Source organism: Marmota monax, unplaced genomic scaffold (genome assembly GCF_021218885.2).
Source record: "Marmota monax isolate L192 unplaced genomic scaffold, Marmota_monax_Labrador192_F-V1.1 WCK01_AAM20220418_F8-fsc00205, whole genome shotgun sequence".
Taxonomy (NCBI): Eukaryota; Metazoa; Chordata; class Mammalia; order Rodentia; family Sciuridae; genus Marmota; species Marmota monax.
The window spans coordinates 491,049-563,137 of record NW_026692417.1 but is presented as its reverse complement, the minus strand read 5'-3'; the positions used below and the strand labels follow the sequence as shown (position 1 = coordinate 563,137).

Genomic DNA, 72,089 nt, shown 5'->3' with positions numbered 1-72,089 from the left:
TTACCAGGATCAGGCCTCTTAATTAGTCTGTATCTTGGAACTGGCAGGGAAGGCAGTTAGGGCAGTTCATTAATAAAACTTCCTGCCAAATCCCCAAGACTCAATTCTCTCTCTGAGAGCAGTTTGTCTACACATCAAGCACTCCAACTTTTATAGCTCCCATCAAACGGACTGACTCTTAAATTAACCCAGCTTTGGGAGCTGATGGGGCTCTCCATTTGCCATTCCAGAGTTCCAGGGACCACAGAGATCAAAGAGGTGATTTTAAACAGGAGTGGCTATTTCCTCTAGCTCAAAGCAGAGCTAGCAGACAGCAGGTTCTGAGCCTTTCCAAGGATTTAAGGCAAATCAACTCCACATTCCATGATATTCTGTCCATATGCAATCATGTTGTAGCCCCTTTTGCTACGTTAAGTTAGCTGCTGCTGCTGCTGCTGCTATCTCCAAAAATTTGTTGCCATTTCATATTTTCTATTTTCTCCTGCCTCAGTGAAATAGAATTAGTGTTTCTGTTTGTTCATTTTCCTTTGTTGGTTTATAATGATGGATTAAAAGAGGAACAGGAGGCATTAATCATTTATTTTCTGATATCTGAAAAACCTACTATTTCTAAACTTTAAAAATTAACCTTAGCATTTTATAAGTGTACCCCACTTACAGCATTCTAGGCCCCACATGTTGGTGAGACTTTTCTTTCTCTGTGTTTCCATAGGATCTTAGATGAGCTCAAATTTTATTTTTAAATATTTTATTTACATCTAAGGCATTGGGGGTGGGAAAGATTGTGTCTAATAATTTTAAATCCAGATAAACTAGAAGTCGTTTATGAGAGCAATGAAAGATTTTCTCATAGGTTCAATTGACTCATGATCTCCCTCTAAAATTGTTTTAGTGCCCCCAACAACTAAAAAAAAAAAGTCATAATTTAAAATCCCATTACAGTGTAGACAAAGCATACAAAAAAGTGATTCCAGGAGATGAAACTGGTTTGAAGAGATTCAAATGTTTCTAAAGTTGGTAGAGAATAAGAAATAACAAAGAAAACCCAAGCATAAACATGAGAAAAGTCCATAAATGGTAGGCCAATGCAAAAACAAAAAAAATAGAATAACAATATCTATATTTTTGGTGATAGAGGAAAAATCCAAAAGTTAATGTAATGTATTTACAAATGTTTATGTGCCTTGTAAAAGAGAATAAAAATGAACAAAACATATTACTTTTTCAATATTCAGAGATGGCACAGCAGGCATAATAGTTTGAGCCTCTCACACATTTCCCCTGCCTGGTCCCTCAAGGAATGCTCTCGTGGGAAACATCTTGGAAAGAGCAGGTACAGTCTTGGAATAATAAGAGTGACTCCTAAGCCCAAGGACATGTTCTTGCATTGCGTCACCATATTAATACGATATGTTTTAGTTTGGAGCTGACTTTGTTTTCTTTTTTGTTTTTCTTTCCAAATAAACCATTTGCCCAGAGCTAAAATGTTCAGCTCTTCTATTGATAACAATACTCTCAATTTAGAAGGCAATTTCTGCTGCAGTCTGGCTGGGCACAAAATAACCAAGCTGCCACGAGGGACTTACAGGTTCAAACAGGAACTCCTTTATTGCCGGAACTCCACCAACACTCCACGCGCACTCCCCGGCAACTCTCTCAGCTCTCCATCAGGCTCCCCCGGGAACCCTGCAAGAACTCAACGGGAACTCAACGGGAAACTCGGGAGAACTCAAAAGTAGCAGGAGCAGACCTATTGCTGGTCAGCAGGGGTTCATATACCCAGCCTGCCCCAATCCAGCATCATCCAGTCACAGCAATTATACACAGCTTAACTTAATTATCATCATCTTAATGGCTCGCTGGCATCACCTCTCAACTACTCCTTCTGGCAATGCCAGGTGCCATCCCGACTTGGCTGTGGCTCTCAACAAATTTCAACATAGAGAGGAAACACAGGTAGCTGGGTAACTTCATCCAGGTCATATTGGGCGAGTAGAACAACTTAGCATGTGTCATAGACATGCATACAAACCCTGCAATTGGAGCCTTAATGGATCATGTATGGATGAATGTCATTAATGTGTCAATAAACCATGCAAAAATAGCAGCTCCGGCAACCTTCCATTGCTTTCTTTCCTATAAACCGTATGTTTCATCCATCATGCTCCCTGACCTTCCCACAGCATGAAGTCCCTGGCTCTTTTCTTCCCAGAGGACTCGCCATTATCAGTTGACTTCATAAATTAATCTTGACATATGTCTTCGAAAAGGACTGTACTGTCATAGGAATATAAACATTCAGCAGTCAATCAATGCTCTTTCACTTTGTCTTGGCTTATGTATTTGTTAAGTTGTGCATATGCCCCTGTATTTTAAACTTGACATATTTTACCTCTGTAAGTTAAACATTATATATTACTTTTCTCTCGTAGAATGCATTTCTCTCTCTCACCAATATTACTAACATTTCCTACCTGGCATACATCTTCCTATTGAATCCAAGATTGATTGCACAGTAAATGCCCTGAGGGATAGAAACTGGATCTCATTTAACTTAGGTGCCTCTCTGAGGCCAGTAGCTTGCTGGGTATTCCAAGCCACACTGGCTGACAACTTGGTGAGAAAAGCCAAGAGGTCACATTAACAAATCCAGCCCTTGATCCAAGTGGTACATGACCCAAAACAAAATGCAAAGAATGGCATAAACAATGAACATCCATCCTTGCCAACAGTTTGGACCATTGAAACAGAAACAAAACTTATTACTTTTTCAATATTCATTAATATTTTAATATTAATATTCATTAATATTTCATTATTTTTTTCCTTTTGTAAAAAATTATTTCTTTTACTTTTTCCATTTTTTTCTTTTGTTCCTACTTTTGTTTTTGTTTCTTCTTTGTTTCTTCCCCCTCTAATAACCAAATTCGGTTTGTGTCTCTTTCTCTCTTTATTATTTTTAGTTATTTTTTTAATTCCTTCTCTAGCCATCACCTGCTACCTCTCTCCTGTGTCCCCTCTGTTCACTTTCTAAACATTGCAAACATAAAATCTTGTCTTCCTGCCTCATTTTTTCTTTGTTTAAAGAAATGAAATTTTACTGTTAGAACTATTTAGCTTATATAATTCCTACTCTCCACCACCACATTGCTGTGGTGGTTAATACGGTAGATGATGAGGTTAACACCTGCTGTTATATCTAGTTCAACAGCTATTTGTTGGTGGTGCACATGTTAAAGGCTGACCCCTCCATTCCTCTTTAGGTGGCATTTAGTGTAATAGATGCCATAGTAGGCACCCGGCGTTTATTTTAAGGCTGTACATTGGTTACTCCCGTTATTGCTGTTTCTTGCTCCCCCTTTTTCTGAGAGGGGCTGGGAAGTGATTGGAACACGACAGGTTCACAGAATAGAAATCCTTCTGCTGAGCAACACTAACAGCAAACCTCACTCTATACACAAACTAGCCGCACCCAAGTTCCAGCAGTATTTGAACACAGAAGAGGGGAAACAAAACCCAAACCAACAAAGAGGCCCCAAGTAGGAACAGCAGGAGGGGGATCTCAGATCCCCCTTCTGGACATCTACTCAAACAGCAAAAACAGAGATGAGTCTCTAGAACAGAAAAGATACCTACATGCCAAAGGACCCATGAATAAAAGAGGAAAAGGAATCCATCTCAACAGATGCCCAAGATCAAGATCACTGAAAATATGAGAAAACAGATGTATTCCCTCTAAAATTTATAATCTCTCAATGAAGAAACCCACAGATATGGAAGTGGATGAAATTCCAGAGAAAGGCTATAAAACACTGATTATTAAAATGTTCAGTGAGCTAAAAGAATATCTAAGGAATTAATTAGGAGAGCAAATATAGGTGAGGAAAGATCATTTTAACTAAAAACAGGAGGAAGATCAGTAAAATAGAGAAAGGAGAAAGAAGGAGGAAGAAGGGGAGGAAAGAAGAACTGGGGACGGAAATGGAGCAAATGATATTCCATGCATGTATGCTTATGTTAAAATCAACCCCACTACTGTTTATAACTATCGTGCACTAATAAAATATTTCTCAAAAGATATTGATAGTTCAGGCCTACAGAAATATGCCCAACTGATAGTTTTAGCTTTTATTTTTATTTTTGATTAACATGCATTAATTATACATATTAACAAAGTTCAGTGGGCTATTTCCATTCATATATGTAGCTTGCACTGATCAAAACCAACCTCACTTTATCCACCCTTTCCCTGCCCACACACCATTCTCAACCTCTTTCAACGGGTGAATGGTTAAGCAAACTGGGTTATATTCATACCATAACCTCAACCTCTACTAATCACTACTCTACTGGGAGGTCAACTTACTTTTAGTTTTCACATATGAGAGAGAACAGGTGGCCTTTGCCTTTCTGTGTCTGGCCTATTGCACTTAACACAATGTCTTCTAGTTGCACCCATTTTGCTCCAAATGATGGGATTTCATTCTTCTTTATAGCTGAATAATATTCTGTTGTGTACACATACCACATTCTCTTTATTCATTCACTTGTCCATGGGCTCCAACTAATTTTTTTGCAAGAGTAAAAAGCATTTTGATAGAGGAATGCAGCCTTTTAAACATGGTGCTGGAGCAATCGAACATCTGTACACTAAAGTAAAGTGCGGAGGGAGATCTTTACCTAAGTCTCATACCTTATCTAAAATATAGCTAAATATACCATGGGCTTAAATATAAGATGTAAAACTATAAAACTTTCAGAAGTAAACGTGTAGGAGAAAGCCTTGTGGAACTAGAGCTAGGAAAAGTTCTTACTCTTCACAAAGTAAAATTCATAGGAGAAAATTTGATAAATTGGGCTTCATCAGAATTCAATTTTTTTCTCTATAAAAGATGCTGTTGAGACAATAATAACAAGCCATAGAGTCAGAGAAAATATGTATAATTTATACATCTGTCAAAGGACTAGTTTCTAGAATACATAAAAACTCCCAGCCTCAACAAGAAAAAAGCAAATGGTCCAATTAGAGCATGAACCATCCTACTGAGCTTGCTTTGACTGATTTCACAATCCTTGTCTCTTAAACAGACAGCAAATGCATTTATTTCCATGTGTACTGAGAGAAATGTTGCAGTGAAATATTTTTTTCAGAATCTGTCATAATATCACCTCCTGTTATTTACATGTTTACTGATTTGATTTGATTTTTTTTAATCTTAAATGAGACAGAACTTGTTTCTTCATATATATGACCTAATAATAAAATATTGATACACTTAGTTGAAGAAAATGTACAAATGGCAAACATGAAAGATTTTCCTAAAAGATTAGGGAAATGCAAATTAAAACCATGATGAGTTGTCACTAAACACCTATGGTAAAATGAAAGAAAAAAAAAAAAGCTGAAAAGAAAAAACACCAAATTCTGGCAAGGATGCAACAAAAATGCATTACTAAGATATTGCTGATGGGAATGAGAAATGGTACAGCCATGCTGGAAAACAGGCTGACAGGTTCTTTAAAATTGTGCAACTACCATAAAACCCAATGGTTGCACTCCTCAGTATTTATACCACTGAAATGAAGACTTATGTTCAAACAATAACCTGTGCATGAATGTTTATAAAAATTTGGTTCATCACAGCCAAAGGATGGGAACAAATGAGACGTCTTTCAGTGGGTGAATGGTTAAGCAAATTGGGTTACATTCATACCATAGAATACCTCTGAGCAATAAAAGGACTACTGATGCACTCAACAGGCTGGATGAATCAACAGAGAATTATGTTGTATAGAAAAAGGCAATCTGAAAACCCTGTATACAGTATGTCTCCATGCGTATGCAATTCTGGAAATGGCTTAAGTGTAGAAATGACAAGGAGATCAGTGGTTGGTGGGAGTTAATAAGAAGTTAAGTGTAGGAGGGAAGTGGTGTGGTTATAAAAGACAACACAAGAGAATCTCACGATGATGGAAATGTTCTGTTTTGATGGATGCAATTGGCATAAGGAGTAATAGAACTAAAATAAAGATTAAACAGGGGCTGGGGATGTGGCTCAAGCGGTAGCGCGCTCGCCTGGCATGCGTGCGGCCCGGGTTCAATCCTCAGCACCACATACAAACAAAGATGTGTGTCTGCCGAAAACTAAAAAATAAATATTAAAAATTCTCTCTCTCTCTCTAAAAAAAGATTAAACAAAATAATGGATTATTACAAAACTGTTAGCAATAATACCGTTTGCTTTGACAGATTCCTCAACCCTTGCCTCAGACAGCAATGTGTATGTGCCTTTGGACTAGTGAGAGAAATGTTGCAATAAGATATCAAAGAGATGGATCTTGTTTCTTAATCTTATGGGAGGGGAGGGGAGGGGAAGGAGGGATAGGAAGGACAGCAGAATAAAATAGACACTATTATTGCTGTATGTATATACATGACTGTATGACCAATGTGATTCTGCAACATGTACACTCAGAAAAATGAGCAATTATACCCCATTTGATTCAAATGTGTGATATGTCAAGATCATTGTACTGTCATGTGTAACTAATTAAATAAAAATAAAAAATAAAAAAATGACTGATAATAAAATGTTGAGTTTAAAGGTGTGATGTTTTCATTATATTCATGCCATATTGTTTTATTGATGTCTGATAGTGTTCATTTTCACTGTTTCTTTTTATTTTTATTTTTCAACTAAATTTTTTTTTCCATTCAAGAGAATTAAATAGTTTATTGATTACACATGATAATGGATGATACACAAGCTTCATTCCCATCTATTATTTATCTGGTACCATTATTCAATTTAGATATTGCATAGGATATGCCAACAATCATTTTTTTAACCAAATAATTCCATGACTGCTTGGGTGACCCTTTCAATGGTGAACTTCAGAAGGTCACAACTACACCAAGGTTTCTGAACCTGGCATCATCCTGAATGAATTCTAACTTCACACTGTTGGGGAAGTTTTACCAAGATGGCTTCAGAGTAGACTAACTTTACACAGCACATTTAAAAAAAGACATATTTATTCAGCGTCATGATCAGACTATTACATTTAGCAATCAACAGCATGGGTGCAAAAAAAAAAAAAAAGTCTACATTAAAACCCTTTGTTGGAATGCTTTACACTTTCCACAGAACAGAAACTAAAATATCCTGTTATACAATTAGTCACAAATACAGTCCTCGAGTTTTTTTTTTTTTTTGCCCATACACATGAGTATTGTCTAAACCATGTCTTCTTTGTAGCAGCTAGGCCCTGCCACCACTGTGCTTGGCTGAGTTCACAAATCTGTTGTAACCTGTAGCTTCCCTGTCACTTCTCTGGCTCTCCTCTCCTGCTAAGCTTTGTTTCCTGGCAGTATTAAAACCTTCTGCCACTGCCATAGCTACTGCTGCTGCTGGAACCGCCATAGCCACCTTGGTTTCATGGTTTGGCAAAATATTGGCCTCCACCACCGTAAGGTCCAGAGCTTCTGCCTCCAAAGTTTCCACCCTTCATGGGTCCAAAATTTGATGACTGATTGTTGTAACTGCCAAAATCATTGTAGCTTCCACCACCTCCAAAATTGCTTCCATCATTACCAAATCCATTGTAGCCATCCCCGCTGCCACCATATCCACCACCACCACGACTGCCACCAAAGCCACCACGACCACTGAAGTTCCCTCCACGACCGAAATTGTCATTTCCACCAAAACCACCTCCACGACCACCACCGAAGTTTCCAGAACCACTTCGACCTCTTTGGCTAGATGAGGCACTAGCCATCTCTTGCTTTGACAGGGCTTTCCTCACTTCACAGTTGTGGCCATTCACAGTATGGTATTTCTGAATGACAATCTTATCCACAGAGTCATGGTCATCAAAAGTTACAAAAGCAAAGCCCCTTTTCTTTCCACTGCCTCGGTCATTCATGATTTCAATAACTTCTATTTTCCCATACTGTTCAAAATAATCTCGTAGGTGATGTTCTTCAGTGTCTTCTTTAATGCCACCAACAAAGATCTTTTTCACAGTTAAGTGGGCCCCTGGTCTTTGAGAATCTTCTCGTGAGACAGCTCTCTTTGGTTCCACAACTCTACCATCCACTTTGTGTGGTCTTGCATTCATGGCTGCATCCACTTCCTCCACAGTGGCATAAGTGACAAACCCAAAGCCTCTGGAGCTCTTGGTGTTTGGATCTCTCATTACCACACAATCCGTGAGTGTTCCCCATTGCTCAAAATGGCTTCTCAGACTCTCATCAGTTGTTTCAAAGCTCAGCCCTCCGATGAATAGCTTCCGCAGCTGTTCGGGCTCTTTAGGGGACTCTGATTTAGACATGACGGCAGCAGGAAGACAGACTTTAACGATGCTTTCTCGGCGGCATCCACGGGCAGAAAGGAGTAAGCTAACGAACGTATCCTCAACTAAATTTTGTTTCTAACTAAAGTTCTTTTCTTGGCCATATTGATATTATTTGATTATGGAATGGAAAATCTTTCAAAGACATGGGAAGCTATGAATCATCAGTATTCCCAAAAGAAATTTGTTAAAGAATAGGAATGGAAGACCCCAGGCTCCTCCATACACTTCACAGAAGAAGAAATACAATTGATCAACAAATATGTGAAAAAAGTGTTCAACATCTCTAGCAATTAGAGAAAGGCAAATCAAAACTACTCTAAGATTTCATCTCACTCCTGTCAGAAAGACAATCATCAAGGATACAGGTAACAATAAATGTTGGTCAGGATGTGGGGAAAATGGTACACTCATACACTGCTGGTGGGACTGCAAATTGGTACAACCACTATGGAAAGCAGTATGGAGATTCCTCAGAAAACGAGGAATGGACCCAGCTATCCCACTCTTTGGTTTATACCAAAGGACTTAAAATCAGCATACAATAGTGACACAGCCACATCAATGTTTATAGCAGCTCAATTCACAATAGCTAGACTATGGAACAAACCCAGGTGTCACTTAATAGATGAAAGGATAAAGAAGATGTGATATATGTACTCGATGGACTATTATTCAGCTTTAAAGAACAGTGAAATTATGACATTTGCCAGTAAATGGTTGGAGTTGGAGAATATCATGCTAAGTGAGATAAGCCAATCCCACAAAACCAAAGGCCAAATGTTTTCTTTAAAATGTGGATGTTAATTCACAATAAGACAGAAGGCACTAGGGAAGAATAGCATCACCTTATATTAGATAGAGGGAAGTAACGGGAGGAGAGAGGAGGGGATGTGGAGGTAGGAAAGATAGTAAAAGGAAACAGACATTATTACTGTTTGTATATATGTGACTGCATGACCAATATGATTCTGCAACATACACTCAGAAAAATGAGAAAACATATAACATTTATGTATGATATATCAAGGTGCATAAATGCATTCTACTGTCATGTATAATTAAAATAAATAATAAAATTTTTTAAAAAAGAACAGGAATGGTACAGTCAGAAAACTGCCTTGGTGCCAAGCTTCACTGGGTGAGATCATGAATCTGAAATTCATTTGTCATGGTGAGAGGCCCATCTAAACACCACAGTACGAGTGCAGTATAGCTACTGGTACTTCTAGACTTCCTACTGCCCTTCTGGGGTGTGGCCCTGCACTCATTCTCAGTGGTTTTCCATTGCATCTGAACTTCAACTTGAAATGCCTGGTATCACTGACTTAATGCGTTCTTATCCATATCTTTTTTTTTTTTAACCAGGCATGATGCTTTAATTTTTCAGAAAAGCTATTCAATCACATAAGGGCAGTCCACATCTCATCCACAATTTACATTACTTCATAAGTATTATCATTACCTAAAAGGCTATGATTTCCCCAGATTATAATGTTTATAATATTTTCTTGGTCTTTCCCTTGGGATGATTTTCTTGTTCTGTTGATTATTTTGTTGAAGTACCTTTTCTTTTCCTTGTTGAAAAGAAGTGGCATGAAGAGGACAAGTGAAGCAATGTGGTCGCAGGAGACATTTGATTTGCTTATCTGAATATGACCAAATTGGCCTGAGATGCAACATGTCTGCAGGATCTAAGACTGTGCCAAGAGTGCAGGCTTGGGGTACAGGTCTCAAGCTAGTCCAAGTCCTCCCCACTTGCAACCTCATCCTTTCCTGCCATTCTCACCCTTCCCTACTCCTCCAGGCTTTCTCCAAAGGGAGTGTTTACTTGTAACTCCACCTCTGACTAGGAGCTTCCTCATTTGCTTATGATATATTTTTTAAGTGCAGTATCATTAACATGAAGGGAACTGGGGTGAGGCTAGCAGAGTTTAGTCTCTGCCATGTCTGGTCAACAGCAACTGATTTCACAGCCAATCTCCCTCTTGACATTATAAGAATGTAAACATTTCCCTGTCTCCTCCTCTGCCTTCTCTTTATCTCATGAATTTGTGATCTGCACATTTTCACTGAATTTACTGATTTTATGTGTGTGTGTGTGTTTGTACCTTCCACACCCACATTACTATTCTCCGAGACTGAAAGTTCCCCTTCTGATCAATACTACCCAAGATAGTAGTATTGGGCCTCCTTGGGTCCTTCCTCTTATTTCCAACTTTAGGTTGTGAGCTCTTTGTAGGAAGTTCCTGCGTCACACGTATCTTGATATGATCCTCAGAGCCCAACAGTGGGGATCACTCATATCATTGTTATCAAATTGTTATCTTCTTGTAATTGAATTATTGTTGGTTAAATGAGGTAGATTATCTTATTTTGAAAAATAGGTAAAGTCCTTTCTATAAATATAGGCATTATATTTTATTTACAAAATCAGTGCTCTTTTATTTTTGAATTGACATGTAAAAGTTGTATGTATTTATGGGGCATCATGTGACATTTCTTGATATTTGTATATATTTCTGTAACATTCAAATCAGGGTAAGCATATCTATCTCCTCAAATATTTATCATTTCTTTGCAGTAAATACACTCAATATCCTTTCTTCTAGCTTTGTTATTTTAAATATACAGTATATTGTTGTTCCCTGTACTGACCTTATGATGCAATTGGATATCAGCACATCTTTCTCTTATCTAACTAACCTTGGCACTTGATGACCAACCTTTTCCCTATTTCTCACCTCCTTGTTTTCTCCAGTCCCTGGTAACCACTTTTCTATTCCCAACTCCTATTAGATCAACAATTTTAGATTGCACATTTGAGTGATAGGGTATGGTATTTTTCTATCTGTGCCTGGCTGATCTCACAACATAATGTCTTCCAGTTGCATCTATGTTGTCACAAATGACTGGATTTCATCCTTTATATAGATAAATAGTATTCCAAATCTTATATATGCCACATTTTGTTTGTCCAGTCATCAGTTGATGGACAATTAGGTTGATTCTGTTTCCTGACTACTGTGAATGTTTCTTCTGGCCACAGAAACCCAAACTTTTCTTCTCCTTGAGAGAAATAATACCAGAAAATAAACTGAAAATCATGGAAGGAAGGCACAAGACTTTATGATCTTGAAGTTATTTTTATTGAAGAATAGTTAACACATGATTATGAATGCCAAGAATAACTGGGGCTTCATCTAATTGCATCATATATCTGAGGTTGGGATATAGTGAAGGGATCTATGGGAGATATTAGTGGTTTTTAATGTAGAAGGATGTCCTTATGCCAGTTTCTTACTGGACAGAGAGATGATAAAGCTGGTGGCCAGGCTCTGTGATGATGGCTAGCTCATGGCTGGTAGTCAGATACAAGGTTCAACAAGAGGATCCACAGCAGCTGGGGCGGCAACAGGTAGTCCTGCAGCAGGTGGTCTGGCAACACTGGGGTCTGCAGCAGTGGGGGCGGCAGCAGCTGGACACACAGCAGGTGGGGCGGCAGCAGGTGGTCTGGCAACACTGGGGCCTGCAGCAGCTGGACCCACAGCTGCTGGGGCGGCAGCAAGTGGTCCTACAGCAGGTGGTCTGAGAACACTGGGGCCTGCAGCAGCTGGACCCACAGCTGCTGGGGAGGCAGCAAGTGGTCCTACAGCAGGTGGTCTGGCAACACTGGGGCCTGCAGCAGCTGGATCCACAGCTGCTGGGGCGGCAGCAAGTGGTCCTACAGCAGGTGGTCTGAGAACACTGGGGCCTGCAGCAGCTGGACACACAGCAGCTGGGGCGGCAGCAAGTGGTCCTACAGCAGGTGGTCTGGCAACACTGGGGCCTGCAGCAGCTGGACCCACAGCAGCTGGGGCGGCAGCAAGTGGTCCTACAGCAGGTGGTCTGGCAACACTGGGGCCTGCAGCAGCTGGATCCACAGCTGCTGGGGCGGCAGCAACTGGACACACAGCAGCTGGGGCGGCAACAGGTGGTCTGGCAACACTGGGGCCTGCAGCAGGTGGTCTGGCAGCAGCTGGGCTGGCAGCAGGTCTCCTGGCAGAGGCCTTCGCCACAGCCCTGATCAGAGCAGAGGGAGCCAGAACAGGAGTTGACCATGGTGTAAGAGGGTGGAGGTTCTGGGTGGGTTTCTAAGAGAATGAGTTTCCCAAAAGTGTTAGTCTCCTAATTCCATGTCCACTTTTATACCCACCTGCTGACACCATGTTAAAGATTATTTCCTTGTTATTGTTTATGTTCATAGAGAAGTGATTACAAGATTAGCTAATTGTGGGAGAATCTACATAAAAGTTAGATAGAGTGCATGTTTTCCTTTCTCTGACTATGTATGGTTTATCCAGTATCTTCCCGAGTCACCTCTTGTCTCTTGCCTACTTCCTTATGTGTATCATCTACTTTCAAAGACCCTTGATCTTACTCATCAGATTGGTTGTCACGTGACAGATTCCATGAAATCCAGCATTCTGTGTGTCATCCTGAAGTCTGTGTCTCATACCAATCCTCTAGTGGAAGAGTTTCTCATTTTCTAAAGGTTCTTTTAAGAAAATAAAATAAACTATGAAAGTACTAGAAGAAAAATTGGGGAAAAATTAAGATGTTTAAAATAGAATGGCTTTTCTACTACAGGAAAAAAAAGTTAATAGCAATGAAGAAAAATATTGGAAAATTTTAAAACAGAAAAGTTTTAAATACCTGTTTTTACAAAGTAAACAAAATGTAAAACATCTAAAACATAAACAGGGAATAAATAACAAGTACAGTAACTATTTTAACAGAAAATGTGTGAATGCCTGGTATAACCCAATATGGAAAAAAACAAATAAAAACCCAAATAGAAAATTGAATAAAGAACATTCAGTCATTTCATTAAAGAGAGAGAGAGAGAGAGAGAGAGAGAGAGATTTAAATGTCTTTTGAACTTTTGAAAGCTATCCAGTCTATCACAATGTTTAAAATGTTTAATTGAACACTTTATTCATTATAAACCATCTTCTGCCTACATACAGTTTGCGCAGGTCCTGCCTTAAGCTCTGGAGATACCTCAGTGAATTGCTGTTATTTGTAATGAAAAATATAAAATATTTAAGTTTTAAAACTTGAATGAATTCATGATGTTATAAGGAAATACATTTTCACTGAGATGGCAAGGGTCTAAACAGGGGCAACTTCTTCAGATGATAATTTAGCTTAAATTCCATAGCATCTGAAGAGTATCTTATATTAAATTCAATGATATCTTGATTTATTAGAGTTTCAAATGTGCATAAGTTTGATTGAGCAACTTCCCTTCTAGAAATGTGTTGAACAGCATACATGTGTACTAATCCATGAGTTCTCGTAGCATTGTTTATGAGAGCAAAAGCTTGATTTTAAGTTCTACTTTGCTTATGGAAGAGACTGTTCTTAATGAAAGAAATACAGTGTGTGGAAGTTACGGAGCATCATTTTTTTCAAAGAAAACAAAAGCTCTTTGAACTAGTCTTGAAATTTTTTAAAAAGTTAAAATTAATTTAATTTTTTTTAAAAAATGAAGCGACCTTACTTTATATCCTTCCTATTCCCAGGCAGGCACCAACTTTCCATTTAGATTATTGGAATACCTGAGTGTTTTTAAAAACCTGACTGTTTTTACATGGATTATTTATGGGAGAGGGGAGAAGGGAAATAAAGAAAATATTCAATTGTGCTGTTTTCTTGTTATTCACATTTGATTTCATTGCATTTTGGTAACAGAAAAAGCCTTTCATTATTCCTGCTGTTGTGATTTTCTCTGTAGCCTGATATATTTTGTAAATATTCTGAGGGTCTATGATAATTATGGAAACTCAATTTGTTAGGCATAAGGTGGTATATAAATATCCACTGCATCGATATTGATAATATCCTTGTTTATTTTTCTTCTTAACATGACCAGTTTTTTGCAATAGTGTGTTAGGGTTTCTGCTATGATTGTGGTTTTCCCATTTTTTCCTGTGTTGAAAAGTCCGGGTGGGGGGCATTACAGGTGTGTGTTTGATTTATCACATTTAGTTTGAATATAGTTCAAGTGCTTATAACAGGAAAGTTCCTAGGCAGACATGGTGAAGATTTAGGCCTACTGTTTCTTCTATTAGGTGCAGGGTCCACAAACTTATTTCTTTCTACAAAGCTTTTTTCAAATACTCTTCACACCTCTGGCCAATAAGGACCTCTTTCAAGGGTTTATCAATGAAAGGAAACTAACGTCTTCTCTTTTCTGATCAAATCAACCACAATTAGTCACCAGCAAATAATATGAACACTGTTCATGTTTCTTTTTTTTTTAATTTTTATTGTTGGCTGTTCAAAACATTACATAGTTCTTGATATATCATATTTCACACTTTGATTCAAGTGGGTTATGAGCTCCCATTTTTACCCCATATACAGATTGCAGAATCACATCAGTTACACATCCATTGATTTACATATTGCCATACTAGTGTCTGTTGTGTTCTGCTGCCTTTCCTATCCTCTACTATCCCCCCTCCCCTTCCCTCCCCTCTTCTCTCTCTGACCCCTCTACTGACATTCATTTGTCCCCCTTGTATTATTTTTCCCTTTCCCCTCACTTCCTCTTGTATGTACTTTTGTATAACTCTGAGGGTCTCCTTCCATTTCCATGCAATTTCCCTTCTCTCTCCCTTTCCCTCCCACCTCTCATCCCTGTTTAATGTTAATCTTCTTCTCATGCTCTTCGGGTTTCTGGCACGGCCCTTCCCTAGAGGAATCTGTTCTTTGATGTCATGGAATTGGCCTCTCGGTACAATTTCATTCATTTTAGCAGAATTGGGGATTAAGAATCACCCTTGTAAAACACATCAGGTTAAGCCATATTTCCTGGGCTCCCCATCTATTATGGTTTAGACATGACGTATCAGCTAAAAAATACTGTGTGAGACAATATAGGACAGTTTGGAGGTGATATGGTTAGGTTATGAGAGTCTTGATCTAACCAGTGCATGAATCCCGATAGGATGAACAGGTGGTAACAGTAGACAGATAGAGAGTGAATGGAGGAGGAAGTTCCCAGGGATGTGCCCTTGGTGCATTCATTTTGTCCTTGTTAAGCAGAGCGCCTCCCACCCGTGTCCCCTTCCTGCTGCCATGTTCCCAGTTGGTTTCCCCCACCATGCACTTCTGCCATGATGCTCTGCCTCATCTCAGGCATGGAAGAATGGAGCTAGCTGTCTATGCACTGACCCCTCTGAAACCGTGAGCCCCAAATAAACTTTTCCTCCTCTGAAAATCCATGTCAGGTTTTTTGGTCATAGCAGCACAAACGCTAACTAAAACACGATCTTTGAGGCAATTTAGTTTCCTGACATGAATATTGTAAGAGTAAGATAAATTTGTACACTGTCTTGAGAATTAAGTCAACCTTGCAATGGGCATATACTTTTTGGATCCCATCATATTCTCTGGGTCAAAAGGAAATAAAACAAATCTTGGTGTCCTGTGAGATTAAGACAAACAAGCTAAAGGAAAATCAAACACAGAGTTTACATGGAAAGGAGGGAAATGGCAGGAAGAAGAAAATGAGGAGGAAGGACACACTATTCAAAGGGAACCTGGATGTTAGGTTGGTTCCCAGGTAGAAGAACCTAGATCTTCTGATGAAAAGCTGAATCATGAAGAGACCCAGTGCCAGGGCTCATATAGCTGTAGGGGAAAATTAAGGGGTTCTGACTGTGGTCACCTCCTGCCTGCACGGGCCGTGGGAATTGGGTTCTCATGGTGGAATGGGCTGACTGAGAAATAAAAGCTGGGAAAAATAGAACGGTGGAGAAAAAACCACAGAACACAGTAGTTTCAAAATAAGGGGCAGGACGGGCAAGCTGATCAGACAGATCAAGCTTCCAGACAAAATGGCCCTGTGCCTGCTTTATTTATATTGGGAAACATCAAAGAGATTCTATAGAATGTTCTTCCCCAAAAGGTTAAAGGTGGGCTGCTCAGTTCCTAATGGTTTACGCCCGTCTCTGGAGCTACTACGAGGAACCTTCCTAGTAGAGCCAAAGAAAAGGTCACGTGCATTGGGCAATCTATTTCCGTGGGAGACTCACAGAAAGTTCCCAATGCCAGGCCTATTTCTCCCTGGCCATGCTGAGAAGATCCTCATGTATTTCACAGATGGTTTCCCACAGTTACCTTCTTAAGAGATGCACAGGTGTTTTGCATGAGTTAACCACTCAACGTTTCCTACAGGAAGTGTTTGGAATTTTAAACTTTTCCATAAGGGAATGGATGGGTGAATTACTAGTTAGGTCTTACTTCATGTAGTTATGTGCTTCAAGGGTCACAGCATAAAGCTGATTACTGTTCAAAACCTGCTAACATTCATTTTATATACTTACCCAGGTTACATTATCATTTAGAGCAAGAGGATAAATCTTTTATACTAGTTTCTACATTACAGATAGTATCTGCAGTCTCCCTAAACTTGGTTTTTACTCATCTCTGTGACTCATCAACACCACCTTCTCTACAGAACTGCTTCTCAAAGTTGCACCCAGGGAAAACAGATGGAGAATGGAAATGGTTCTGACCTCTCACCAAGCTAAGCTGGAACTGTTAGGTGACCAAATACTACATTTGGTTTTAAAACTTAGGCTTAGGGCTGGGAGTGTAGCTTCGTGGTACAGTGCTTACCTAGCACATGTGATTCCCAGCACTGCAAAATCATTTATTAATTAAAATATATAAATAAATAAAGTGAGAATTAGTGTTTAACTGATGCAGAAAATGATGACCAATTTCTCATTTCAGGAAAATAGTTTTTACTGGCTATTTACCCATTAGAAAAGCAAACATCACTTACTCAAACAAAATTCATTATACTTAAGGAACACCTTCCTCTTTGGAGCATTTCCCAATAGATTAGTATAATTGGCATAAACAATAACAAAGACAAGTTCTGCTCATTGGTTCCAAGTTTGGGGTACCATGTATAAAAGGTGCAAAAGCAAAGGAAACATCAGATTCTAGGAAACTCTCCTGTGAACAGGATCCACCCTCCACACCTGCCACCATGAGTGACTGCTGCTGCTCCCCTTGCTGCCAGCCCACCTGCTGCCAGCCCACCTGCTGCCAGCCCACCGGCTACAGGACCACCTGCTGCAGGACCACCTGCTGGAAACCAGCCTGTGTGACCTGCTCCTGCACACCCTGCTGCCAGCCCAGCTGCTGTGGCTCCAGCTGTGGCTCCAGCTGCTGCCAGCCCTGCTGCCAAACCACCTGCTGCAGGACCACCTTCAAGCCCACCTGTGTGACCAGCTGCTGCCGCACACCCTGCTGCCAGCCCTGCTGCTGTGTGTCCAGCTGCTGCCAGCCCAGCTGCTGTGGGTCCAGTGGCTGTGGGTCCAGCTGCTGCCAGCCAGTTTGCTCTGGACCCGTGTACTGCACAAGGAGATGCTACCACCCCACCTGTGTCTGCCTGCCTGGTCGCCTAGGCCAGGGCTATGGATCCAGCTGCTGCCAGTCTTGCAGTTGTTGATCAATTTATCACAGACCCTGCTTGCCTGCCCCACTTTGCATTATCAGATCTGCCATATACCCTAATATGGCAAACCCACTCCCCTTTCTCTACTAGTAATGCCCATACTGTCATCAAACCGTCATCATCTTGCTAACAGATTCTGAGCTTCCTCAGCAAGTACAGTCTTATCTACTTTTGATATTCTCTTCATTTAGTTTGCTGCTTGTCAATGTCATCTCTTCTTGATCTGGATCCATGGTCTCAGTCTTTACAAAGTGATTATTGACTTTTTAAGCTAAGAAAAAATTTTAAATTATAAAGAAAACACTCAGAACTAACTTTCTCATTAGGTCTTTGTGATGATACATACCAATCATTTTGTTTTGATGACTCATTTTGCAGTGCTTTCATGACAACTCTGTTTTGTCATGTTAGTTGACAATTGGCTTCTTAATAAAATCTTCATTGTTTTACTTCCTATATTTTGTTTTGTTTCTGTGATTGTTTTGCATTTCACGTGTGTTACCTTATCTAAGTCACACAATGGTCCCAAACTTGGGCAGAACCAAGATGAGTAAAATGACTTGGCAAAATGTCATATACCTAAAGCTGGACAGAATCAGGTCCAGGATCCGGGCTTTCTGATTCCAGTTCTGGTGCAGTCATATGTACAGCTTAGTATAAGCAGAAATGACACTGGGGACTGAGCACTAGGAAGATGTGAAATTTAAGTTGTTCCCTGACAATGAAAACACAATTTTCTTGCATTTGCAGATCACTTTCTATTAACTAATCTCTTCTCAAATTCATTCCCTACAGTATGGCAACCAGTATCCACATCTTACAAGCAATAGCTGGTTTTAAGTACCCTAGTAAATCTAGTAAATGATGTGAATCTTTTATTGCTTTGGCCTCTGTGCAGCCTCTGGTGAGCCTCTGATAATTTTGATTACATACTGTGTTCCTGTCACTGTCCTGGGACTCTGATGTGAGAAGCTCACTTAGAATTAGTTTACTGATGTCATGAAAATGGAATTCCTATAAGTCCTCATAAGTAATGGGGACAAATCTGGGGACTCAAGGTAAAAGTGTAATAGGCATATCAGCCTTTGAGTTTTCACAAAAAAAAGCTCCCTGAGCTTGGGGAGGGAAGGACCAATCAACGGAGGGAAATGAAAGCCTGAGTTTCAGGGGTAAGAAAGATTGTGAGGAGAGAGAGAAAGGAAAAGGTACTATTAGGAGCCTCATAGGTTTGAGAGCCCTGATAAAAGAGGAAACACCAGACTTTCTAAGAGAGAAAATGAAAAACAGGAAACTGAAGCATTTAGTGATGTGAAGGCTAATACTCCTACAGGAAAGGAAAAATAAGAAAAAGATAGAAACAAGTAAATGACTAGGGCCACATCTTTGAGAAGAGCAGAGTTTCTTCCACACACCCAACAGATCAGGGTACAGCAGTTCTGTGGATTTCTCAGATAGTGCTCTAGGGGGTTCCTGTAGGCAGTGTCCAAACATCTAACCATTAACAGACCTGCAGAGAGGGACACATCACAACCCAGAAGTTTGTTCTGTGTGGTTTCTGTTAAAGGAGGCTGATCAGGGAATTTAAAGGACTGAATATAGAAGAGTTTCAGTCACAGACATCTTGCAATCTATCTCATCTGTGGGAAGAGAAGACACAGAGTGCAGCACATCATCCCAGGAAGTTCTGCTCAACACTATCGGCATTTATTTTGGTGCTTTTCCTTATACCAAGTTCACAAACTTGACCTTTCTATGGTGTTCCTTCCCATTAAAAACCTACATGTGCTTAAACAATATCTGCAATAAAGTTTTAGTAAATTACATAACCTTTGAATGTGGTTTTGCATTCATTGTTTCTGATTCCTTCAATCTCATTTTATTTTATTTTATTTTTATTGTTGGTTGTTCAAAACATTACATAGTTCTTGATATATCATATTTCACACTTTGATTCAAGTGGGTTATGAACTCCCATTTTTACCCCGTATACAGATTGCAGAATCACATCAGTTACACAACCATTGATTTACATATTGCCATACTAGTGTCTGTTGTGTTCTGCTGCCTTTCCTATCCTCTACTCAATCTCATTTTAAAAAGGCAAATATTATTGACTTTACCTTCAGTCTTGTGAAAAACACCAGACACAGACCCCAACTTGTAACCCACCTCACTTATGCCATTGCTTCGTGAGGACCCAGAAGCAAATTTTATATTTTACTTTGGCTAATTTATGTCAAAAATATCTATTGAGTTTATGATGTTTTAAATTATATTTTGAATAACTCAGTTGTCCTATCTCCTACATGTCTTGTGTCCAGAAACTAACTATAAAATTCAGTGACAGATTTCTCCAGAAAGTTGCACTGATCATTATTACTTTTGTTCACCAGATGACAATCTTGACATTACCAGCTTGTCAAGTATTCCCCCACTTTCTTTTTCTTTTCTATATATTTTTTAGTTGTAGATGGACATGATAATTTTATTTTATTTATATATTTTTATGTGGTGCTGAGGATCAAACCAGGTGCCTCACACATGCAAGACAAGTGCTCTACTGTTATGCTCGAATTCGGGACCCCCAAAAGACCACCAGAGACCCAAGATCGATGTAAGCAGCAAAGAGGTGTTTATTGCGAGCTAGCTCGGTCCTCCGCACACATACACAGCAACTGGTGACGCTGAGAGGCCCCGAGCCCAGGGTTTGCAGCAGTTTTATACATTTTTTGGAGAAGGCAGGGACTTCACATACATCATAGCATCTCTTAGCAAATCATCACACACCGCAGGAAAATAAAATAACAACTCTAAAACATGATTAGCACATTCACTGGCGGGAACAAGTTGGCTAGGGGTGATTGGTCAGTACAAAAGGGGTATTCATTTGAACTGATTGGTTTAAGCCAAGAGGGGTGTACGTGCTGAACTACATGGTTTCCCAACATGTTATCAACCACCACAAACTACTGGGAGGGTAATCTGGCATCCCAGGTATTTCCCTGTCTCATGCTGATTGGTGGCTTCTAGGGGGTTGCTATGGATCCCCTCCTAGCCTGACTGAGTCTGGGACACCTGGCGCAGCAGATCTCTCCTGTTATTTGTAGATAAACAACTTAGCAGGGTGGGAACGTGCCTAGGAGTACTCTGTGGGTTTTTCGAAGGACAAAGGTGATGTCCCTTCCTTGGACAGGCTTTGCTCTGAGGTAGAGGCTGGTTTTTCACTACCACTGAGCCACAACCCCAGCCCTACTACTCTCTTTTTCACAATTCTCCCTCAGAGAGTTGAGCAGTTAAATTTTTTCCTGCGATTTGAACTGAATGTAAAGCAAAACCTAAAATATACTGTGGGAAATACCTGGGTTGATTGCAGATAATTTTCCTTATTTTTTCAACTCTTTTCAAAGTAGAGAAAATACAGGGTTTTTTGTTTTTGTTTTTGTTTAAATCAGGAGAATTGGTCCTTGGAATTCTCCCCTCAACATGGATTCTGAAAAGAGCCCTTTGGGATTTGGTTATACATTTTCAGAGGGTAGGTATATTTGACTCCAAACTCAAACTCTGTAACTGCCTAGATAGTTTAACTTCTGGAAACATAAGAGAGCCCTTAGAAAGGCATGATGGAAAGTCACATCAAGGTCAAGTTCAGGCATACGATTAAAAAAAGGGTATTTGTTTCCTATTACTGCTGTAACAAATGACCACAGTAAAATTTGGCATCCTAAACAACATAAATTTATTATCTTAAAGTCCTGGAAGTCAAAATCCAACATGAGTCTCACTTGGCTCAAATTCAAGTGTGGGCAGGAATGTATGTCTTCTCTAGGTACACGGGGAAAATTCATGCCCTTGCCACTTCTAACTTAGAAACTGAACTGCTCCCATTCCTTGGCAAATGACCCTGTATTATTTTGATTTCTGTTTCCATCACCATATCACTCACTCTTCCTATTTCCCTCTTTTCCTAATAAGGACTCTTACATTTACATTGGGTGTGCCCATACAGTTCATAACAACCATTCCCTTTAAGATACTTACTCTCCTTTGGGTATAAACCGAGGAGTGGGATAACTGGGTCAAATAGTGGTTCCATTTCTATTTTTTTTTTTGGTAATTTTATTTATTTATTGGTATGTGGTGCTGAGGATCGAACCCAGTACCTCACAAGTGTCAGGCAAGCACCCTACCACTGAGCCACAACCCAGCCCCTATTTCTATTTTTTTTTTTTCAGGAAACTCTATACTGCTTTCCAGAGTGGTTGCAGCAATTTGCAGTCCTAGCAACAATGTGTGAGTGTACTATTTTCCCTACATCCTCGCCAACATTTATTGTTACTTGTATTCTTGATAAATGCCATTCTGACTGGAGATAAAATCTCAGTGTAGTTTTCATTTTCATTTGCTAATGGCTAGACATGTTGAACATTTTTTCATGTATTTGTTGTCTGTTCTATTTCTTTTTTTGAAAAGTATCCGTTTAGTTCCTTTTCCCATTTATTGATTGGGTTATTTGAGGGGAGGGTTGGTGTTAAGTTTTTTGAGTTCTTTGTCTATCCTGAATATTAATGCCCTATTACACAATGGGCATTACTCAGTCATAAAGAAGATGACTTCATGACATTTGCTGGTAAATGGCTGGATCTGGAGATTATCATGCTATGTGAAATAAGCCAATCCCCCAAAACCAAAGATTGAATGTTTTCTCTGATATGTGAAAGTTAACCCGCAATAAGGCGGGGAGAGGGGAATAAAAAAAATGATACTTAATCTCATCTGCAAAGCCCCCAGACTTTCAGAGGACACATTCACAGGAGATGAGGACCTGCACATCATAGAGGGATCATTATTCTGCTTACAAGAACTTTGACATATTCAGAACTAACCTATTTGGAAATTTCAAGAGGAAATTCATAAATGGAAAGTATGCTTAGTTCTACAAAATGAACATTTTTATAAAGATTCCCAGACATGAAGAACATTCTGAAATTAAAGAAATTAAAACATTTAAGGGTTCTAAGACTATTTATGGAGGTTCATTTTCTTTGTTTTCTGGTTCAGTATCTTCTCATAGCTCAGCTCAGGCTATTGGAGTGTTTTACGTGTAGATTTCCAGCTTTGACTAACCTCATCACTTCCTGATATAACTTCTCTGAAGGCTTAAAAATCAAAATCCCTCCAACATGCACCACAGAAAACTGGGTCCATCTGGAAGCTGTTTTTTGTTGTTGTTGTTTGTTGTTTTTTCATTTGAGAGACACTTTTTATTTCCTTCCAACGCTTAAACTTCCTCGATGTAGAGGCAGTGGCTGGCTGGCTTGATTTCCACATTTCATATTTCTTTCACATCATAAAATAGCTGTTATTCAATTCTTTCTTAAAAAGATTTAAAAAATCATAAAAACAACCAAATGGAGTGTTTGGTGTAAATAAAAAAGTAAATCATAGCCAGGTGCAGTGGTGCATGCCTGTAATCCCAGCAGCTAGGGAGGCTGAGGCAAGAGGATTGTGAGTTCAAAGCCAGCCTCAGCAAAAGCAAGGCACTAAGCAACTCAGTGAGACCGTGAATTGCTTAAATACAATACAAAATAGAGCTGAGGATGTGGCTCAGTAGTCAAGAGTCCCTGAGTTCAATCCTCTGTGCCCTCCCCACAAAAACAAAAAGTAAATCAGAAGCTAGATAGAGTTAAGGAAAGAACTACTGACTTGGAATACCAAAATTAAGGATTTTACAATGAAAATAAAAACACCTGAGAAAATGAATGGTAATGAAAGCACTGTGCATCAAAATGTAAAGGATACCGCAAACATGGCATGTTGAGGGAACCCTATAGCCTCTAAATATTTGCATTAGAAAAAAATTAAATGAAAATTAATTAACATAGCATTTCCTCTTATAAAGCTAGGGGAAAAAAAAGAGTAACAAAGAAAAAATAAAAGCCCTAAACACAAAGAGTAAAGAGAGGTATAAATGAGAATGGAAATAAATGAACTAGAAAATATAAAGTGAAAAAAAGTCACAAAATCAAAAGTTGGCACCTCGAAAAGTCTTTATCAAAAATATAAATTTCTGATAACACTGATCAGGAAAAAAAACTAGTTTAAATATTATTGTGAATTTATGATTTTCCAGAAAATGTTCAATAAACACAGCTCTAAACATGAAATTGGGTCACCGTTACACATGTATTAAAATATAGTCCAGATGGATTAAAGTCTTGAAACTGACTCAAAAACTTCAAAATTCTTAGGGAAAAAAAAAGTATAGATAAATAACTTTTAAACCTTGAGATAGAAACAACTTCATCACCAAGAAAATAAAGTCAGTTATCTCTAGTAGAAATTATTGCTAAACTTGATTATGTTAACATATAAAATTTAGGTTAATTAAAAGACACTAATAAAAATAAAAACAAATTACAAATTGTGGAATAGTTTTAGTAATACACATATCAGCACAGGATTGCTATTAAGGGGGAAAAAAAAAGTCCTACAAATCAGTTTCTTAGAAAATACATAAAACCCAATAGAAAAATAGCAAGTGAAAACCCCAACCATTAGAAATTCCATATTGAGATAAGTATATATGGCAAATAAACCAATGAAGACATATACAACGTGGTTAGTATACAGGAAAATGCAAATCAAGAGTTGTTAAAGCTATAAGTTTAATAAGGGATAAAATAAGATATGCATCTGTCAGCTTCCCTGCAGTCTGAGCTCTGCATTGCTATAATATACCTTTGAAGGAAAATCACTAATTCCTGTTTAACATATTAGGTCTTGTGTTTCACTATTCATCCTCTTATTGGCACAAAATGATCACCTGATAAATATAGTTGGTTCTCCACATCTGTCTTCAGTTGCCATCCATGGATTCAAAAATGCTCAGAAAAGAATGCAACTCTACTGAACACATCTTTTTCTTGTGATTATTCCCTAAATAATATAGTAGAACAACTATTTACACAGTATTTACATTCTGTTAGATACTGGGGATGCTGAGGGTAGCTCAGCATTAGAACACTTGCCTAACATGTGTGAGGCCTGGGTTCTATGCCCAACATTGCAAAAACAAAACAAAAATACATTCTATCAGATATTCTATCTAAAGATGACTTAAAATATATGGGAGGATATGCATAGGCAATATGCAATTATGCTAGTTTTTTATAAAGGAACTGAGCATCCAAAGACTTTGGTATCCTTGAGGGGCTTTGGAACCAATCCTTCACAGATACAGAGGGATGAATGCATTTGCAAAAATGAATGAATGAATAATTAACCTGTGAGAAGTCATACAGCAAGAAACTCCAAGCTTATGCTATCTATCCCAGGGTATACTTCAGTTTGTGTGAAGGATTGCAAATGAGTTAGGGTTCATAATTGGGACAGAGGTATTTTCCTAAAAGGGTTGGCTTTGTCCTGGGTTGTTCTTAAGATGTTCTCCTTTCAGTTCTCTGTTCCCTTCCTTTTCACTTGCCTAATTTCCTGTCTGCTCAAAAAGAGCAGTAGTTAAATTCTAGAGGAGATACTATTAGGTGGTTCACTACAGAGATTCAATTGATAACTGTGGGAAGTCATTCTCGCACACGATTGGGCACCTCCCTGATTGGGTGTGAGGCGTTCTGGCTTAACTGTATCAGAACTAATCCCCACCCTTTCTAGGTGCGAGAGCCCATCTGTGTGGGGGTGTGAGGGACCATTGACCCTGAGACCAATCACTGACCCTGACCTTGGAATGCTGTCCCCCTCAAACTTCATTGGATGGAATTTTCCCCTGAATTTCTTGTTCCCCAATAAAAGGCCACTCTCTGGCGTGCCCTGCCTCTCTCTCTCCTGTTAGTCTTGTGTAACCTCGCTGCCCCACAGGGTGGCTCGAGGCAGGAGCCAGAGGGGAGGGCCGTCTCAGACCTGGTCAAAGAAAAAGGGAAATTGAGTTTTGTGTGTTTATTTAGATCTCACTAGTTAACTTCTATGCTTTGAACCTCTAGTATGAAGCTAGCGTGCTGGTCGCGCGGTTGAGATAACAACCCTAAAATCTTTGAAATTTTAATTTTTTAAATCAATTAATTGGAAAGCTACAAAGACTATATGAAATTGTGATGAAAGATCTGAGAAAGAAAGGATGTTAAAGGAGGTGAGTTTGGCTTTTGGTGCCTTTTTTCTCCCTAGTTTTAGTTTACCTACAATAGTGAGGTCAGAAAGGGAGTTACTCATGTGAAAAGAGTTGTTGGCAGCAAAGTTAGAGGCTGGTCTTTTCAATTGGTGCCAGAACAATAGGAAATCCATCTGGGTCAGTGGATAAAAGTTAACCCTTATCTCATATTAGCTGCAAACCAATGCCAGGGATACTGTACATGAAAATGTAAGTGGTGTAACAATAGCATTTTTAGGATGTGTTATAGGCAATACCTATATCATCTTAGGCTAGCCATCAGTGCATTTAACAAGAAACAGCACCATTAATGTCAGGGAAAAATGTAGGAGGCTCAGGGTAGATGAAATTTAAGTAAGAAAATAATCTTTAATATACCAAAATATAATAGGTTACTCTGAGGTTATAGATTAATACCTGAAGGAAGCGAGACACTCACCTGGCACTCAGGAGACACTCACCTAACTCTAGCTGAGTGATCTTTATTATTGGATGTGTAGGGTCTCTTCTGGTGGAGACAATTGTCCTTGAGTATCTCATGTTTCTGCAGTTCTTTAGAATAGTGTTGGTTCCATGAAAAAATTTTTTAAAAAAATCAGTAAGCCATGGCAATGCTATTCTAGAAAAATGGAGAGTAGAATTTGTAACTGATATCACAAATAATAATGGGACATAGTCTTATATTCCACAATAGTAAAGAACCCAAGATTCCAAGAGATAAAGTGTAAAAAGCTGAGATGTTTCCTTAATAAAGCTATAAGCTTTTTTTTTTTAAAAAAAGTACATTTAAGGAGTCCACTCACCTCTCCCTACCATGCGGACTGGAATAGCGGTGACGGGAAGGGGTGTGGTTGCCCCTCGCGGAAGGCCACTGTCCTGTGCGCCTGCGACGTTTTGATGAGGGAAGAGAGTACTCCCGGCGACTTATGTCCTGGAGGGCCCAGCCAGAGAAAGGAAGCTGCCCTGAAGCGGCAGCCGCTTTTGCCGGCGGCGTCTGGGGAATCCGGGCTGACGGTGCGTGGAGCGAAGCGCCGCTGCGGACCGTGCGCGTGCCGTGACAGCCGCAGTTCCTCCGCCAGTCGTCCCCGCCCGAACTCGGTGACATTGAGGTTCCCTACGGCCGCCGCGGGCCTTGCCCAGACAGGCTGAGGTCGCTGACAACTAGGGCTACCTTTTCTTTAAGATTGACTTTCCAACTAAGATTAATGCTTGCCTGCTTTTCTCCTGAAATTTTTCGTCAAAAGAAGCAGAGCTTCCAATCACTCCTGCAAGGTAGGCGGGCCTGCGACCCACCGGCAGAAGAGGAGCAGCGACCTGCTGAGAGGCAGAGCCGCCCCCTCCCCCTGCACCGGCAAGGTAGAGGGAACTGTGACCACGCACAGAGCAGGCCCAGCAGCCTGCTGAGGGGCAGAGCCACCCCCCACCCCCCGCGCCTGCCTGGTGACCACCGACAGAAAAGGCCCAGGGGCCCGCGGTGGGACAGAGCTTCCAATCACTCCTGCAAGGTAGGCGGGCCTGCGACCCACCGCAGAAGAGGAGCAGCAGCCTGCTGAGAGGCTGAGCCGCCCCCTCCCCCTGCACCGGCAAGGTAGAGGGAACTGTGACCACGCACAGAGCAGGCCCAGCGGCCTGCTGAGGGGCAGAGCCACCCCCCACCCCCCGCGCCTGCCAGGTGACCACTGACAGAAAAGGCCCAGGGGCCCGCGGTGGGACAGAGCTTCCAATCACTCCTGCAAGGTAGGCGGGCCTGCGACCCACCGGCAGAAGAGGAGCAGCGTCCTGCTGAGAGGCTGAGCAGCCCCCTCCCCCTGCGCCGGCAAAGTAGAGGGAACTGTGACCACGCACAGAGAAGGCCCAGCGGCCTGCTGAGGGGCAGAGCTGCCCCCCACCCCCCGCGCCTGCCAGGTAGGTGGAACTGTGACCACGGACAGAAAAGGCCCAGGGGCCCGCGGCGGGACAGAGCTTCCAATCACTCCTGCAAGGTAGGCGGGCCTGCGACCCACCTGCAGAAGAGGAGCAGCGACCTGCTGAGAGGCAGAGCCGCCCCCTCCTCCTGCACTGGCAAGGTAGAGGGAACTGTGACCACGCACAGAGCAGGCCCAGCAGCCTGCTGAGGGGCAGAGCCACCCCCCACCCCCCGCGCCTGCCTGGTGACCACCGACAGAAAAGGCCCAGGGGCCCGCGGTGGGACAGAGCTTCCAATCACTCCTGCAAGGTAGGCGGGCCTGCGACCCACCGGCAGAAGAGGAGCAGCAGCCTGCTGAGAGGCTGAGCCGCCCCCTCTCCCTGCACCGGCAAAGTAGAGGGAACTGTGACCACGCACAGAGCAGGCCCAGCGGCCTGCTGAGGGGCAGAGCTGCCCCCCACCCCCTGCGCCTGCCAGGTAGGTGGAACTGTGACCACGGACAGAAAAGGCCCAGGGGCCCGCGGCGGGACAGAGCTTCCAATCACTCCTGCAAGGTAGGCGGGCCTGCGACCCACCGGCAGAAGAGGAGCAGCGACCTGCTGAGAGGCAGAGCCGCCCCCTCCCCCCAGCGCCTGCAAGGTAGACGGAACTGTGACCACCATCAGAACAGGCCAGACCTGCAACCGAGAGACAGAATAGGCCCAGTGGCCTGAGGAAGGGTAGAGCCGCCCCCCCCCCCCGCGCCTGCAAGGTAGGCACACCTGCGACCCACTGGCAGTACAGCCCCAGAGGCCTGCAGAGGGGCAGTGCCGCTACCTGCGCCTGCAAAGTAGACAGAACTGTGACCACCGACAGAACAAGCCTAGCGGCCCACAGAGGGACAGAGCCGCCACCCACGCCTGCGAGGGAGACTTTGCAACTATACAAGACCAATATAAATCTATAGGGGGAAAATTCAATAGCACAACAGTTTCACCAAGTAGAAAGGAACGCGAACAGTATGAAGAGACAAGGAAAGAAAGGACCACAAGCATTGCAGGTCAACTCAACGTTAGAAGAGGTAATAGCTGCAGCAGATGGAATGTCAGATAAAGAATTCAGGATATACATGCTTCAGATGATCTGGAGTCTCAAGGAAGACATCAGACAGCAAAATCAGACAATGAAAGATCACTTCAACAATGAATTACATAAACAAATCCAAGAAGCAAAAGATCAACTATACAAGGAAATAGAGGTTATAAAAAACAAACAAACAGAAATCCTAGAAATGCAGGAAGCAATAAGCCAACTTAAAAACTCAATTGAGAATACTACCAGCAGAGTAGAACACTTAGAAGACAGAACATCAGACAATGAAGATAAAGTATTTCAACTTGAAAAGAACATAGACAGCTCAGCAAGACTGTTAAGAAACCATGAGCAGAACATCCAAGAAATATGGGATAACATCAAGAGACCAAATTTAAGAGTCATTGGGATACAGGAAGGGACAGAATTTCAAACCAAAGGAATGAGCAATCTATTCAATGAAATAATACGAGAAAACTTCCCAGACTTGAAGAATGAGACAGAACCCCAAATCCTAGAAGCCTACAGGACGCCGAATGTGCAAAATCATAAGAGACCCACACCTAGACACATTATAATGAAGATGCCCAACATACAGAATAAGGAGAGAATTTTAAAAGCTACAAGAGAAAGGAAGCAGATCACATTTAGGGGTAAGCCAATCAGGATAACAGCTGATCTTTCAACACAGACTCTGAAAGCTAGAAGATCCTGGAATAACATATTTCAAACACTGAAAGAAAATGGGTTCCAACCAAGAATTGTGTTTCCAGCGAAATTAAGCTTCAGGATGGAAGATGAAATTAAAACCTTCCACGATAAACAAAAGTTAAAAGAATTTGCAGCTAGAAAACCATCTCTTCAAAACATCCTTGGCAAAACATTACAGGAAGAGGAAATGGAAAATAACAATGAAAACCAACAGTGGGAGGTAGGACACTAAAGGGGGGAAAATAATCAAAGAGGAAAACAAACCATGTTTAGTAACATAAATAAACAAATATGGCTGGAAGAACAACCCATATCTCAATAATAACCCTAAATGTTAATGGCTTAAACTCACCAATCAAGAGACACAGGCTAGTAGAATGGATCACAAAACAAGACCCAACAATATGCTGCCTACAGGAGACGCATTTGATAGGAAAAGACATACATAGGCTGAAGGTGAAAGGTTGGGAAAAATCATATCACTCATATGGACTTCGGAAACAAGCAGGAGTATCCATACTCATATCAAATAAAATAGATTTCAAGCCAAAGTTAATCAAAAGGGATAAAGAGGGACACTACATACTGCTCAAGGGAACCATACACCAACAAGACATAACAATCATAAATATATATGCCCCAAACAATGGTGCAGCTATGTTCATCAAACAAACTCTTCTCAAGTTCAAGAGTCTAATAGACCACCATACAATAATCATGGGAGACTTCAACACACCTCTATCACCACTGGACAGATCTTCCAAACAAAAGTTGAATAAGGAAACTATAGAACTTAATAACACAATTAATAACCTAGACTTAATTGACATATATAGAATATACCACCCAACATCAAGCAGTTACACTTTTTTCTCAGCAGCACATGGATCCTTCTCAAAAATAGATCATATATTATGTCACAGGGAAACTCTTAGACAATATAAAGGAGTAGAGATAATACCATGCATCCTATCTGATCATAATGGAATGGAACTGAAAATCAATGATAAAAGAAGGAAGGGAAAAGAATACATCACTTGGAGAATGAACAATAGGTTACTGAACGATCAATGGGTTATAGAAGACATCAAGGAAGAAATTAAAAAATTCTTAGAGATTAATGAAAACACAGACACAACATATCGGAATCTATGGGACACATTGAAAGCAGTTCTAAGAGGAAAATTCATTGCTTGGAGTTCATTCCTTAAAAAAAGAAAAAACCAACAAATAAATGATCTCATACTTCATCTCAAAATCCTAGAAAAAGAAGAGCAAAACAACAGCAAAAGAAGTAGAAGGCAAGAAATAATTAAAATCAGAGCTGAAATTAATGAAATAGAAACAAAAGAAACAATTGAAAAAATTGACAAAACTAAAAGTTGGTTCTTTGAAAAAATAAACAAAATCGACAGACCCTTAGCCATGCTAGCGAAGAGAAGAAGAGAGAGAACTCAAATTACTAACATACGGGATGGAAGAGGCAATATCACAACAGACACTTCAGAAATACAGAAGATAATCAAAAATTATTTTGAATCCTTATACTCCAATAAATTAGAAGATAGTGAAGGCATAGATAAATTTCTTAAGTCATATGATCTGCCCAGATTGAGTCAGGAGGATATAGACAACCTAAACAGACCAATATCAATTGAGGAAATAGAAGAAACCATCAAAAGACTACCAACTAAGAAAAGCCCAGGACCGGATGGGTATACAGCAGAGTTTTACAAAACCTTTAAAGAGGAACTAATACCAATACTTTTCAAGCTACTTCGGGAAATAGAAAAAGAGGGAGAACTTCCAAATTCATTCTACGAGGCCAACATCACCCTGATACCTAAACCAGACAAAGACACTTCAAAGAAAGAAAACTACAGACCAATATCTCTAATGAACCTAGATGCAAAAATCCTCAATAAAATTCTGGCCACTCGGATACAAAAACTTATCAAAAAAATTGTGCACCATGATCAAGTAGGATTCATCCCTGGGATGCAAGGCTGGTTCAATATACGGAAATCAATAAATGTTATTCACCACATCAATAGACTTAAAAATAAGAATCATATGATCATCTCGATAGATGCGGAAAAAGCATTCGACAAAGTACAGCATCCCTTTATGTTCAAAACTCTAGAAAAACTAGGGATAACAGGAACATACCTCAATATTGTAAAAGCAATCTATGCTAAGCCTCAGGCCAGCATCATTCTGAATGGAGAAAAATTGAAGGCATTCCCTCTAAAATCTGGAACAAGACAGGGATGCCCTCTCTCACCACTTCTGTTCAACATAGTTCTCGAAACACTGGCCAGAGCAATTAGACAGACGAAAGAAATTAAAGGCATCAAAATAGGAAAAGAAGAACTGAAATTATCACTATTTGCAGATGACATGATTCTATACCTAGCAGACCCAAAAGGGTCTACAAAGAAACTATTAGAGCTAATAAATGAATTCAGCAAAGTGGCAGGATATAAAATCAACACACATAAATCAAAGGCATTCCTGTATATCAGCGACAAAGCCTCTGAAATGGAAATGAGGACAACCACTCCATTCACAATATCTTCAAAAAAAATAAAATACTTGGGAATCAACCTAACAAAAGAGGTGAAAGACTTATACAATGAAAACTACAGAACCCTAAAGAGAGAAATAGAAGAAGATCTTAGAAGATGGAAAAATATACCCTGTTCATGGATAGGCCGAACTAACATCATCAAAATGGCGATATTACCAAAAGTTCTCTATAGGTTTAATGCAATGCCAATCAAAATCCCAACGGCGTTTCTTGTAGAAATAGAGAAAGCAATCATGAAATTCATATGGAAAAACAAAAGACCCAGAATAGCAAAAACAATGCTAAGCAGGAAGTGTGAATCAGGCGGTATAGCGATACCAGACTTCAAACTATACTACAGAGCAATAGTAACAAAAACAGCATGGTACTGGTACCAAAACAGGCGGGTGGACCAATGGTACAGAATAGAGGACACAGAAACCAATCCACAAAACTACAACTACCTTATATTTGATAAAGGGGCTAAAAGCATGCAATGGAGGAAGGATAGCATCTTCAACAAATGGTGCTGGGAAAACTGGAAATCCATATGCAACAAAATGAAACTGAATCCCTTTCTCTCGCCATGCACAAAAGTGAATTCAAAATGGATCAAGGAGCTGGATATCAAATCAGAGACACGCCGTCTGATAGAAGAAAAAGTTGGCTATGATCTACATACTGTGGGGACGGGCTCCAAATTCCTCAATAGGACACCCATAGAACAAAAGTTGATAACTAGAATCAACAAATGGGACTTACTCAAACTAAAAAGTTTTTTCTCAGCAAAAGATACAATAAGAGAGGTAAATAGAGAGCCTACATCCTGGGAACAAATCTTTACTCCTCACACTTCAGATAGAGCCCTAATATCCAGAGTATACAAAGAACTCAAAAAATTAGACAATAAGACAACAAACAACCCAATCAACAAATGGGCCAAGGACCTGAACAGACACTTCTCAGAGGAGGACATACAATCAATCAACAAGTACATGAAAAAATGCTCACCATCTCTAGCAGTCAGAGAAATGCAAATCAAAACCACCCTAAGATACCATCTCACTCCAGTTAGATTGGCAGCCATTATGAAGTCAAACAACAACAAGTGCTGGCGAGGATGTGGGGAAAAGGGTACTCTTGTACATTGCTGGTGGGACTGCAAATTGGTGCAGCCAATTTGGAAAGCAGTATGGAGATTTCTTGGAAAGCTGGGAATGGAGCCACCATTTGACCCAGCTATTCCCCTTCTCGGTCTATTCCCTAAAGACCTAAAAAGAGCATGCTACAGGGACACTGCTACATCGATGTTCATAGCAGCACAATTCACAATAGCTAGACTGTGGAACCAACCTAGATGCCCTTCAATGGATGAATGGATAAAAAAAAATGTGGCATTTATACACAATGGAGTATTACTCTGCATTAAAAAATGACAAAATCATAGAATTTACAGGGAAATGGATGGCATTAGAGCAGATTATGCTAAGTGAAGCTAGCCAACCCCTAAAAAACAAATGTCAAATGTCTTCTTTGATATAAGGAGAGTAACTAAGAACAGAGTAGGGTCGAAGAACATGAGAAGAAGATTAACATTAAACAGGGATGAGAGGTGGGAGGGAAAGGGAGAGAGAAGGGAAAATGCATGGAAATGGAAGGAGACCCTCAGAGTTATACAAAAGTACATACAAGAGGAAGTGAGGGGAAGGGGAAAAATAATATAAGGGGGACAAACGAATGTCAGTAGAGGGGGTAGAGAGAGAAGAGGGGAGGGGAGGGGAGGGGAGGGGGGATAGTAGAGGATAGGAAAGGCAGCAGAATACAACAGACACTAGTATGGCAATATGTAAATCAATGGATGTGCAACTGATGTGATTCTGCAATCTGTATATGGGGTAAAAATGGGAGCTCATAACCCACTTGAATCAAATTGTGAAATATGATATATCAAGAACTATGTAATGTTTTGAACAGCCAACAATAAAAAATTTAAAAAAAAAAAAAAAAAAAAAAAAGTACATTTAACCATATTAAAAAAAAACTTCATACCAAAAATTTTAATTGCCCTCAAGTTAGTAATTTCCTTGGGGGGAAAATGTATTAAAACTGGCATGAGAAATAGAAAAATCTAAACATTTTTATACAAACACAAGAAATTTAATTAATGATGATAAATGCTAATCCTCTCCTTTCTCTGCCTCCTCATAAACACACATATTTCACAAAGGCACCACCATTTCCACCAGTGCATTTTACTAAACATAAAACTTTTAAGGAAGAAAGGATAAAATTCCCCTAGACACTCTACAAAGAGAAAATAATGTCCAATTTGTTTTAAGAGTCTAATATAATTTGAGAAAAAGACTCATGCAAGACACAGAGATGCAAAATTCCTAAACAAAATATGAATAAAAATAATCCTAGATATTCAAAGATCAATACAACAAAACCAAGTAGATTTGTTTTCTATCAGTAATGCAAATCAACTGAAATTTATTCAATGTAATTGGACACCTTAACAAAAGGAAATAAGCATTTCCTACGATTAACTTACTAGGGACAACTTTGAACACACCTTGCGTGATTTAAAACAAAATACTTACAAGACTAGGATTAGGAGGGATTCTTCTGATACAAATATCTATAAAAATAGAGTGCATGAGTAAACTCAGCTGGTAAGGACTTGCAAAAATTTTCTCCTCCGAGAAAACTGGCAAAAATGATATAAAGCAATTTTTTATTTATTTGTTTATTTTTTATTAATTTTTTCAATTTATATATGATAGCAGAACGCATTACAATTCATAATACACATATAGAGCACAATTTTTCATATCTCTGGTTGTATACACCAATTCATATCTTCATACATGTACTTTAGATAATGATGACCATCACATTCCACCATTATTTCTAACCCCCTGCCCCCTCCCTTTCCCTCCCACCCCTCTGCCTTATCTAGAGTTTATCTATTCCTCCCAGGCTCCCCCTGACTACTCCACTATGAGTCAGCCTCCTTATATCAGAAAAAACATTCGGCACTTGTTTTGGGGGGATTGGCTAACTTCACTTAGCATTATCTTCTCCAACACCATCCATTTGCCTGCAAATACCATGATTTTATTCTCTTTTATTGCTGAGTGATATTCCATTGTGTATAAATGCCACATTTTTTTATCCATTCATCTACTGAAGGGCATCTAGGTTGATTCCATAGTTTAGCTATTGTGAATTGTGCTGCTGTAAACATTGAAGTGGCTGTGACCCTGTAGTATGCTGTTTTTAAGTCCTTTGGGTATAGACTGAGGAGAGGGATAGTTGGGTCAAATGGAGGTTCCATTCCCAGTTTTCCAAGGAATCTCCATACTGTTTTCCATATTGGCTGCACCAATTTGCAGTCCCACCAGCAATGTATGAGTATACTTTTTCCCCCACATCCTAGCTAACACTTACCTTTGTTTGTCTTCATAATAGCTGCCATTCTGACTGGAGTGAGATGATATCTTAGAGCAGTTTTGATTTGCATTTCTCTAATTGCTAGAGATGATGAACATTTTTTCATATATTTTGTTGATTGATTGTATATCCTCTTCTGAGAAGTGTCTGTTCAAGTCCTTGGCCCATTTATTGATTGGGTCATTTGTTATTTTTGTTTATCTTTTAGAGTTCTTTATATAACCTAGAGATTAGTGCTCTATCTGATGTGTAAGGGGTAAAGATTTGCTCCCAAGGTTTAGACTCTATTCACCTCACAGATTGTTTCTTTTGCTGAGAAGAAACTTTTTAGTTTGAATCCATCCCATATATTGATTCTTGATTTTAATTCTTGTGCTATAGAAGTCTTACTAAGGAAGCTGGGGTCTAATCCCACATGATGAAGATAAGGGCCTATTTTTTCTTATGTTAGATACAGGGTCTCTGGTTTTATTCCTAGGTCCTTGATCCATTTTGAGTTGAGTTTTGTGCATTGTGAGAGATAGGGGCTTAATTTCATTTTGTTGCATATGGACTTCCAGTTTCCCCAGCACCATAGTAGATTTTTTCTTTCTTTTATTTTTTGTAATCAGGATTGAACCCAGAGGTAAAATACCAATAAACCACGTCCCCAGCCCATTTTACTTTTTATTTTGAGGCAGTGTCTCACTAAGTTTCTTAGGGCCTAATCTTCCTTAATAAGTTGAAGAAGCTATATTTTCTCCAATGTAGGTTTTTGGCATCTTGTCTAATATAAGATAACTATAATTTCAGTCCCTTGCAGGCTGTGGTAGTCTGCTGGTCAGAAGGGGTGGTCCTGTTACCAAAGCTGGGCTCCTGCGGTATCTGCAGGAGGTAGGATGCACCGGGGCCTACTGTGAGCCTGGGTCTCATGCAGGCCAGTGTGGGTGGATCTGGGCCACTAAAGTGCCACAGTCTGGCTGGGCACAAAATCACGAGCTACTCAAGCAGGAACAGACTTTATTTTCAAAACTCCCGCGAATGCCACGCACACGGCCTTCCCCCGGGACACACCACACCAACAGCAAATCCCTCCTCCGGAAATCCCTCCTACCGCACTTCCCCAACCAATGGGAACTCTCCCAGAGTCCCCGTGAGAGCTCCAAAGTAGCAGGCGGAGTTGGACAGCAGGGGTCTAATATCCAATCGAATGCAGATCTTAACATAATCATTATCATCTCAATGGCTTGCTAGTGTCACCTTTCAACCAAAAATGCCATGCCTCCTTCCTACTTGGCTATGGCTCTTAGCACTAAAGTACTCTGGAATTAACCAAAGGTTTGAAATACTCTGGGAAGCAATTATGCAGGAAAAAAATGTCTGCACCTTTGTAAGAACAGTGACTTTGTGACGTTTTAACTTGCCCTATTTTCATTCCCATCTCACCCAGCATACAGCTCCCTTGAAAACCAACAGCCTATCATCATGGCAAGAACTGGCAGTCTAACAGCCACCGAAAGGGACAAAACTGGGCTAAGTCCATTCGTAGAGAAGTGTCATTATTTCATCTGTCTGGTGGTTTTTCCAGAATATATTTTTGCAAGGCTATCTTTATTTGAGCTAATTTAGAGCTTGCTAAGTATGAAAGTCTGGGATGCATTTGCTCTAAACAAAGAGAGGCTATGGTTTAACAGCATATCTGCTCAAGGATGGTGGATAGAGATTAGGGAAAGAATAAGATAACTAAAACCTTAAGAAGAAAAACTGAAGGTTGAGGTGTCCACAGGGACTTTGATGAGCTCTGACATACCCCTGAGAATCTAGGAGGCTGTGCACAGGTGGCAAGGGATTGCATGCTCAAGTTAGATCTGAGGAAACTCTAAGCTCTCACCTCTGGCTGATGTGAAGCTCTGGAGAGCAAGTAGGAAGTAAAAGCTAAGGCAGACAGTCAGCTGTCTGGCTGAGTGTTGGAAGCATACCCCAACAGGTGCTCGAGGCTCCTCAGCAAGGACTGGAACACGTATTCATTTGAGATGTTGAAGGAAATCTCTGTCAAATTATTACCTGGCCAAGAAGAAATTTCAGTGACTACAAATGATAAAGATTATCAACTTAACAGAATTTGTTAAGAATAATCACAAAGAAACAGCAACAACCAACAAACCCTAGGGAAGAATCTGATTGCCACATGTTCTGCATAATACTATTTTACGTGTTCAATTTTATATAATATTATTTTACGTTTTATATGACCCCCACACAAGGGAACATTAGAGTTTCAGTTAAACACAGAATGCATGCATCAGAATCCTGCCATGGCAAGGGGCAGAGCAGCACACGCCTGTAATCCCAGCAACTCTGGAGGCTGAGGAAAGAGGATCTCAAGTTCAAGGCCAGCCTCAACAACTTAGCAAGACCCTAAGCAACTTAGTCAGACCCTGGCTCAAAATAAAAAGTAAAATGGGCTGGGGATGTGGTTTCTTGGTAAATTACCTCTGGGTTCAATCCTGAGTACAAAAAAGAAAAAATCTACTATGGCACTTTCTCCCTCAGAAAAAAAAAGAAACTGCATAAAATTAATTAGTGCTGTATTTTAGATGTAAGTATAAAAGGTAAAACAGTAAAGCTTTTAGAAGAGAAGTTTCATGATATTGAGCTACTGAAAGAGCTGTTAAGCAAAACATTTAATGTGTCAAATTAAGGAAAAATTGATTAATCGTATCATTAAAATATTAAATATTAAAAGTAGTAACTTCTAATTATCCAAAGACAGCATTAAAAGAGTGAAAAGGGAAGATAATACAGAATGGGATAAAATATGTTAAATATATAAATAATCAACATACATAGATATTTATCTATCACCCATACACAATTTCTATACATAACTATCTCTCTGCATATACACTAAAAATACATATGTATATAGATATGTGCTACATATCCAAAGCACATGTCCAGAATCCATGAAATTAATAAGAAACTGACAACCAAGAAAAACATGGTGAAAAGACTTGAACAAGCACTCAGGAAACAGGAAAAAGAAGTAACAAATGTTTACTATACATTAGTCATCAAAGAAATGTAAATTTAAAACATGAGTACATTCCAGTAAAATTCAGAAGGCTCACATCATCAAGGGTCAGCAGGAGATGCTACTGATAGTGCCATATTGAAATATTATTATACTAATGTTATCTACCATCTAAATATTGGGGACACACTTTCTCTGTGGCAGGACAATCTCATGGGAATCTCATTCCCATGGGAAAGGAAAAATGTTTAAGAAATCATGGCAGAGAAGTCAACACATTTGTTAAAATGTATGAGTTTACGGATTAAAAATATCTGGAGACTCATCACATGGAACCGGTTTCTCTCAGTGTATAAAGGCAAGGATGTGTATGTTGGGGTATCTCACCTGAGCTCACTGAGCAGGCCAGAAAAATCAAGATGAGCAGGTATGTACTGATGCTTTCTGAATCCCTGTGCAGGGAATCTGCCACTATCTTCTTGCTAAGGTGCTGATTTGCATATGAAAAAATTGTGCCCATTGCTTTCTACTCAAATCTCTCTGATGGAAATTCCATATACACGTTGCCATAGAGCAGATTGCCATAGATTAGGACCCTTGTGGTAGCCTTGAGTCAGACTTGCTTGGGTGATCAGTCTTGGACCCTACAAGATGGCAACACAGAAAAAAGACGTCAGAATCCTAAATCCTCATGGCACTTCCCAATCAACATGGAGCTAAAGGAAGCAGACCCAAGAGGAACAGCTAATCCGACCCTCCTCAAGACAGTGGGAAGATCACCTGACCAGATGATATGACATAAGTGGAAATTATGCTGATGATGAATCCTGCCTTTTCCATTTCTGGAAAACATTCATAAATAGCATTCCCAATTAGGAAAAAGATTAAAACTAATTTTCATGAAGTTCAAAACACAAAGAGAATAACTTCCTTAACAATTCACCAGGGACCAAAATAACAACAAGAAAACACAAGGAAAAGTTCTTCTTATTGGTCCCAACATTGGGAGTCTAGGGTATAAAAGACTCAAGAAAACAGACTTTTTCATATCAGAAAAACTCACCTGTGAACAGGATCCCATCTTCCATACCTGCCATCATGAGTGACTGTTGCTGCTCCCCTTGCTGCCAGCCCACCTGCTGCCAGCCCACCGGCTGCAGGACCACCTGCTGCAGGACCACCTGCTGGAAACCAGCCTGTGTGACCTGCTCCTGCACACCCTGCTGCCAGCCCAGCTGCTGTGGCTCCAGCTGTGGCTCCAGCTGCTGCCAGCCCTGCTGCCAAACCACCTGCTGCAGGACCACCTTCAAACCCACCTGTGTGACCAGCTGCTGCCGCACACCCTGCTGCCAGCCCTGCTGCTGTGTGTCCAGCTGCTGCCAGCCTTGCTGCCAGCCCAGCTGCTGCGGGTCTAGCGGCTGTGGGTCTAGCTGCTGCCAGCCCAGCTGCTGCGGGTCTAGCGGCTGTGGGTCCAACTCCTGCTGTGAGTCCAGTGGCTGTGGGTCCAGCTGCTGCCAGCCAGTTTGCTCTGGACCCGTGTACTGCACAAGGAGATGCTACCACCCCACCTGTGTCTGCCTGCCTGGTTGCCTAGGCCAGGGCTACGGATCCAGCTGCTGCCAGTCTTGCTGCTAATGCTCAAGTTCCCAAAAGACCAACATCTGCACAAACAAACTTCTATCAACTGAATTACCTCCTTAGGCAAAAATCTACTTCACAAGCCCAGCATGTTGTCAACAAAATGCCTGTTACTTCCCTGCTTGTGTAAGCCCTGTGAATCAGCTTGAGGATATACAGACTACTTTGTCCTGATTTGTGTCTGGGGCATCAAGCAGCATCTTCCTGTATCTCAATTTCAGACTTATGTTCTTGCCTTTGACTCTTAAGTCAAGATCTTCACTCTCTTCTATCTATGTAACAAATCCTCACAGCTCTCCACATACGTTTCTCTGGCTGATCAGAGATCTATGTGATCATGTTTTCTTTCTCAATGTACTCATGTTTCTTATGTCCAGATTTTTGTTTTCACAATCTTCCTAGTAGCCAGAATTCTTACCTAAATGGCTTTTAATAAATTCTGAACCATTCTCATCCCATGTTGTGCTGTGTTTTCTTGGTCAGCATTCCTTATATGACATGTACGAACACATGTACCAAGGGCATTATTCATTCTAAGCCTCAAAACAGCCCTCCATAAATTAGTATCTCCCTTTTTCAGATGAGAACATTTCATTGTGTGATGCTGTGTGCCTTTTCTTCCTGCTCCAGTGTATTTACACTGACATCTCAGATAAGTAGAAATGGCATCAGGACTTAACTGGAGCAAGATGTGCCCTTGACTTGATGCAACTGTGAAAGGAATAATCTCTTATATACACAGAATATCTGCTTACAATTTTCTTCCCAAATTAGTTTCCCACACCTCAGTGAGCACAAGCTACTTGCTGTGGCAGCTGGGGTTGCATTTAATGACTTTCTTGAATGCAGGGATCCTTTGAGGCCCTAGCCTCTTACCAGCCACTTGGAGGGATTCATCTACCTCAAAAAGCTTTGAGAATCTCTTGTGTCCTCCTGAGAGTCTCATCTAAAGGAATTTGTTCCATGATATCATGTGAACCAAACCCTTACATGCCTTCTTCCCCTGAGTACCTACTTAGAGCAAAGGTAACCTAGATCTTCCTGCCTGATGGGTCTCCACCTCTAGTTACTATGCCATTGTCAAACTGTGGTTGCTGCTATTACCCATTTGTTGTTATTACTGAGGATAGATACCCCAGGAAATAATCCAGTGTTATGTGTCCCCCAGAATTCCATTTCAAATAATACCTTTTAAAATGCAATTGGCTAAGGTATGTTCATACTGAAATAGTTTGGACCCTAATCTATTTGGCTGGTGTCTGTATTAGAAGGATAAATTTAAAGATATTCACACATAGAAAGAAGACAATGTAAGACACATGGAGAAGACATCTTTCTACAAGTCAAAGTAGCAACCTGGAATCAATACCTCCCTCACAATCCTCAGAGAGGAGGAGAACGAAGAGGAGGAGGAGGAGGAGGAGGAGGAGGAGGAGGAGGAGGAGGAGAAACACCTTAATTTCAGACTGCCAGGCTTCAGAAATAAATTAAAGCCATTCGGTTTCTGGTAGCTTATCATGGCAGTGCCAGTAAACCAATAAATCCAGTCAGTCTCTTGAGTTCCAGATATAATCCCCTTATATTCTAAAGTCTCATGATAATTGTCTCACAACTAATAGTAACTCCTCTCTCTGCTTGTTGGTCTACTGGCATGAAGAAAGCCAAGGTGATGTTTTTATTTTGAATTATGACCTGTGGCAGAAATGTTGCTCCCAAAGGAAGAAACCTTCAACAGAGTATGGTGAAAGCCATGGGGGTGGGGATGTAAACACTCACTCTTGTGACTAGAGGTTCACAATGGTTCACTGGAGGTTTAATGACATCTCCTGCACTCCTGTCAATACACATGGTCTTGATACCCAAACAGATAGGCAAATCAAATGCAGTGCCAATGCTCATAATCATAGCCATTTGAATTCTTTTCAGAAATGCAAAGTTCTAAGATTTGAATATTTATGAATGTTTTAATCATATTTACTAAATTAAAAAAATGAAATAATCATATTGTCATCCCAAAAGCTTAAGAAAAGGCATGTTATAAATTTCAATAGTTTAGGAAATAGAAATAGAAAAAAAATCTCAGCTGATCTGATGAAAAGAAACAGTCATAAAGTACCATTATTGTGAAATATTAAGAGTGGCCTCTGCTAGAAGAAAAATGCACAACTATATTTTTATATACATTACAGCCAATACATGACTGTTGTGTGAGATTTTTAAAATACATTATTGATAAACTATTATAAATACTGAGGTATTTTGGATATCAGACCAACACACATTCATAAATTATTTTTCTATAATTCAGATAGTTAAAACTTAAAATTTAAACTATATGATGCATATTATTATGAACAGTAAAATGCCTAGTAATGAATTTATGCAAAGATGGGCAAGACTTCTCGAATATAAATATTTTGACTAAGCAAATCTATGAGCTATTCTAAGTTACGCTTTTTAACAGAAATATTTACATTTATTAACCAAAAAAAAAACCCTCAAAAATTTCCATGGCAGAATTAGTTTTAACATTTTAATAGTCTCAAACTGCTAAGAACTCGAATGTATATATCAACAGTACAGTTAACAAAGAAGTTGTGACTTATACGTTTAAGGTAGGATAATAGAGGAACAAGATGAACGAATTATCTGGGTGAATCTCAATCTTAATGTGCAGAGAAAGTAGCCAAATCCATACCATTTCATTTATCAAAAGTTATAAAATAGCCTAAAGTGACCTACAAAGTTATACATCAGTAGACTGATTATCTACCAACAGGGATGATTAAGTTTTGAGGATGGGGATAAACTCTATTCATTAACCTGTTATAGAAACAGGGGAGTGTTCAATTGGTGTATCAAGTTGAAAACTAATAATTTGAACACTTTTTTAAATGAATGTTTTATACTTCAGAAAAGTTTGGAACACAGTAGAACTCACAAATAACTGGGAATAATCTCCTCTAATTCCTTCACTAAGTACCCAACAAATTCGGTATTCCTAGAACTCCCCAGTTATACCAACTTATTTTTATATACATGAAGGACCTCATTCTAGGAGACCCGGCAGCTCAGCCAGGGACAAAGACAAAGGGTCACCTAGGCTGGAGATTGATGGATGTTTTCTAAGTCCCAGAGGAATCCTTCTGCTTCCACACACCCGATCTGGCTCTGCTGGGAACACAGTTTACAGCCTCTTCCCAAGTGCCTTTGGTACACCTGGGATACACAGGTGGAGACGCTGGTCCAGAGACAGATGCCTCAACCACTTCTTGGGTACACAGACATGGAACTAGGCATTCGGTTCATCATAGCAGCATCATTATCATTCCCAGAGAAACTTCCTGATCTACATAAAGGAAAAAGAACACAACAGTAGGGGAACAGCAACCCTGACCCTCACAGGCCTGCAGGAACTGCCACATGCCCAGGTGATGATCAGAGCAAGAACAATGCAGATGCTGTGGCTCCTTCCTTTTATCTCAACAAAGTCCCTATGACTTACTGCCAATTAAGAAACAGATGAAACACTCACTTTCGAAAGATTCATGACTTAGGGAACAACTTCCTCCTTGTTAATATCCATACTGAACATAGAAAACAATAGGAAAATAATGTAAACAACAAGGAGGAAATGTCCTAATGATTGGCCCAAACCTTGGAAGACCCAAGTATAAAAGGCCCAGATGGGGAGAAGTCATCAGATTCTAGGAAAGTCTCCTGTGAACAGGATCCACCCTCCACACCTGCCACCATGAGTGACTGCTGCTGCTCCCCTTGCTGCCAGCCCACCTGCTGCCAGCCCACAGGCTGCAGGACCACCTGCTGCAGGACCACCTGCTGGAAACCAGCCTGTGTGACCTGCTCCTGCACACCCTGCTGCCAGCCCAGCTGCTGTGGCTCCAGCTGTGGCTCCAGCTGCTGCCAGCCCTGCTGCCAAACCACCTGCTGCAGGACCACCTTCAAACCCACCTGTGTGACCAGCTGCTGCCGCACACCCTGCTGCCAGCCCTGCTGCTGTGTGTCCAGCTGCTGCCAGCCTTGCTGCCAGCCCAGCTGCTGCGGGTCTAGTGGCTGTGAGTCCAGCTGCTGCCAGCCCAGCTGCTGTGAGTCTAGCGGCTGTGGGTCCAACTCCTGCTGTGAGTCCAGTGGCTGTGGGTCCAGCTGCTGCCAGCCAGTTTGCTCTGGACCCGTGTACTGCACAAGGAGATGCTACCACCCCACCTGTGTCTGCCTGCCTGGTTGCCTAGGCCAGGGCTACGGATCCAGCTGCTGCCAGCCTTGCTGCTAATGCTCAAGTCCCCAAAGGACCAACATCTGCACAAACTTCTGTCAACTGAATTACCTCCTTAGGCAAAAAATCTACTTCACAAGCCCAGCATGTTGTCACCAAAATGCCTGTTACTTCTCTGCTTGTGTAAGCCCTGTGAATCAGTTTGAGGATGTACAGACTACTTTGTCCTGATTTATGTCTGGGGCATCAAGCAGCATCTTCCTGTATCTCAATTTCAGACTTATGTTCTTGCCTTTGACTCTTATATCAAGATCTTCACTCTCTTCTCTCTATGTAACAAATCCTCACAGCTCTCCACATAGGTTTCTCTGGCTGATCAGTGATCTACGTGATCATGTTTTCTTTCTCAATGTACTCATGTTTCTTGTGTTCTCATGTTTCTTTCAGATTTTTGTTTCCATAATCTTCCTAGAAGCAGGAATTCTTACTGAAATGGCTTTTAATAAATTCTGAACCATTCTCATCCCATGTTGTGCTGTGTTTTCTTGGACAGCATTCCTTATATGACATGTACGAACACATGTATGTACCCAGGGCATTATCCATCCTGAGCCTCAAAACAGCCCCCCATAAATTAGCATCTCCCTTTTTCAGAGGAGAACATTTCATTGTGTGATGCTGTGTGCTTAATAATGAGCAAGATCCAATTCTGGGCCTTTTCTTCCTGCTCCAGTGTATTTACACTGAGATCTCAGGTAAGTAGAAATGGCATCAGGACTTAACTGGAGCAAATTGAGTCCTTGACTTGATGTAACTGAGGAAGGAGTAATCCCTTTATATACAGATAGCATTTCTCCTTACAATGTTCTTCCCAAATTAGTTTCCCACACCTCAGTGAGCACCAGCTACTTGCTGTGGCAGCTGGGGTTGCATTTAATGACTTTCTTGAATGCAGGGATCCTTTGAGGCCCTAGCCTCTTACCAGCCACTGGAGGGATTCATCTACCTCAAAAAGCTTTGAGAATCTCTTGTGTCCTCCTGAGAGTCTCATCTAAAGGAATTTGTTCCTTAGTATCATGTGAATCAAATCCTTACATGGCTGTGATCTGCTGAGTAGATACTTTGAGCAATGTAACCTAGATCTTCCTGCCTGATGGGTCTGAAACTGTAGTTACTATGTCATTGTCTAGCCCTGGCTGCTGTTATTACCCATTTGTGGTCATTATTGTGCATGGATATTCTAGGGAATAATCCAGTGTTATGTGTTGAATATGATCACATAGAATTTCTATTCAAATCATACTACTGAAGATGCAATTACCTAAGATAAGTTCATACCAAAATAGTTTGGATCCTAATCTAATGGGTTGGTATCTATTTAAGAAAGGATATTTAGCGACATATACACATAGAAGGATGACAATGTAAGACACCTGGAGAAGACCTCTTTCCACAAGTGAAAGAGAGAGCTCTAGAACAGATCCATAAGATGGAAGTGAGTCAAATCCGGTACAATAGGCCTATGATCATAACAACATTGCATGATTTTCAGAAATGTCACATTGGAACATTTAATCACATTTGCTGAAAAAAGTAGACTGATCATAACATTATCTAAATTTGTAAAGAAAAAAAATTTTTTCTATAAGCAGCAGCATATTTTCAACATAAAACAACTCTGATGATTTTAAAAGCCTCATTGCTGTTCCTGAAGCAGTCCTATTTGACCCACTGTGTAATATGCCAATCAGCAAAACGAGTTGCTTTCAAAACATAAAGAGATATTTGAGTCAGCCAAGCAAAGAATGGGAGAGTGAGTCTCTACTCTGTATCCAAGCATAAGGCTTTAGAAATATTTATGAGACAAAGAATCAGGGTTGTTTATAGAGTGGGAATGGGTAATCAGAAGGCAGCAAAAGTGAAGTGATCTGTAATCTTAATATTGAGGCTCTTCACAGGATACATATTCAGAAAAATGTGGGTTAACATAACCTCAGAGTGAGTTGTGGGACCTCTGATCAGGGACGCCACCTATTAGCCATTGATCAGACTCTTCCCCAGGCCCAAGTGGAGTATCAATGGTTTCAACCACATTGAGATACACAAATGCTACATCCAAGTCCCTGGAAAACCACTTTTCCATTATGGCTCACACAACAGAGGTGTTGTCTACAGCAAAGCTATTGACAATATATTGGTTGCAATATATTACTATATTGCTTAGCTTGTGACCTCTAAAACTGGTGATTTATTTATTTATTTGTGTGTGTGTATGTGTATGTGTGTGTGTATATTTGTTATGGGGGATTGGAACTAAAGGACACTTCCACTGAACCATATCCCCAACACCTAACCCTTTTTAAAATATTTTATTTTGAGAGAGTGTCTTACTCAGTTGCTTAGAGCCTAAGGTGCTGAGGCTGGCTTTGAACTTGTAATCCTCCTACCTCAGCTTCCCTAGCTGCTAGGATAATAGGTATGTGCCCCTGAACCTTGCAAAAATGGGAATTTTTAAGTCCCCCAAAGCAAGTAACTAAAGATGACACAAAGCAAGTTACATATAAAGGGTTTTACCAGACTCATGAAACTCTATTCTAATAAAAAAAAGAAAATCTACAGAAAACCAAGGAGCATCATAAATAATGGTAAAATATTGAGAGATCTCTCTCCTATGTTAAGATTATACAAAGATATCCATTTTTTTCACAGTTGTATTAAAGCGTTGACCAGTGGACCAAAGCTAGAGAAAAAAAAATGGGAGATAGAAATAGTATGCTGAAACTAACAAAAGAAGTATTGTTGGCCATAACATAACCATGCATTGAATATTGCCCCGCCCCAAAAAATCTGCAATAAACTTTTAAAAATAACCAGGGATTTCACATACATGCAAACATGCAAAAATGGGTTATTTTTGATATTTCAGAGGCAGTAAAACTTTAAATTTTAAAATTTGATATATAGGGTACATAAAAATAAAACATATGAGAACAAATTTGTTGAAAAATTGATAAGTCCACCACAAAGGGAGAAATAAAGATTTGTGCATGGGAATTCTATGACCAATTCTATACTTTTTTGTATATCCACCAGAGAAATTTATACACATGATCACAGGCTCTGTACAAAAGCCCATATAGCAGCAATAATTTGAATAGTCACAACCTGCAAACAAGTTACTTGTTTTCCTCTAGGAAAACAAAAATGAAATGAGTCAGCTTCAGTCTGTGAGAGATAGTGTAGCATGAAGAATGAACACAGCAGATAAACGTACAGATGAGTCTCCACTCTTAACCTCAATAGAGAACAACCAATCACTCATTTTGTTTACATAAAAGGGAAAAAGTCAAAACTGACTTAGAAGATTACACATCAAGAATGATCAGCTCCCACTGGGATTGAGTGAGAGGATATGTTAAAAAAAAAGAGTGATATGTTAAAAGAAAGAAAAGAAGTCAAGAAAATAACAGAATGAGAGGAGAGGAGAAAGAAAGAGAGACAGACAGAAGGAAAGACTGAGAAAAATCCCTGACAAAGATCAGTGACTATGCTGGTACCAAGTTAGGACTAGAGTCACCTGCTCATCCTGGCTTGCCTGGGTCTGCAGGGCTTCTGTGGCGGAAAGTCCCACAGGCTCATCCTGGATAAAACAGGACCGATAGTCACCCACACATTCATCCATAACTGGATCATCTCCTGTACTGCTTCTGTTTCTACCCTGAGGTTCTGGTCTGTTCTGCTGGGCAAAACCACATGCCAAACACCCTCTTCCAATATGGCTTGGACACACAGATGGAAGAGCTGGTCCAGAGACAGATGCATCTAGGAGCCTTGAGCCAGAATCCTCTGTGTAAACACTTGCTCTTCCTCCCTGTGAATACAGCAGCATTGAGCTCCTCCCACAGACACTTCCTAATCTGAATACAGAAGAAGGAACTGTTCTAGAAGAACACCATTCAGTGCCTCCCAGGGCAGCCGGAACCACCACATGACCAAAAGGATGCTCAGAGCACCAAGGATGCTAATGAGGTGACTGTCTTCCTTTCATCTGGAAACAGTTCCTGTGAGTTAAGCCCTCTTAAGAAACAGATTAAACGTTTACTTTCTGAATGCTTTTATCACTTAAAGAATAACTTCTTCCTTCACAAACACAAACTGAATATCGATATAATATGAACAACCACAAAGAAAAGGCTGCTGATGGTTCCAAATGTTGGAGGCCAGATAGACAAGAGAGCCTGGTTGTAAGGAGTTGTCGTATTCTGCAAAAATTGCCTGTGAACAGGATCCCCCTTTCACACCTGCTGCCATGACCCATTTCCTGCTTCCCCTTGCTGCCAGGCTACCTGCTGCAGGACCATCTGCTGGAGATTAGCCTGTGTGACCAGCTGCTGTGGCACACCCTGCCCTGCACCCAGCTGCTGCAGCATGCCCTGATGCCAGCCTAACTGCTATATGTCCAGTTGCCACCAGCCTTCTGGTGGCTGATCGAATTCCACAAAACCCCATCATCCTCCCACAACACTGGCATTCTATTTTGTGGACAATTTCACTTTCTAGACTACCCTGACAGCCAGCATGCTGTCACTGAAATGTCTGTTGCTACTCTACTCATTGAAAATCCTGAGTCAGCTTGATGGAGTGCAAAGGACTTCATCCTGGTTTTTCTTCTTTCCTATGTCTTGGGATCATGTGCATCTTCATGATTTCCTCATTCTGGAGTTATGGTCTTGGCTTGGACTCTTAAGATCATCAGTCTCAGACATGGACCCACCATATGACCCAGCTATACCATCCCTCAGTATTCATCCTACGGAATTAAAGTTATCATACTACATGCATATCCATGTTTATAGCAGAACAATTTACAATAACCAAACTATAGAACCAGCCTAGGTGCCCATCAATGGATGAATGCATTAAAAAAAATGTGATATATATGCACAATGGAGTTGTATTCAGTCATAAAGAAGAATTAAATTGTCATTTGCAGGAAAATGAATGGAATTAGAGACCATTGCATTATGCTAAGCAAAATAAGCCAAACTCAGAAGGTCAAGGGTCATATGTTTTCTCTCATATGAAAGCTAGAAAGGGAAAAGAAAAAGTGGGGGAGGGGCAGGAGTCTCATAAAAATAAAGGGGAAATCACTAGAGAAAAGGTAGGAGAAGATGGGGGTCAGGGAGGGAGGGGGAAGTGCTAGGGAGTAATATTGATCAAATTTTATTGTTATATTTTGTGCATATTCAAATATGTAACAAAACTTCCCCAATTATGTACAATTAATGCACCAATTAAAACCATGGCAAATTTTTAAATAGAAAATAAAAATTTTCAACCTCTTTATTTTTTTAACCATTCTAATAAATATAATTTTATTATAAATAGAAATTACTGCTGCAAAGGCATAAGGTTTTCCAGAAAAAAATTACCAATGATAATGGAACATTAGAAACAAGAAATCGATCCACCATTACTGTTGACAATTTTTTTTGTTAATTTTTTGTAGAGCTTGTTTTAGAGAAAGAGTCAAATAAAGGGTGGAGGCAGGATCCTGTTGGGGATTAATTAGTACCAGCTGATGAAAGACATGGTCAAAGCCTGTTCCAGGCAGTAAGCTACTGCCTTCCCCCGTCAACATGTATGGAAGGATCCCTGTTTACTGACATTGGCTCCACATTTGGCACCAGCTCCACCCATGTCCTGGTTTTCGTAAAAAAAGCAAGCACCAATAATATAGTTGGTTACCAGTGATGAATTCAGCTCCCTCACAGTACAACGTTAGAGAAGCATGCCCAGGCAAGCATATAATGCAGGATTTATTTTAACAGGGGTAACATAGACTTCTCCCTGCAGAGAGAAGGGAGCCATAGCTGGTATCCCAGTATCCCTTCAATCTCTTTCTTTATGTATCTTACAAACACAGCCTTAGAATTTTCTCATAATTTTTGCAACTGATTAGTAATCTCAATAATCCTGTTTTGTTTTCTAATATACTCATGTTTCTGGTGTCCTACTTTGTTCTATTCATGATCACTTAGAATTATATCATGAGTCACGAGGATTCATTTATGTTTCTTAATGAATTCTGACACAATTTATTTCACATTGTGTTTTGTTTCATTGTACAGTAGTTCCTGATAGATTTAAATGTATATTACAGACTATATTATCCATTCTGAGTATCATACCAGCCCCCACAAATTATTTTCTCCATTTTTCAGATAAACATAGTTCATTGTGTATAGTCATGTAGTAAATAATAGATAGACTCAGGTGCAGGATTGGGTCTTCTTTATTGGCCTGAAGACACTTACAATGACATCTCAAGACAAGTAGAATCATTAGCCTTTGGTTATCAGCCATCATGCCATGGTTGCTGCCACAGCTCTTTTGTGGCTATTCCCAGGGCACACTGTGGGATACTCCAGTGAATCCCCTAAATTCCAGGAATAATCCTCCCAACGCTCTATTTCTTCATTACAATTGTACTTCATCAAAGAGTAACTCCTGACTTTGCCATTTTCTCTGTTGACATGAGGAGTCCAACATGACCAGGAAACAGTTGTCACTTTAGAGTATATCCTCTGATAGACTATCCCTTACTTAGGCGCTAAGCTTTTAACTGAGTGGAACTCAAAGCCATGGGAATGGGGGCACAAATTGCCAAGTATATTGTCAAGATAGTTAAAAATGAGAAAAAAGACTCACTTCTACTTCCACCCATCAATCTCTGAACCCATGTATACTACTACTGAGGATATATACATAAAATCACCTATGTGTGAACCATGTAAGAGTCACTGGGCCAGGGGATATCACACATCCAGATGATAACAATGAACACTGCAGTGTGTTACCTCTAAGTTGGCTCCTTACATTCCAAAGAACTCTGCTGTTCTTTGTAAATTTGTTATTGTTTTTCATTAATACCTTGGTCTGGAGGTTGGTGATTTTTTAAATATATTTTTTATTTGTCACTAGACATTTATTTTATTCATTTCTATGTGGTGTTGGGAACCAAACCCAGTGTCTCACACATGCTAGGCATATGTGATTTATAAAGGAAAGATGTTTATCTGGCTCATGATTCTGGTACCTGGAAAGTTCAGATAGTGCCAGCACCAGAATCTGACTAGGGCCCCCTGGCTGTGTCACAACATGGTAGACAAGTTGAAGGGAAAGCAGGCTCATAGATCACGTGGTGAGAGAAGAAGAAGAACACAAAGCTGAGACAACCAACCTTGACTTAAAACAACCCATTCCCTTGGAAACTATACAGTCCCACACAACCTGACTCACTCCCTGAAACCCTATGAATCCATTCATGAAGGTGTAGCCTCAATCAACTAACCACCTTCCACTGGGCCCTACTCCATCAAAGTGCTTAAAGACACCTCACCACCACCACACTAGGAGCAAATTTCCAGCACATGAACCTTTGGGAGACAAACCACACCCAATATGTAGAAAGATAACATTGCATAAATCTTCCCTGTGGGGACTTACGGGATGTTCTAGTCTATCTGTTGTTCCCCATGCCCGTGATCTGCAATAGCACTGTTAGATTATAATATGGGTATAAATTACCTTCACATACACCAGTACAGGGAGCCACTATTAAGGGCAAATTGGGCCACAGGAAAATGAGGAATCTTGACATATTGAGAGCTGAGTTTCTTAGAGAATGGAAGAAATACAATAAGAACAGGAGGTTAAATTCTGGGGATGCAACACAGCCTCAACAACAAATAGGCAAATCGAATGCAGTGCCAATGCACATAATCATAGCCATTTGAATTCTTTTCAGAAATGCAAAGTTGTTCTAAGATTTGAATATTGACCAATGTTTTAATCATATTTACTAAATCAAAAAATGAAATAATCATAATGTCATTCCAATAACTTAAGAAAAGGCATGTTATAAATTTTAATAGTTTAGGAAATAGAAATAGAAAAAAATTTCAGCTGATCTGATGAGAAGAAACAGTCATAAACTACATAATTGTGAAATATTAAGAGTGGCCCCTGCTACAAGAAAAATGCACACAACTATATTCTTTATATCCATTACAGCCACTTCCTGACTGTTGTGTAACATTTTTAAAATATATTATTGACAAACTATTATAAATAATGAGGGATTTGGGGTATCAGACCAACACACATTCATAAATTATTTTTCTATATTTCAGACTGTTAAAACTTAAAATTTTAAACTATAGATGCATATTATCATGAAGAGTAAAATGCCTAGGAATGAATTTATGCAAAGATGGGCAAGACTTCTTGAATATAAATATTTTGACTAAGCAAATCTATGAGCTATTCTAATCTTAGGTATGCTATTTAACAGAAATATTTACATTTATTAACAAAAAAACCTTCAAGAATTTCCATTAGTTTTAATATTTTAATAGTCTCCAACTGCTAACAACTCACATGTATATCGACAGTACAGTAAACAAAGAAATTGTGACTTATACATTAAATGTAGGATAATAGAGGAACAAGATGAATGGATTACCTGGGTGAATCTCAATATTAATGTGCAGAAAAGTGGCCAAATCCATACCATTTCATTTATCAAAAGTTATAAAACAGCCTAAAGTGACCTACAAAGTTATACATCAGTAGACTGATTATCTACCAACGGGGATGATTAAGGAGTTATGTTTTGAGGATGGGGATAAACTCTATTCATTAACCTGTTATAGAAACAGGGGAGTGTTCAATTGGTGTATCAAGTTGAAAACTAATAATTTGAACACTTTTTTAAATGAATATTTTATACTTCAGAAAAATTTGGAACATAGTAGAACTTACAAATAACTGGGCATAATCTCCTCTAATTCCTTCACTAAATAGAGAAGAAAGAAAGAACACAAGACATGTATTTCATGTTTCCTGAAATAACTGTTTCTGCTGGTAAACAGGGTTAGGACTCCAGTCCCCAACAAATTCCTAGAACTCCCCAGTTATACCAACTTATTTTTATATACATGAAGGACCTCATTCTAGGAGACCCGGCAGCTCAGCCAGGGACAAAGACAAAGGGTCACCTAGGCTGGAGATTGATGGATGTTTTCTAAGTCCCAGAGGAATCCTTCTGCTTCCACACACCCGATCTGGCTCTGCTGGGAACACAGTTTACAGCCTCTTCCCAAGTGCCTTTGGTACACCTGGGATACACAGGTGGAGACGCTGGTCCAGAGACAGATGCCTCAACCACTTCTTGGGTACACAGACATGGAACTAGGCATTCGGTTCATCATAGCAGCATCATTATCATTCCCAGAGAAACTTCCTGATCTACATAAAGGAAAAAGAACACAACAGTAGGGGAACAGCAACCCTGACCCTCACAGGCCTGCAGGAACTGCCACATGCCCAGGTGATGATCAGAGCAAGAACAATGCAGATGCTGTGGCTCCTTCCTTTTATCTCAACAAAGTCCCTATGACTTACTGCCAATTAAGAAACAGATGAAACACTCACTTTCGAAAGATTCATGACTTAGGGAACAACTTCCTCCTTGTTAATATCCATACTGAACATAGAAAACAATAGGAAAATAATGTAAACAACAAGGAGGAAATGTCCTAATGATTGGCCCAAACCTTGGAAGACCCAAGTATAAAAGGCCCAGATGGGGAGAAGTCATCAGATTCTAGGAAAGTCTCCTGTGAACAGGATCCACCCTCCACACCTGCCACCATGAGTGACTGCTGCTGCTCCCCTTGCTGCCAGCCCACCTGCTGCCAGCCCACAGGCTGCAGGACCACCTGCTGCAGGACCACCTGCTGGAAACCAGCCTGTGTGACCTGCTCCTGCACACCCTGCTGCCAGCCCAGCTGCTGTGGCTCCAGCTGTGGCTCCAGCTGCTGCCAGCCCTGCTGCCAAACCACCTGCTGCAGGACCACCTTCAAACCCACCTGTGTGACCAGCTGCTGCCGCACACCCTGCTGCCAGCCCTGCTGCTGTGTGTCCAGCTGCTGCCAGCCTTGCTGCCAGCCCAGCTGCTGCGGGTCTAGTGGCTGTGAGTCCAGCTGCTGCCAGCCCAGCTGCTGTGAGTCTAGCGGCTGTGGGTCCAACTCCTGCTGTGAGTCCAGTGGCTGTGGGTCCAGCTGCTGCCAGCCAGTTTGCTCTGGACCCGTGTACTGCACAAGGAGATGCTACCACCCCACCTGTGTCTGCCTGCCTGGTTGCCTAGGCCAGGGCTACGGATCCAGCTGCTGCCAGCCTTGCTGCTAATGCTCAAGTCCCCAAAGGACCAACATCTGCACAAACTTCTGTCAACTGAATTACCTCCTTAGGCAAAAATCTACTTCACAAGCCCAGCATGTTGTCAACAAAATGCCTGTTACTTCCCTGCTTGTGTAAGCCCTGTGAATCAGTTTGAGGATGTACAGACTACTTTGTCCTGATTTATGTCTGGGGCATCAAGCAGCATCTTCCTGTATCTCAATTTCAGACTTATGTTCTTGCCTTTGACTCTTATATCAAGATCTTCACTCTCTTCTCTCTATGTAACAAATCCTCACAGCTCTCCACATAGGTTTCTCTGGCTGATCAGTGATCTACGTGATCATGTTTTCTTTCTCAATGTACTCATGTTTCTTGTGTTCTCATGTTTCTTTCAGATTTTTGTTTCCATAATCTTCCTAGAAGCAGGAATTCTTACTGAAATGGCTTTTAATAAATTCTGAACCATTCTCATCCCATGTTGTGCTGTGTTTTCTTGGACAGCATTCCTTATATGACATGTACGAACACATGTATGTACCCAGGGCATTATCCATCCTGAGCCTCAAAACAGCCCCCCATAAATTAGCATCTCCCTTTTTCAGAGGAGAACATTTCATTGTGTGATGCTATGTGCTTAATAATGAGCAAGATCCAATTCTGGGCCTTTTCTTCCTGCTCCAGTGTATTTACACTGAGATCTCAGGTAAGTAGAAATGGCATCAGGACTTAACTGGAGCAAATTGAGTCCTTGACTTGATGTAACTGAGGAAGGAGTAATCCCTTTATATACAGATAGCATTTCTCCTTACAATGTTCTTCCCAAATTAGTTTCCCACACCTCAGTGAGCACCAGCTACTTGCTGTGGCAGCTGGGGTTGCATTTAATGACTTTCTTGAATGCAGGGATCCTTTGAGGCCCTTGCCTCTTACCAGCCACTGGAGGGATTCATCTACCTCAAAAAGCTTTGAGAATCTCTTGTGTCCTCCTGAGAGTCTCATCTAAAGGAATTTGTTCCTTGGTATCATGTGAACCAAACCCTTACATGCCTTCTTCCCCTGAGTACCTACTTAGAGCAAAGGTAACCTAGATCTTCCTGCCTGATGGGTCTGCACCTCTAGTTACTATGCCATTGTCAAACTGTGGTTGCTGCTATTACCTATTTGTTGTTATTACTGAGGATAGATACCCCAGGAAATAATCCAGTGTTATGTGTCCCCCAGAATTCCTATTCAAATAATACCTTTGAAGATGCAATTAGCTAAGATAAGTTCCTACTGAAATAGTTTGGACCCTAATCTATTTGGCTGGTGTCTGTATTAGAAGGATAAATTTAGAGACATTCACACATAGAAGGAAGACAATGTATGACACACGGAGAAGGCATCTTTCTACAAGTCAAAGAAGCAACCTGGAATCAATACCTCCCTCACAATCCTCAGATAGAAGAAGAAGAAGAAGAGGAGGAGGAGGAGGAGGAGGAGGAGGAGGAGGAGGAGGAGGAGGAGGAGGAGGAGAAACACCTTAATTTCAGACTGCCAGGCTTCAGAAATAAATTAAAGCCATTCGGTTTCTTGTAGCTTATCATGGCAGTGCCAGTAAACCAATAAATCCAGTCAGTCTCTTGAGTTCCAGATATAATCCCCTTATATTCTAAAGTCTCATGATAATTGTCTCACAACTAATAGTAACTCCTCTCTCTGCTTGTTGGTCTACTGGCATGAAGAAAGCCAAGGTGATGTTTTTATTTTGAATTATGTCCTGTGGCAGAAATGTTGCTCCCAAAGGAAGAAACCTTCAACAGAGTATGGTGAAAGCCATGGGGGTGGGGATGTAAACACTCGCTCTTGTGACTAGAGGTTCACAATGGTTCACTGGAGGTCTAATGACATCTTATGCACTCCTGTCAAAACACATGGTCTTGTCTGAGAAACCTGAAGACACAGGTGCCATGCTGTGTAATGTGTGGCTGGCCACTGTCAGCTGTACTTCTCCTGACTCTGAACCTCCAAGATTGACCACCCCTCTGCCTTTTAGGAAATATCCATTCACTTTCATAGAATCTGCAACTTGGCAATAAGTATATTCTGTTAATTTTGAAGCTGTTCTCTCTTTAAGGTGCCTGTACATAAATTGGTTCTGCTTCTATTTATGTCACTTTTAAGCTTTAATTTCAAAGGTACTGTGATGTCTTGTCTTCTTAGTTTTTTGTTTTATTTTGTTTTTTCGGGCGGGGGGGGAGTTATTACCTGAATACAGAGTCCAAGTTATGTTACTTCTCATATGTTAGTATAAACTTCCATTTGGTTCATTTCTACCATGATACTCAGAAATAAGTATATTATATGTCATACATATCTAATTATATTTTTAGATAACTCAAGGTTTCTCCTCCAATCTTTGCCAAAGCCTACATGTGAAATAGAGTAGTATGTGTGCTTTCTTGAAAATCACATGGTTCATCATTCTTAAAAGGAAGACAATCAGACTATATGTCTCTAAAATGCTCCTGTAAGTTCCTAGGAGCCTGGCCAAGTTAAAGGAACATAGCAGGCCTGGGCTAGAATATCCAGATAGTGAAGTTCATGGGCTTTCCCTCACAAATTCTGGGAACTAGAGCAAGTCGGTATTATTTGTAGAAGATAGAAGATAAAAGAAGAAGAAGAAGAAGAGGAGGAGGAGGAGGAGGAGGAGGAGGAGGAGGAGGAGGAGGAGGAGGAGACGACCAGGACTGCTCTCCTTGGGATGCTGACTATACAAGGAACAAAGCAAGACAAGCAAGCTCATGCTGATGATGTCACTGCTTCTAGAGCCTAACTTATAAAACTCCTCTCCCTGTGGTGACTGGTGCAGAATGGAGGACACTGTGCAAAGGATGTGTCACTCATCCAGATGGCTGCCAGTGGACATAACACTATGAGGGTCAGGAGGTGTTCTCTTCTGGGGTAGCATCATGACAGACAGGAGGTACTACTTGGTAAAGCACTGTGAAGGACAGAGGTGCTCCTGTCCAGTCATTGCCACTGGTCTCTCTAGTGAGGGTATCTTTCCAGCTCATCCCCACTGGACCTTCCCCATAAGCATCTCCCAATAAACCTTATGTCTCATCCTCCATCTCCAGGCATCTTCTTTGGTTCCTTCTCTCAGCAACCTATCCTGGTGCCCAAGAATGACTGGGCTACAGACATGACACAGGGGCTCTCATGTTGATCAGGTAATAATCTCATATCACTAACTTGAACTTACAATTTACCGGTCACACTCTTCCCACCCCCCAGTTCTCTTCTGTGAGTTTAAATGATGCTTGCAAGTGTCCAACAAGTCAACATCTATCATAAATAAGACATAAATGATTCAAATCTAGTGCCATGTGTATATGACGCAAAATGCAAGGTTGTTTTCCAAAATACAAAGTTGGTCTCACATTTGAACATTCTTCAGTGTTTTAGCCACACTGCTTAAAAAAGGCACAATTAACCATAACATTATCACAACTCATAAAGAAAAGTCACTTCATAAATCTCAACATCATTTTCAAGAAAGTAAACCTTTCCCCATGGTATTGGCATAAAAACCACATAGACCAAGGGAACAGAATAGAGTACCCAGAAAAAACCTCTTGCATCAAAAGCCAACTGATTTCTGACAAAGCAAACAAAAACATACATGGGAGAAATGACAGCCTTTTCAGCAGATGATACCTGGAAAACTGGATATTCAAATGCAGATGATTGACGCTTGACTGTTCTCACTCTATGCAAAAATCAATTCAAAATGGCTCAAAGACCCAAATATAAGACCTGGAACTATAAAACTACTTAAAGAAAACATGGTGGATACACTTCAAGATGTTTAGACAGGTAAGTATTTTTGCATAAGACCCCCAAAAGCACACAAAAATTTTTCCTAAAATTTTCCTAAATTTCTTAATCTGATATAATGCCATTTGTCAAACAGCAAAATTTGACAAATGACATTATATCAGATTAAGAAGTTTAGGAAAGCATCAACAGAGTGAAGAGACAGCCTACAGAACGGGAGACAAATTTGCAAGTTACTCATCTGACATTAATCATTATCCAGAATATATAAAGAACTCAAAACTTCAATAACAAAAAACAAATAATTCAATTAAAATATAAGCAAATAATACAAATAGATAATTGGCAAAAGAGGAAATTCAACAGTCAACAAAATTTATGGAAAAATGCTCAACATCATTAACTGTTAGGGAAATGCAAATTAAAACCAGATGAGACATCACATTCCTATTAGAATGATTATGCTAAAAATAGACCAAAACGTGCTGGTAAGGATATGGAGAAAAGGGAACCCTAAAACACATTTACAAATGCAAATTTATATGATCATTATGGAATGGAGAACAGTATCCTTTAAAAACCTAACAATAGTACTATCATGTGATCTGATTATCCCACTTCTGAATTTTTATCCAAAGAAAATGATGTCCATATATCAAGGAGACACCTGCTTACTCATGTTTATGTCGGGCTGTTCAAAGTAGCAAAGGAATGGAATCAACCTACATGTATTGAAATATCACTCTGTTCCTTCTTAAATATATATAATTATTATATGCCCATAAAAATTTTAAATGTTTCGTTTGATCACTATCCATTGCATGTATGTGCTGAATTATCACACTGTACCCCATAAATATATAGGATTAAAATAATAATAAAGTATTTTAAAACTTTTAAACAAAAATACCTTAGTAAATAAGGAATAAAATAGTCTCATTACTCTGTTAAAATAATCTACAAAAAAAAATAGAGGAAGCATCAAACATAACTGGGGAATTTGTGAATTCTCCCTTCTGAACTGAGAATATACAAGGATATCCACTACACCTTTATATGAAATATGGTGCCAGAGGCTCTACCAAATGGTCAAAAACAAGAAAAAAATGCAAGATAAAAGAGTGAAATGAGGTTAATAAAGAATTATCATTTGCACATGATTTTGACAGTGCCTGACTTGCCATGCAATAAACAATTAGAAAAAGCTAGAGAGCTTTGATACATGATTAACATTCAAAATAAATAATTTTCTATATTTCAGAAGCATTAAACTTAAAGTTTTGAGTTATGTATAATAGAATAAAAAATAAGATGTCTCAGAATAGGTCAAAAGAAAGGTAAGAAAAAAAAAGAAAAAAAATACATAAACTAGAAATTATAAGTAATTCTACATGTAGTTTATATGATAAAAAGTTTTAACTACATATACCAAGGCTCTGTACAAAAACATGCATAGCAACACAGTTTTCATAATCCCCTTCTACAAAGAAGTCATGTGCTTGTCTAGAAGCTAATCAACAACAATGAAGTTGTGTTAACTTCATGTATTATTGGGAATTACACAGCAGTGAAATTTAATAAACTACAGATGATTACAGTGGTAAATCTAAAAGAAAAAAGAGAGAGAGAGAGAGAGAGAGAGAGAGAGAGAGAGAGAGAGAAACCAATTTTTATTTATAATAAAAATCAAACAGCCACTACTAACCTCCAGGGTTACAAGTCAACAGAGGGACTGGCTCCTTCTGGGGACAAGTCAGAGGATACCACTGGAGGGAAAGAGTCAATTTCACTTCTCAACCTGGTAACAAGGACATGAACAGATTCAATTTGTAATATTCCATCAAGCTGGAAATTAATCCTTTCCATCCTTTTTTTAAATGAATGGTGTACCTAACAAAGAGTTAGAAATATGTAAGGCCTCAAAGATAAATGAAGTATCATCTCAGTCTTAATTCCCTCATTAAAGAAAAGAAACATGGAGAGAAAGAGAGGGGAAAGGTGGAAAAGGAGGGCAGGAGGGGAGGAAAGAAATGGAGGGGACAACTGGCCTAGTATCACTGGCTCCACTGGTACCCAGGTTAGGATGGAGTCATCAATTCATCATGGTCTGCCTGTATCTGCAGCAGGGCAGGTTCTTCGCCATGAGCCCCTCAGTCCTGGGCAAAGTAGGGCCAATGGTCATCCATAAATCCATTGATACATTCTTATTCCTAATGCACTGATTCTGCATCTACCCATCCTCTGATTTGGCTCTGCCATTGGGATCACTTTTCACTAAACATCCTTTTCTCAGGTGTACTTAAGACCAAAAGACCTACAGGTTGAAGAAGCAGATACAGACACAGACCACAGTATTCATCTTGATTTGGGGGGGAGGGGGAGGCAAAGAGATAACAAATCAGGTATTCAATTTGTTCCCGTGATCATCTCCTCAGCATGTCCTTCCGCAAAATGTCCCAAAACACACTTCCCAATCCAAGTACAGCCAAGAAAACAAAACTGTGGAGAAACAACCACCTTGACCCTCACAGACCTCAGTGACCAGGTGATGATCAGAGCAGGAACAATGCAGATGCTGTGGCTCCTTCCTTTTATCTCAACAAAGTCCCTATGACTTACTGCCAATTAAGAAACAGATGAAACACTCACTTTCGAAAGATTCATGACATTTAGGGAACAACTTCCTCCTTGTTAATATCCATACTGAACATAGAAAACAATAGGAAAATAATGTAAACAACAAGGAGGAAATGTCCTAATGATTGGCCCAAACCTTGGAAGACCCAAGTATAAAAGGCCCAGATGGGGAGAAGTCATCAGATTCTAGGAAAGTCTCCTGTGAACAGGATCCACCCTCCACACCTGCCACCATGAGTGACTGCTGCTGCTCCCCTTGCTGCCAGCCCACCTGCTGCCAGCCCACAGGCTGCAGGACCACCTGCTGCAGGACCACCTGCTGGAAACCAGCCTGTGTGACCTGCTCCTGCACACCCTGCTGCCAGCCCAGCTGCTGTGGCTCCAGCTGTGGCTCCAGCTGCTGCCAGCCCTGCTGCCAAACCACCTGCTGCAGGACCACCTTCAAACCCACCTGTGTGACCAGCTGCTGCCGCACACCCTGCTGCCAGCCCTGCTGCTGTGTGTCCAGCTGCTGCCAGCCTTGCTGCCAGCCCAGCTGCTGCGGGTCTAGTGGCTGTGAGTCCAGCTGCTGCCAGCCCAGCTGCTGTGAGTCTAGCGGCTGTGGGTCCAACTCCTGCTGTGAGTCCAGTGGCTGTGGGTCCAGCTGCTGCCAGCCAGTTTGCTCTGGACCCGTGTACTGCACAAGGAGATGCTACCACCCCACCTGTGTCTGCCTGCCTGGTTGCCTAGGCCAGGGCTACGGATCCAGCTGCTGCCAGCCTTGCTGCTAATGCTCAAGTCCCCAAAGGACCAACATCTGCGCAAACTTCTGTCAACTGACTTGCCTTGCCCGCACAAATTCACTTTCTACCTTTCCTGAAAACCATCATGCTATCACTAAGATGTCTGTTAATCATCTCCTTTATAAGAGCTTGTAAATCACTATGAGGGGGTGCAGACTACTTCATTCTCTTCTTCCTTAGGCCTAATGGATCTCGGGCCAGCTGCATAGATCCTTGATGTGGAGCTATGGCCTTGGCTTAAATTCTGAAGCCAAGTTCTTTACCTCTTTTTCTAAATAACTTAGGAAGACACTTCTTCATTAAAAAATTTCAAAAAAGTTTATGCAGCTGATCAACCATATTTTCTTTTGCAGCATATTCTGGATTCTTGTATACTTCTTTATCCTTTTCTATTAGTTTCTGTTGTTTCCCCAGATGCAGACACCCTTAATAAATTCTGTACCATTATTCGTTCCTTATGTCTGTCTTTGTTTTACTATTGTAAGATCACTTGACATTAGATGTACACACTAAATAGATCTGAAGAGTACAATACATTGACATTGTAGTACACACCATAGGTATAATGTCTCTGGAAGTTTTTCCTCTTGGATAACTGAAAGTCAGTATTCATTGATTAGAATTCCCAACATCCTCCTATTACAGCCTCTGGAAACTACCATTCTAGTCTTTCTTTACCTGAGTTTGATTTTAATACACCTGATGTGAGTGGAATCGTGTAGAAGGTATCATTCTGTGACTGGCTTATTTCACTTAGCATAGTATCCTCAAGGTTCACCCATCTTATCGAAAAATAGAATTCCATCAGTTTTAAGGCTGAATAGTATTCCATTGTATGTTTGTACCATGTTTTCTTGAACCATTCATTACTTCCATATCTTAGCTACTGTTAATAGTGTTGCCATGAATTCTGGAGTGCTAATATCTTTTCTGCATTCCGATTTCAATTGTTTACATAAGCACTCTGAAGTGGGTCTGCTGGATCATATGACATTTGTTTTTAATTTTCAGAGGAATCTCCATTCCATAGTCTACAGTTGATACCTCATTTATAATCAAACCAGTATGCACATTCTGTCAACACCAGTACTCTATTGAGTAATTTTTTTTTATAATAGCTAGACACAAAATTCCAATATTTCATTTAACTCAATGTTAAAATAATATCCCAATGTTTAATGACAAATTGCATGATCTTGCCTAAGAAACTAGATGACCAAGGAATAATGTCCCTCTTCAGGCTTTAGTTGGGCAATGCCAAAATCCCACCTGTGCCTCTTTCAACTCCATCCTTCCATGGTAGACCAACTCCCTGCCTTTTGTGAAACACACATTGATAATCACAAAATACTCAGTCAGGCTAGTGTAAGTTCTGCTGATCTTGAATCCAGTATATTTATTTAACATGGATTTGTTTAAATTGGCTCTTTTCCTACTTGCATCACTTTTACAGCCACCTTCCAAGGATAATCTGATCTCTCTCCTTTTCCTGTCTTGTGGCACCCAAGTGGATAGCACCAATTGTCCTACTTCAAATTTGTTAATGTAAATTTTCATTTGTTTCCTCCCTGACATAGCATTTGATAGCCAGTTACAATGTTACTTGTCACACAAGTAAATTTCTATTTTTGGTAACTCAAGAGTTTCTTTCTTTAATTCCTTTCAAAGTCCAAATGTAAGATCCACAGTGGTAGGTCTTCTGAAAGTCCCAGGGGCTCTCACTTTTATGTGTGGTCATCTGATGCCACCAGCTTCTTGGTAGTGTTTTCCAATCGCACTTTGCCCCCAGGTCTTCTTTGGTGAGTTCAGCTGATGCTTACACACACTACTACGTTGTTCCTTTGAAAATCTGAATAGAGGGTAAAAGACAATTCTTCAATCATGGCTGTGGAATAAAAAAATATGGCTGTAGAGATGACCCATCTGAATTTCAGAACATTGGTACAGCCTCTGTTTCTGTGTTTCACAAGCTCACATCAAAGGTCAGCTTTGACCACAAGTTCCCCCTTGAAATTCCCCTTACGGTGTGTCTGCCAGAGAAGAACCCTTGGGATATTCCAGCATACCTACTCTAAGAGCTCTGCTCGTGTATGCTATAGGCTTGAGAGGATCCTCAGAAAACCAGGACACTGTGCCACAACCAGGCAAATTTGGGCCACAGGAAGGTAGAGGAAATATAGTGAGGACAGCAAAACAAATTTATGAAATGAAAAGTCAGTATATACATCCCCCATGAGACAGAAGGGAGCCAAGACCACGCCATAGGCAGCAGATGGAGACCACAGGGGATTAACAGAAACCTGAAGTTGGTCCAGTGTCTTAATGTGTTCCAGTGTTTTAACCACATTTGCTGAAATAGGTACAATAAGGATTTCATTGTATCCACTCATACAGAAAAATAAAAGCATTTTACAAAGGTGAAAAGCTTTTCAAGACAGAGTGCTGTAGCAAATTGAGAAGGAAAATAAAAAGACATGACTGTTAACTAAGAAGGCCAGTTTTATTCATAAGTGAGTCGATCAAGTGGTGGGAGAACAGGTGCCAAATTTGTCTCCTGCATGAAGTTTTTGGACATCTGATATCAGAGACGTCACAAAACAGACACTATCCTAGGCCCAAGTGAAGGGTCAGCTATTGTCCCTGGACGAAAGCTGCCTCCAAGTACCTGGAAGAACACTTCAGAAACTATTTCAATCATGGCCCACATTTCAGAGGTATTAGCTGTAGCAAACCTACTGGGAATTTCACAGTATATTACTTAGCTAGTGACGTCTGGAACTGTTGGTTCTTAAAGTCATTAGGTACAAGTCACTAGAGAGATGAGAAGCAGGTAAAGACTAGAGAGGGTTTAATTATCACTAGTGAAAATTGCTTTTGCCCTCGTGAAAAAAATCTAGAGAAAAGAAAAGAAGGATCATAGATGATGGGGAAAAGTTGGGAGCTCTCACTCCTAGGCTGGGATTGTAAAAAGAAAAGTATTTGATGCACAATTATACCAGAGGGTCTACCAGTGAATCAAGGCAGGAAAAAATGGAAGATAGACTATGCTAAGAAGAACAGAAGCATCACAGACCATGACAGGATTGAGCATTAGAAACTGCTCCACTCCAAAAAATCTACAATAAACTGTTTGGATATCACATAAACGTACAGTAATGATCATATTCAATATTTCCCATACAGCAAAATTTTATATTTTAAGTTATAACATATAGCATGCATTAAAAACAAAATATCTAAGAATAAATTTAGGGAAAAATTGACAGGACTATGACAAAGAAAAGAATAAAGATTTCCACATGGGAATTAATAGACAATTCTATGTCAGTTTGTATATCCACCAGAAAAGTTTGTATACATGACAGCAAGCTCGGTATGAAAATCTATATAGCAGCATGAATATGCATAGCCCCAATCTGCAAACAAGCTGCACGTTAATCTAGAAGACAAGCAACAGACAATTTTCATCCAATTCAGTCTGTGGAAGATCTTACAACACTGAGAGTTAGCTTAATTCAGATAATTACAAGGATGTACCTCACACAAAGAACAAAAATAGAGAGAAACCAATTCTACTATTTGATGAACCTAAGAGTGAAAAAAGCCACTTAGATGGTATGTTGAACAAAGGGATGAAAACCCGTTGGAAAAACGTGGCAGAATATAATCTGCAGGTTATGGGTAGACGTCTATATTCTAAGTTGTATTGTTTTAAAGAAATGGTAGACTTCAAAATGTTTTGAATGTTAGTCCTCACAGAACAGATATGGAAGGTGGAAGAGCTGGGACAGAGACAGATGCCTCTAGGAGCCTTCCGTCAGGATGCTCTGGGTAAACACATGTACTGTCCCTCCCTGTGAATACAGCAGCAGCATGCTCCTGCCACAGACACCTCCTAATAATCTAAATACAATCAAAGGAAAAATATTCTAAAAGAAATGCTGCACTGATCTGTCCAGAGCAGCATTAGCTTTCCCATTGACCCAAAAGATTGATCAGAGCACCAAGGATGCCAAGGTCTTGAGTGAGGATCCTCTGGGTAAGCACAGGTGCCAATTTTCCTGGTGAATACCACAGCACCATGCTCCTCCCACAGACACTTTCTAATTTGAATACAGACAAAGAAACAAAGCTCCAGAGGAACAACTGCCTCACCCTCCCAGGACAACACATGACCAAATTGATACTCGGAGCACATAGGATGCTAACGAGGTGACTGTCTTCCTTTCATCTGGAACAGTTCCTGTGAGTTGACACCCTTTTAGGAAACAGATTAAACACTTTCACAACACTCATCACATTTACATAACAAATTATTCTACAACAAACAAAAAATAATGCAGACAATAACATAAACAACAACAAGGCAAAGGGCTGCTGATTGGTCCCAACTTTGGAAACCCCATGGATAAAAGAGCCCAACTGCAAGGAGTCCTCATATCCTGCAAACTCACTCACCTGTGAACAGGATCCCACCCTCCACAGCTCACACCATGGCCCACTCCAGCTGCTCCTCTTGCTGCAAGCCTACCTGCTGCAGGACCACCTGTTGCAAGACCACCTGCTGGAAACCAGCCTGTGTCACTAGCTGCTCTAGCACACCCTGCTGTCCACCCAGCTGCTGTGGATCCAGCTGCTGCCAGCCATGCTGTCCCCCAAATTGCTGTAAAACTACCTGCTGCAAGACCACCTGCTGCAAGCCAACCTGTGTGGTCAGCTGCTGCAGCACACCCTGCTGTGAGCCTTGCTGCTGCATCGTTCCCTGCTGCCAGCCCTGCTGCCCTCCTACTTGCTCTAGAACCACCTGCTGCAGGACCACCTGCTCCAAAAAGTCCCATGTGACCCTCTGCTGCAACACACCCTGCTGCCAGCCCTGCTGCTGTGTGTGCATCTGCTGCCAGCCTTGCTGCCCGTGATCAACTCCCAAAGACCAAGGTCTACAAACTCTGCTCAACCTGCTTGCCTTACCTGCAATTCCCCTCCTACCTAGGCTTAAAACCATCAGACTGTCATCAGAAATTATGTTCATCACCTCCCAAGTAAGACCTTGTGAATCACCTTGGGGGAGTGCAGACCACCCCACTCCTATCCGCTTTTTTCCTTAGGTCTTATGGACCCTGGTTCAGCTTCACAGGTCCTTGAAGGAGAGCTGTGGTCTTGATTAGAATTGTGAAGCCAAATCTTTATCTCTCCATCTAAATAACAAAGAAGCACACTCCCTCAGAAGAATTTCATAGGTATATGCAAGTGCTCCTTCATCTTTATAGTCATGGTGTTCTCCATATTCCTATTTGCCATTTTTTCTGTCAGAATCACCTTCAGTTGGCTTCCTTGGTACATCCCTTCTTCATAAATTCCTAATAAATTATAAATCTTTATTCATTCTGCATTGTCTTTCTTTACCTTCTTGTGTTGAGACCCCTAACATGGAAATCATATTCTTGATCGATTTTAAGTGCAAAGTAGATTGTCATTGTATCCCACACTGTAGCACAGACACCCAGAAGTTGTTCATCTTGCAAAATTAAAATGGCATACCCATTGGTTGGCAGCTTTCTACTTCCACCTAACCCAGCCTCTGAAATCCACCACTCTATTCTGTCCCTATGTGAGTTGACCGACTGTACATACCTCATATAGGTGGAATCCTGCTAATGTTTTCCCTGTACTTGGCCTAGTTCATTTAGGGGACAGGGCGAAGTTTCACCCATGTTAGCACAGGGGGAAGGATTTTACCACTTTCATGCCTGAATAGTATTTCAGTGTGGGTTTCTGTCCTATTCTCTTGATCCATTTCTCTGTCAATGGGTAGTTGGGTTTCCCACAACTTTGCTCTTATTCATGATGCTTCCTTGAACACAAGAGTGTTGATGTCTTTTCAAGTTTCTGATCCTATTCTTTCCCCTACAAATCCAGAAATGGGCTTTCAGGACCATATGGTATGTCTAAGTCTGTTCTTTTTTAGGAAATTCCATAGTGGCTCCTGCATCATTAGACATTCCTTTCTGTGTAGCAGATTTCCAGTTTCTCCACATCCTTGTCAAAACCCTTATTCAGTCAGTACTTTGTGGAAGAGCCACACAATATCACAATACCATGATGATTGCAATGTTCAAACAATATGGCCTGAAATGTCATACAATAAGACAAAATACTTGGTCTTGCCTAAGGAACTACAAGATCAAACAACAATGCCCCCACCCCCATGCCCTGTTCAGCTAGGCCCTGAAAATCTTTCCATGTCTCCCTCCTCTCCACCAACATACCTGCACTCCTATGGTATACCACCTCGCTGCCTTTAAAAACATCAATATTAATTTTCACAAAATCCTCAATCAGATTATAGGAAATACTGTTGACCTTGAAGCCAAACTTTCTCCTTGGGGTTTTATGCAATAAATGGTCTCTGCTCCTGCTAATGTCAGCTTCAAGTTCCACATTCAAAGAAGAACCTCCTCTCTCTTGTCCCATGGCAGCTAAGTGACCAGCACAAACAGGGATGTCTCTGACCTTTTTTTGTACAAATTTTCATTTGGTGCCTTCCTTATATAACATTTAGAGCCCTTTAGGATATGCCATGTCATATAAATCCAGCTATATTTTTGGACACATCAGTATTTCTTCATCCATGATATGAGTTTCTAAATTCCCAAAATAAAGTTATAATCCAATGAAAGGTCAGTGTTCAGAGAGTCACAGGGGCTCTCCTGTTTTATATGACATTGATTGAGTGACAAATTGATATCACTGGCTTCTTGATTGTTTCTCAAGGACATCTTTCCCCCCAACTTCTCCTCAGTGGGTTGAGTTGATACTCACTATCTTGCAAGTAAGTTTCTCTTCTGATCATTGGAGTGTACGCTAAAGGCACTGCTTCATTCATGCCCTACAGAATAATACAATGGTGATGTAAAAATGAACATTATCAATTATAAATATATGAGTCTAGACATTGTTTATGCAGTAATGAAGCTCAGTGATATGTCTATAAGAGACTCCTTAGAAATCCTCCATATGATGTGTGCTTCAGAAAGGAAGCCTTGGATCTGAGAGGAACACTGTAGATGCCTTTGCTCAGGTGCTGTCAGAGAACTGCCAGTTCATCATATAGAGAGGAGAGCCCCTTAAGAAGTCCAGGACATGCAACCGAAACATGGCCAAATTGGGTCACAAGAAAGTGGAGAATCTTGGCTTCTTCAGAATTTATTCAATGGAAGAAGGTAGCAGAAATACAATTAGAATAAAGGGATAATATAAATAGGATAGATCGTATTTGGATAGAAGTGGAACAAGACCAGAGTCACATGCATGTGATCATGACCCCAATTAGCTATTTTCAGAAATGAAAGGTTGTTCCAACTCTGGAACATTATTCAAAGTTTTCATCACATAGACTAAATAAGTGCAGAATAATCATAACGTTGCTTCAGTTCATGAAAAAAAAAATCAATGCATAAAATAAACACATTTCCAAAATCCAATACCTTAACAAGTGAGGATTAAAAAAGCCTTCCTGCTGTAGTTGAAACAGTTCTGATTCACCCACCATGAAGGGTGCCAACCCTTGAGACAAACAGCTTCCAAAAGAGAAAGTGATCATTCATCAGTCAAGCTGGGGGATAGGCGAGCAAGTCTCAAATCTGTCTTCACATGGAGTGTTTGGACCTCTGATGTCAGACACGACACACCAACCAACATGCCCTGGCACAGGAGCAAGGGAAGGGAGAGTGGTTTCAACAAGGTGCAGCAGAAAAGATGCCCTGCAAGTTCCTGGAAAACCTCCTGACCAACTGTTCCTCTTAAGCCATCATGACCTGTGGGTCACAGGTGTAATATAGCGCAAAGATGCAAGATAGACTATGCTGAAATGAACAAAAAGAGCATCATTATTTGTGATGTGATTGCACAAAAAATTACGCCCTTCCAAAAAGATCTACCATGCACTCTTAGATATAACCAGGGACTTTACATACAGGAACATATAAAATATGGATCACTTATAATATGTCCAAAGCAGTTAAAAATTTTGCTTCTAAATTATAATATATAACACACTTACATAATAGAATATCTAAGAAGAAATAAAGTGAAACACGGACAAGACCACCAGAGAAAGAATGAATACTTCCATTTGGGAATTTCATGAGTAATCCTATACTTGGTTATAGATCCACCAGAAATACTTTTATATATCACCACAGGCTCTGTGCAGAAACATTGATAGCAGCACAAATTTGAATGGTCCCAAGCTACAGACAAGCTACATGATCATCTAGGGGACATGCAACAGATTGTGTCATTTCATTCAGTGGATACTTTACAGCAATGAGAATGAACACACTACAGTACCACTCTCACACTCACCACATAAGGAGACTCAGCAATTCTATTATCTGAAGCAAACTAATGGTGAAAAAAGTCAAAATTGCCCTAGAGGTCCACATGTCAACAGAGGCTTCTGTCTCCTTTGGAAATCAGTGACAGGGTAGGGTTTGAATGGAACAGGGTTCATTTCTATTTCCTAACCTGATATACTGACAGGGATGCATTCACTTTAGGATATTTCACCACACTGGAAATTAATAAATTTCATCTTTCTGAACACATTGATAGACCTGAAAACATTTTAAATATGTTAGTCCTCACAGGTAAACCAGGTGCCATCTCATCTAATCTTAATTCCCTCATGAAATAGAATTGAGGCTGATATATTTAACAACTCCTCCTTAAAAAGCCATGGGCTACATTTTTGTATTGTATCAACGTATGCCCTGATTGTTCTTGATTTTACTGAGATGCCTCCTTCCTCTAACAATTTACTTAACACTCTTTCAGTTTGTTTTTTGCTAATTTCTGATCCCGTATTTCTACTATAATACAACCCAACAAGATGACGCCAAACAAAACCGAGACAGAATGAAATAAAAAGGGAACAACAAAAAGTCATTATAGCCTTTCTATCCTCCTGACATGTGCATCCGTCCTTTCTCCCTATCTGTTCCTCAGACGTAAATAGTTTTTCCTCAGATGTGAGCGGTTTTTCTTCCGTCTCACTCATCTCCAGGGACAGGCAACTTAAAACAAAAGTGAAGCAAAATAAAAGAGGAATCTTAAAATGGCTACCCATCCTCTCGCCCTGCCCTCAGGGGCGAGCAGTTTCACTTACCCTCAGTTGCTCCCCGTGCGAGCCACCAAATCTCCCCCTCTCTGTTTAAACAACAAGCATGTGGCTTAGGGACCGTGCCTGTTAGGCAGTCCAATTCAACATATGGTCCTTACCCGTCATCGGATGAACTGACCTCTAGGCGTCAGCCTCCTGTCTTAGGTTGGTACCACTGCAATTGGATCATACCCGTCACTGACTACCGGTCCGGCATACAGCCATACTTGTGGATAGGCCTTTGCACCTGTGGGGGGGTGAGGTTCTTTGCCTCACCTCTGTCTGACTAACTTGAGAGACCTTCTCTTTTACTTGAATCATTATGTCTTCTTCTTCCTCTACCATTGTCTGAACTGAAGGCTTTGGACTAAGCAAACAAGATACGAATGTCCACAATGGCAATGTGCCAACTGGCAGAGTCCCTGGGCTTTTCTTTTCTTTTTTTTTTTTTTTTCAAACTTTTTAATATTTATTGTTTTAGTTTTCGGCGGACAAACATCTTTGTGTGTATGTGGTGCTGAGGATCGAACCCGGGCCGCACGCATGCTAGGTGAGTACTCTACCACTGAGCCACAATCCCAGCTGGAAGTTTGCTGGGGCCCCTCAGGCTGTGGCTCTCAACATCGGCAAGAAAGCAATGGACAGAAACAAAAGGGAGGACAAAGAAACACAGAAAGACAGAAAAAAATCCCTGACCAAAGATCATTGACTCCCCTGGGACCCAGGGTAGGACTAGAGTCACCAGCTCATCCTACTTTGCCTGGGTCCGCAGAGCTCAAGTGACAGAAAGTCCCACAGGCTCATCCTGG

General features: G+C 40.4%; 7 protein-coding genes across 7 annotated transcripts; 5 read left to right on the top strand and 2 right to left on the bottom strand.

Moving 5' to 3' along the window:
* Positions 1-6,718: 6,718 nt before the first annotated feature.
* LOC124091587 (heterogeneous nuclear ribonucleoprotein A1-like) lies at positions 6,719-8,413 on the bottom strand. Its single transcript, XM_046442661.2, has one exon. It carries the CDS (start codon positions 8,335-8,337, stop codon positions 7,438-7,440), a length of 900 nt encoding a protein of 299 aa, XP_046298617.1. The 5' UTR covers positions 8,338-8,413; the 3' UTR covers positions 6,719-7,437.
* Positions 8,414-11,266: 2,853 nt separating this feature from the next.
* On the bottom strand, positions 11,267-12,502 carry LOC124091588 (keratin-associated protein 4-9-like). The gene has a single exon (XM_058578729.1). The coding sequence runs from the start codon at positions 12,457-12,459 to the stop codon at positions 11,740-11,742; it is 720 nt and encodes a 239-aa protein (XP_058434712.1). The 5' UTR covers positions 12,460-12,502; the 3' UTR covers positions 11,267-11,739.
* Positions 12,503-17,377: 4,875 nt separating this feature from the next.
* Positions 17,378-18,337, top strand: LOC124091586 (keratin-associated protein 9-2-like). Its single transcript, XM_046442660.2, has one exon. The coding sequence runs from the start codon at positions 17,411-17,413 to the stop codon at positions 17,873-17,875; it is 465 nt and encodes a 154-aa protein (XP_046298616.1). The 5' UTR covers positions 17,378-17,410; the 3' UTR covers positions 17,876-18,337.
* Positions 18,338-39,826: 21,489 nt separating this feature from the next.
* Positions 39,827-40,873, top strand: LOC124091585 (keratin-associated protein 9-9-like). Its single transcript, XM_046442659.2, has one exon. The coding sequence runs from the start codon at positions 39,861-39,863 to the stop codon at positions 40,395-40,397; it is 537 nt and encodes a 178-aa protein (XP_046298615.1). The 5' UTR covers positions 39,827-39,860; the 3' UTR covers positions 40,398-40,873.
* A 3,243-nt stretch (positions 40,874-44,116) lies between these two features.
* Positions 44,117-45,205, top strand: LOC124091583 (keratin-associated protein 9-9-like). Its single transcript, XM_046442657.2, has one exon. The coding sequence runs from the start codon at positions 44,155-44,157 to the stop codon at positions 44,689-44,691; it is 537 nt and encodes a 178-aa protein (XP_046298613.1). The 5' UTR covers positions 44,117-44,154; the 3' UTR covers positions 44,692-45,205.
* A 9,108-nt stretch (positions 45,206-54,313) lies between these two features.
* On the top strand, positions 54,314-55,439 carry LOC124091584 (keratin-associated protein 9-9-like). Its single transcript, XM_046442658.2, has one exon. It carries the CDS (start codon positions 54,352-54,354, stop codon positions 54,886-54,888), a length of 537 nt encoding a protein of 178 aa, XP_046298614.1. The 5' UTR covers positions 54,314-54,351; the 3' UTR covers positions 54,889-55,439.
* Positions 55,440-61,533: 6,094 nt separating this feature from the next.
* On the top strand, positions 61,534-63,002 carry LOC124091582 (keratin-associated protein 9-9-like). Its single transcript, XM_046442655.2, has one exon. The coding sequence runs from the start codon at positions 61,572-61,574 to the stop codon at positions 62,106-62,108; it is 537 nt and encodes a 178-aa protein (XP_046298611.1). The 5' UTR covers positions 61,534-61,571; the 3' UTR covers positions 62,109-63,002.
* Positions 63,003-72,089: the final 9,087 nt, after the last annotated feature.

What these genes read in the sequence shown, in the direction of transcription:
- LOC124091587 (XM_046442661.2), bottom strand. Translation starts at nt 8,337, where the DNA reads ATGTCTAAATCAGAGTCCCCTAAAGAGCCCGAACAGCTGCGGAAGCTA.
- LOC124091585 (XM_046442659.2), top strand. Translation starts at nt 39,861, where the DNA reads ATGAGTGACTGTTGCTGCTCCCCTTGCTGCCAGCCCACCTGCTGCCAG.
- LOC124091588 (XM_058578729.1), bottom strand. Translation starts at nt 12,459, where the DNA reads ATGGTCAACTCCTGTTCTGGCTCCCTCTGCTCTGATCAGGGCTGTGGC.
- LOC124091584 (XM_046442658.2), top strand. Translation starts at nt 54,352, where the DNA reads ATGAGTGACTGCTGCTGCTCCCCTTGCTGCCAGCCCACCTGCTGCCAG.
- LOC124091583 (XM_046442657.2), top strand. Translation starts at nt 44,155, where the DNA reads ATGAGTGACTGCTGCTGCTCCCCTTGCTGCCAGCCCACCTGCTGCCAG.
- LOC124091582 (XM_046442655.2), top strand. Translation starts at nt 61,572, where the DNA reads ATGAGTGACTGCTGCTGCTCCCCTTGCTGCCAGCCCACCTGCTGCCAG.
- LOC124091586 (XM_046442660.2), top strand. Translation starts at nt 17,411, where the DNA reads ATGAGTGACTGCTGCTGCTCCCCTTGCTGCCAGCCCACCTGCTGCCAG.